The sequence below is a fragment of the Haematobia irritans genome, chromosome 2 (assembly GCF_050003625.1).
Source record: "Haematobia irritans isolate KBUSLIRL chromosome 2, ASM5000362v1, whole genome shotgun sequence".
NCBI classification, from domain to species: Eukaryota; Metazoa; Arthropoda; class Insecta; order Diptera; family Muscidae; genus Haematobia; species Haematobia irritans.
The window spans coordinates 227,903,748-227,975,836 of record NC_134398.1 but is presented as its reverse complement, the minus strand read 5'-3'; the positions used below and the strand labels follow the sequence as shown (position 1 = coordinate 227,975,836).

The following is a 72,089-nucleotide window of genomic DNA, read 5'->3' as shown; positions in this document are numbered from 1 at the left end:
CAAATTCATTGTCTTGGATATGAATTAAACAATTTTGTGATATTTTGCCAAACAAAAAAAAAATCATTTTTATAATTTTTTTATGGTTTTTAATGTATTATAACGCTGGCCTGAAACGTTTTACCTCATGTATTTTATAAAATTCGTAATTTTTCTAGAATGGATTTTTTAATAAAATTAAAATAATTTGTAGCGTATTATTAAATCTTACTCTGTTTTTAACCTATTCGAAACGAAAAATATTAAAATTACCCATTAGTATAAAATATGAAAAAAGCGAGTTATAAAAAAGCGAGTTATATAAAAACCACAAACAATTAAAATCAAACAAGTATATACGGCCGTAGGTTCAGCTAGGCCGAATCTTATGTACCCTCCACCATGCATTGCGTAGAAACTTCTACGAAAGACTATCATCCACAATCGAATTACTTGCACGCAGAGAAGGAATATGATCACCATGGACGGTGGCCATGGAACATTTTTGTCGCAAAAATTTTGTTTTCTCGGCAAACATATACATGATTGCCGAAGTCAGACATACGCTTTTTGAGAAAATAACGTGGTTGCCGCAAAGATGTTACATGTTCTTCGTCCAAAAATAACATTTTGCTCTCGAAACATGGTTGAGGTGATCATATCCCTTCTCTGGGTGAGGATTGTGGAAATACTTAACGATGGCAAGGTATCTTAAAACTTCTTAACATCGTTTTCTAAATTGTAAGTTAGTCAATACGTGGTATATATTAGACCAAAAAGGTATGTATCGGTAAGTCTACAAATAATTACGAATCGATATGGACTTTTGCACGATACGTAGAGAGCCAGAATTGAAATATGGGGGTCGCTTATATGGGGCTATATACAATTATGAACTTGATATGGACCCATTGTTGTGTGATTGGGGATCGATTTATCTGAGGGATATATACTCGTACAACTATAGACCGATGTAGACCTAGTTAGGCATGGTAGTTAACGGTGATATACCAGCACAATGTACAAAATTACAACTGAAATTTGCTCCTCCAAGTGGCTCCAAAACCAAATCTCGGGATCGGTTTATATGGGAGCTATATATGATTATGGACTGATATGGACCTCTTTTGACATGGTTGTTAAATTTAATATACTAACACAACGTACCAAATTTCAACCAGATCGGATGAATTTTGCTTCCCCAAAAGGCACCGGAGGTGAAATCTGGGGATCGGTTTATATGGGGCTATATATAATTATGGACTGATATGAACAAATTCCTGTATGGTTGTTGGATACCATATACTAACATCACGTACCAAAATTTCAACCAAATTGGATGAATTTTGCTCTTCCAAGGGGCTCCGGAGGTCAAATCTGGGAATCGATTTATATGGGGGCTATATATAATTAAGGACCGATGTAGACCAATTTTTGCATGGTTACTAGAGACCATATACTAACACCATGTACCAAATTTCAGCCGGATCTGATGAAATTTGCTTCTCTTAGAGGCTACGCAAACCAAATCTGGGGATCGGTTTATATGGGGCTATATATAAATACGGACCGATGTGGACCAATTTTTGCATAGTTGTTAGAGACAGTATACTTACACCATGTACCAAATTTGAGCCGGATCGGATGAAATTTGATTCTCTTAGAGGCTCCCCAAGCCAAATCTGGGGATCGGTTTATATGGGAGCTACATATAATTATGAACCGATGTAGACCAATTTTTGCGTGGTTGTTAGAGACCACATACTAACACCATGTACCAAATTTCAGCCGGATCGGATGAAATTTGCTTCTCTTAGAGGATCCGCAAACCCAATCTGGGGATCGGTTTATATGGGGCCAAATATATAAATATGGAACGATGTGGACCAATTTTTGCATAGTTGTTAGAGACCATATACTAACATCATGTACCAAATTTGAGCAGGATCGGATGAAATTTGCTTCTCTTAGAGGCTCCGCAAGCCAAATTTGGGGATCAGTTTATATGGGGGCTACATATAATTGTGGACCGATGTGGACCAATTTTTGCATGGTTGCTAGAGATCATATACTAACATCATGTACCAAATTTCAGCCGGATCGGATGAAATTTGCTTCTCTTAGAGGATCCGCAAACCAAATCTGGGGTCCGTTTATATGGGGGCTATACGTAAAAGTGGACCGATATAGCCCAATTTGTAATACCATCCGAACTTCATCAATAACAACTACTTGTACCAAGTTGATAGCTTGTTTCGTTCGGAAGTTAGCGTGATTTCAACAGACGGACGGACGGACCTGCATAGATCGACTCAGAATTTCACCAAGACCCAGAATATATATATATAGTTTATGGGGTCTTAGAGCAATATTTCCATGTGTTACAAACGGAATGACAAAGTTAATATATCCTATGGTGGAGGGTATAAAAATTGACTTAAAAAGTATCCTGAGTAGTTAAAATAAAGAACATCTTTGGGAGAACATTTTTGGATGTGCTTTAAAAGTTGTGCCCCTGGAACTAGTTCCAATTTTTTTATGGATTGTAAACAATAAAATCAACTGTCATCAAAATAAATCTGTCAGATGACAGCGGAACGAACCAGAGTTTGGTTGTAATACATATCGGTCACACTGTATACTAGCCTACTTCATTTATTGTGTCCGTAAGACTAAGTACCCAAGGTTAAATTAAGGTAGGTTAAAGTGACAGACCGCTAATTCAAGCTCTCTTTCATCAATATATCTATATGGTCTGGGTAGTTAGAACTTCTCTCCTATGAATAAGTTCTGGCTGATCCTGTTTTAAGGTCAATGACGAGGGACCTCCTTTTTATAGTCGAATCTGTAAGGCGTGACATATTACATGTGAAACCACTTAGATAGGCCTTGAAACACTCAGAAACGTCACCAGCGTTACCTAGAGGAGATACATCACCGCTAAAGGACTTGGATGATGTTTTGTATCCATTTTTTTCTTTTAGATTTGGAGTTCCACAATTTTATACAGGTTGCCCAGATTGAAGAACCCAATGTCCTTTTAAAATGTCCCGATTTGTAATTTCTAAGCCCATTTAAACAGACGAACGCACTTGGTTGTCATTCCTCCCAAAATAATGTAGCACATAGGTCGACATCTATCAATATTGGTTATTCGATTGACAGGAAGTTTGAATCGTTTTTCTCTTAGAGTATTAAATGAAAACCTAACCTTTCTTTGGTAAATTAACCCTGTCTATTGCTCTTTCAGATCTTCTCCCTCCTCAATTAAACACTCACCCAGAAATTTTCATATTCCCCTACGCCCTAAAAATTACCAAATTCTTGATGCCATAGCTGAACGGTCTATGGGGAACGACATTCACTTCAAGTACTTATGTCTTTGTTTGGCTATGTTGGCTCTGGGTATGCCTATGTGGTGATTTGGCGAATATTTAAATTCCTTTACTGGGAAGGGAAGGTTGGCATTCGCAGATTAGAAGTTTGTGATTGGAGATTGGTGTTGTTATTGATTCGTGCTAGCAGACATAATCTGCGGACAATGTTGTGGTGGTGGTGGTGTAGAAAAACAAATTGATTTCATAGTCTAATGTAAGGCAAACAATCAAGCCAACTCAAATTGCCTACATCCCTCCAACGTGAATGTGAACCCACCCAAAATACAGTCAACCCTCGATGGATTGTAGACTTTACCATGTATATGCATTTACCAATTCCGCCTCTGCTTCAACAATTTCGAGCCCTTAGCTTGTCCCCATTCTTGTCATCATCAATGTTGCCATTAAAGTGTGCCCACAATTTAACTAAAACCAAAATGACCAAACATGAGAATGTACAGTAGAGCCTCATACCACTGAAGGACTCCATGGACAGGCTACAAAGCCGTAAAACACTATTCTATGTAAACATGAGAGATTAGATCTTCATGGTCGATCAATGGGATTTAGGAAATTGTTAGCAGAGACAAACAACTGGGCTATAAAGGACAACATGGACATTGTAGACGACTTTAATACAGACACAGTTAGTGCGGCATGTTGCGTGAGCCAGAAAACTGCACCCAAGTTGTCACTTGGCTCGAGCTTAAGACGACAAATTCTTTTGACGAAATACAAAATCCAGGAAATGAAGGAGAAACAACAAAACAATTTACACAACATTTATTGTTTGTTTTGTTGCTATTTTCTTGCATTAGGGTCTTGAGGTCTCTATTATATGAAGGAGATATATTAAGTTCGTTCTTCCATATGGTACTTAAAAAAAAAAAAAAAAAAACGATATTTAAATTTTACGATAAATCAGAAAAAAAATTAAATATCTCTAAAAGTGCAAGTATCCAAACTATGGCCATAAAATTCAATTAAAATCTTTATTGAAATATAAAAACGAATAATTAAAAGAGGTGAATAAATTATTTTTATTGAACTATTGACAAAATTTTATTTCTATAGAATATTTTGTCAAAATTTTCTTCAGAAGTAAATTTTGTCAAAAAAATATTTCTATAGAAATTTTTGACAAAATTTTATTCCTATCGAAAATTTTTGTCAAAATTATATTTCTATAGAGAATTTTGTAAATTTTTTTCTATAGAAAATTTTGTCAAAATTATATTTTTAAAAAGAATTTTGTCAAAATTTTGTTTCTATAGAGAATTTTGTAAATTTTTTTTTTTTTTTTATAGAAAATTTGGTCAATATTTCATTTCTATAGAAAATTTTGTATAATTTTACTTCAACAGAAAATTGTGTCAAAATTTTATTTCCTTAAAAGGATTTTTGTCAGAATTTTATTACTAGAACAGTTTTGTCAAAATTTGATTCCTAAAGAAAATTTTTGTCTAAATTTTATTTTTATAGACAATTTTGTCAAAATTTTATTTGTGAGGAAAAGCAGAAAATTTTGTTAGAATTTTATTTCTTTAAAAGGATTTTTGTCAGAATTTTATTACTATAAAAGTTTTGTCAAAATTTTATGCCTATAGAAAATTTTTATGAAAAATTTATTTTTATATTGTCAAAATTTAGTTTTTATATACAATTTTGTCAACATTTAATATCTCTAGAAAAACTTGTCAAAATTTTGTTTCTATAGAAAATTTTGCGAAAATTTCTATAGAAAATTTTATTTCTATCGAAAATTTTGTCAAAATTGTATTTCTTTAGAAAGTTTTGTCAAATTTTTAGTTCAACATAATATTTTGTCATTATTTTATTTCTATAGATTTTTCTAAAAATTTTATTTTAATAGAAAATTGTTTTAATATTATAAGTCTATAGAAAATTTTGTCAAAATTTTATTTCTGTACAATATTTTTTTCCAAATTTTATTTCTATAGAAAATTTTGCCAACATTTTATTTTTATATAAAATTTTGTCACAATTTCTGTATAAAATAAAATTTGGTCAATATTTCATTTCTATAGAAAATTTTGACAAATTTTATTTCTACAGGAAATTTTGTCAGAATTTTATTTCTTTAAAAGGATTTTTGTCAGAATTTTATTACTATAACAGTTTTTGTCGAAATTTTATTTTTATAGAAAATTTTGTCAAAATTTTATTTCTGAGGAAAATTTTGTCAAAATTTTATTTCTGAAAAAAATTTTGACAAATTTTATTTCTACAGAAAATGTTGTCAGAATTTTATTTAATTAAAAGGATTTTTGTCAGAATTTTATTACTATAAAAGTTTTGTCAAAATGTTATGCCTATAGAAAATTTTTGTCAACATTTTATTTTTATAGAAAATTTTGTCAAAATTTTATTTTTATAGAAAATTTTCTCAAAATTTTATTTCTACAGAAAATTTTGTCAGAATTTTATTTCTTTAAAAGGATTTTTGTCAAAATTTTGTTCCTATAGAAAATTTTTGTCAAAATTTTATTTTTGTGGAAAATTTTGTCAAAATTTTATTTCTATAGAAAATTCACATTCAATTTTTATAAAAAATTGTATTTCTATTGAACATTTTTCAAAATTATATTTCTATAGAAAATTCTATTTTCATAAAAAATTGTATTTCTATTGAAAATTTTTTTTAAATTATATTTCTATAGAAAATTCAAATTCAATTTTTCTAAAAAATTGTATTTCTATTGAAAATTTTTTCAAAATTATATTTCTATGGAAACAATTTTTTAAAATTATGTTTCTATAGAAAATTTTGTCAAAATTTTATTTCTGAAGAAAATGTTGTCAAAATTTTATTTCTGAAGAAAGTGTTGTTAAAATTGTATTTCTGAAGAAAATTTTGTCAAAATTTCATTTCTATAGAAAATGTTGCCAAAATTCAATTTGTATTTGTATATTGTCAAAATTTAGTTTTTATATAAAATTTTGTCAAAATTTAATATCTCTAGAAAAACTTGTCAAAATTTTGTTTCTATGGAAAATTTTGCGAAAATTTTATTTCTATAGAAAATTTTGTTTATATGAAAATTTTGCCAAATTTTTATTTCTATCGAATCTAAAAATTTTATTTTAATAGAAAATTGTTTTAATATTATTAGTCTATAGAAAATTTTGTCAAAATTTTATTTCTGTAGAATATTTTTTCCAAATTTTATTTCTATAGAAAATTTTGTCAACATTTTATTATACCCTACTACTGTGGTACAGGGTATAATAAGTTTGTGCATTTGTATGTAACGCCAAGAAGGAGTAATCATAGACCAACCTTTTAGTATACGGATCGGCTTAGAATTAAATTCTGAGTCGATTTAGCGATGTCCGTCTGTCTGTCTGTCTGTCTGTCCGTCCGTCTGTCTGTTGATGTATTTTTGTGTGCAAAGTACAGCTCGCAGTTTTAGTCCGATTGTCCTAAAATTTGGTATAGGGCCCTATTTCGGCTCAAAGACGATCCCTATTGATTTTGAAATAAATCGGTTCAGATTTACATATAGCTGCCATATATATTTTTCACCGATCTGGTCATAATTGGCGTGTATATCAACCGATCTTCCTCAAATTCCGTACATCCGAATATTTTATGGGTCTCGAAAAACTTGCAAAATATCAGCCAAATCGGTTCAGATTTAGATATAGCTCTCATTTATAGCTTTCGCCCGATTTACACTCATTTGCCCAAAGAGGCAAATTTTTAACTCCGATTTAGTTGAAATTTCGCACAGGGAGTAGAATTAGCATTGTAACTATGCGTGCCAAATTTGGTTGAAATCGGTTCAGATTTGGATATATCTCCCATATAGAGCTTTCGCCCGATTTACACTCATATGACCACAGAGGCAAATTGTTAACTCCGATTTAGTTGAAATTTTGCACAGAGAGTAAAATTAGCATTGTAACTATGCGTGCCAAATTTGGTTGAAATCGGTTCAGATTTGGATATATCTCCCATATATAGCTTTCGCCCGATTTACACTCATATGACCACAGAGGCAAATTTTTAACTCCGATTTAGTTGAAATTTTACACAGAGAGTAAAATTAGCATTGTAACTATGCGTGTCAAATTTGGCTGAAATCGGTTCAGATTTGGATATATCTCCCATATATAGCTTTCGCCCGATTTACACTCATATGACCACAGAGGCAAATTTTTAACTCCGATTTAGTTGAAATTTTACACAGAGAGTAAAATTAGCATTGTAACTATGCGTGTCAAATTTGGCTGAAATCGGTTCAGATTTGGATATAGCTGTATATGTTTTTCTGATTTCGACAAAAATGGTCAAAATACCAACAATTTCCTTGTAAAATCGCCACTGCTTAGTCGCAAAGTTGTAAAAATGGCTCTAATTTTCCTAAACTTCTAATACATATATATCGAGCTATAAATCATAAATAAACTTTTTCAAAGTTTCCTTAAAATTGCTTCAGATTTAAATGTTTCCCATATTTTTTTACTAACATTGTGTTCCACCCTAGTGCATTAGCCGACTTAAATTTTGAGTCTATAGATTTTGTAGAAGTCTATCTAATTCGGTCCAGATCGAGTGATATTTAAATGTTTGTATTTGGGACAAACCTTTATATATAGCCCCCAACACATTTCACGGATGTGATATGGTATCGAAAATTTAGATCTACAAAGTGGTGCAGGGTATAGTATAGTCGGCCCCGCCCGACTTTAGACTTTCCTTACTTGTTTTTATATAAAATTTTGTCACAATTTCTGTATTAAATGTTGTTAAAATTATATTTCTATTAAAAGTTTTGTGAAAATTTAATTTCTATACAAAATTCTGTCATAATTTTATTTCTATAAGAAAACTTTGTCAATATTTTATTTCTATAGAAAATATTGTATTGTATTTCTGTAGAAAAATTTTGTCAAAATTATATTTCTATAGAGAATTTTGTCAAAATTTCATTTCTATGCTATTTCAATAGAAATTTTGTCAAAGAGGGTATTTCTATAGAAAATTTTGTCAAAAATATATTTCTACAGAAAATTTTGTCAAAATGTTATTTCTATAGAAAAATTTGTGAAGATTATATTTCTATAGAGAATTTTGTTAAAATTTTTTTCTATAGAAAATTTTGTTAAATTTTGATTTCTATAGATAATTTTGTCAAGGTTTTATTTGTACAGAAAATTTTGTCAACATTTTATTTCTGTAGAAACTTATGTCAAAATTTTATTTCTATTGAAAATTTTGTCAAAATTTTGATTTCTATTGAAAATTTTTCAAAATTTTATTTCTATTGAAAATTTTGTGAAAATTTTGATTTCTATTGAAAATTTTTGAAAATTTTATTTCTATTGAAAATTTTTCAAAATTTTATATCTGCAGAAAAATTGTGAAATACCTCTTAGTTGAAGTGGACTATTAGCAAAATCTACCAAAATATTAAGAATTTTACCAATGTACCAAACAGTAAAAAATCTACCATTTGTGTTTGTTAAAATTCTATTATACCAATGGTGGCAATTGCGCCTCTAAGTCCAGATTTCTGTCAGATGGATTTTTTTTTTGCTTGACATGATCGTGTTAAAAATGTTACATTGTCACCATAAGAACGATCCAATTATGCTATTTTGGTTTTCGAATATGATCGTGACGATCGTGTTTCTTCTCAGCGTGCACCTCCCATTTATTGTATTATTATCGTCATTAGCACGACATTTCACGATGTGTTTTGTGTTCAAGGATCGTTAAGGACTTGCTTCAAGTATGATATTAACAGCATAATTTAGCTCAGTATCATGTGGCATATATACTTCTAGACTGCGACAGTGTTGATATTGTCCGATGTTACAATCAGAAAAACATTTTTCATTATTGCAGATTATTACGCTAAAGCTCTTTCAAGTGCAGGGTATATGAGCTTCGACCAAGTAAAACTCATCACAGCTCTTGCTTGTTTCTTACCTCGTTTTCAATCCCAGTCTTTTATCATAAAAATTGTATTCTCAACGCAACCGAATACAACTAACATAGTTACGGTCATATGTATGTGTGTGTATGGGTGTTCATCAGATATTCCACAGCCTTTGAATAGTTAGTCAAGATATTATGCTAGAGCATTGGGTTTGGCATGGTAGAACAGCATATAAAGGATAACAACACAACACGTATAATGTTTTTGCCACATGCTACTTGTTATGTGTGTCTGTGTGGGTGTGTGTAAAGGATATTTGGCTACATATATCTGTGTTTCTTGGAATTTCGTTATTGTCACCATTTTCATCATCTGCTTCTTTCCATGTGATTGTTATCTTGAGCATTAAATGGAATGACCATTATTATGTTAGCTACCCAAGCTCCTCCACCCCGCCTTTCGCCAATATACTCACATATACAACCAAGTATTTTATTAAATGACAAAAGCCCGAACCCATGGTAAAAGAAATCTTTCTTAAGGATAACCAAGACCACTAACTGTTAACTGGTCTAAGTTGTTTTGATGAAAATAAATTGGTTGAAGGATTTCCAAAATCAAATAAAACTCTGGCAACTGACACTTGTCAAAATTGTTGTCTTATCTAAGGATGGAAAAATACATAGACCATACATTACCCTTACCCCCACCCCAGATGTTTTGGCGTAAATTTGCCACGATTTGGATTACTTAATTCGCATAAATAACCACAACCCTATAGGACCAAAATCAAGAAGAAAAAAAGTCGAGATATCGAAATGAACCCCCCTGAGAAAAAGACATTCGAAAGCCACTTCATTTTATTGAATGGCTTGTTGTTTTGCTGGGCTAAATTGTTATCGGGTTTTAGGATATTTGTTTTTTGTTTTTCATTTACCTTTTTTGTTGTGTTGTGGTGTTGTGGAATTTTGTGAGCAGGATAATCAGAAATTTACTTATCTCACACTTGCTTTGGTGCAGAAAATAATCCAAAGTGATTGTATGTATCATTGGGAATTGGAGGCAATTCCGAGATAGTGTTTTTTTGTTTATAATAAAAAAAGGATTCTGAGGAATTGGTGGTATGATTTGGGAAAGAATTATGGTTCGGATGGAAATGTATATGTACATATTTCCATAAATAGTTGGATATGGTAAGGCTTGATTATTTAGTCAAGATTGAAAAACATTTTTGGGAGAACTCAAAACCCACCAAAAGAATGGACATTTGTTTAAAAAGTGATTCTGTTGAAATAAAGTGAAACACAGAAAAAAAGTTTAAAAAATATTCTATTGAGAATTTAATTGATTCAATTAATATTTTAATCAAATAAAACTTCAAAATTGAAAATTTGTGTGTTTCGATTTAAAATTTTTCGCGATTGAAGCAATTTCAATAAAAGACAAGTATATACGGCCGTAAATTCAGCCAGGCCGAATCTTATGTACCCTCCACCATGGATTGCATAGAAACTTGTACTAAAGACTGTTATCCACAATCGAATTACTTGGGTTGCGGTAACACTTGCCGATGGCAAGGTATTTTAAAACTACTTAACACCGTCTTCTCAATTGTAAGTTAGTCCATACGGGGTATATATTAAAAAAAGGGCGATTAAATACGTACATATCTCAGCTAAAATCTTGACAAAATTTTCTATAGAAATAAAATTTTGACAAATTTTCATTATAAATTAACGGTTCTTCAAGCTCGAGGTCTTTTTAAAATATTTTATTTATTATTCCCAATAATTCGCGATTACGATATTGAATCGCTTCCTCAGGGGTCTACAATAGATTTATAGAAATTACATTTCATAAATATCACAGTATTAAACATTTAATAATTTAAATAAGTGTAAATCTTAATTACTTTTAGTTAATAATCTCAAATGGTATTATAGGATAATATAATTATACAAAAAAATCGGACAGACATATCTTAATCTCATTTTTCAAGTATCAGGCGAACAGAAAAATTAAAACAGCAACACAACCAATGACTTACATGTATAGTATCCACAACACAAAATACTTAAAGCTACTGTAGATTCACTACCCTCGTCAGCTGTCTGTATTGCACTGAGTTGTTTTTACTATTGCACGATGATCACTACCATGTATTTGTTGTTTCCTTTTCCGAAGCAAATGCCTGTAACAGTGAGCGATGTTTTCTGTATCAACTTTGAAGTTCATTCGTTTGCTTGCAGGTACATTGTTTATGTGAAGTGTTTCTAGTGTAAACCTTTTGCTGTAATTATTCTCTCTTTCTAATATTCTTACGTCGTCAAAGTTTGGGGTATCGCACAGTGGTCTGCTAGTGCCGTTTTTGTGGTATTCGAGTTGGTGCGTAATTTAATATCCGATTTATGTCCTGAAATTCTTGTTTTTAATTTGTTTTTGGATGTTCCTACATAAACTTTTTCACATTTTTCTTTATTATTTCCACCGCACGGTATTTCATAAATCGTATTATGTTTTTCCATAGTGGGGATCTTGGTTTTCATGTTGGAAAATAATTTTTTGAGAGTATTGTTTGACTTGTGTGCTAAAGTGTATTGTCCTTTATCAAAGATTTCAGAGTTTGTAATTCGTTCTGATAATTTGTTGACATATACTAGTGACTTGTATATTGTTTCCTCGTTTTTATTTTCGTTTTGTTTTTTCCCCTCCGGTTTAAATTGTGATATTAAGTCATTAATTAAATATTTTGGAAAATTATTGTTGTGTAGAATATCTCTAATAATGGATTTGTTTTAAGAATGATATTCTTTGTCACTTATGTTTAACACCCTGTTTATAAGATTTTTTGCTGTGTTAATCACTATCCTTTTTGGGTGTTGTGAAAAATAATTCATTATTCTCCCCGATGCTGTTGGTTTTTGATACCAATCTAAAGTCAAAGTTTATAATTTTCCTTCCTGATAACCAGCGTGTCTAAGTATGGAATTCTGCCGTTTTTCTCTATTTCTACCGTGAATTTTATGCTATTATGGAAGCCATTTAATGTTGTCAAGATCTCATGTATTGCACCTTCCCGAACCACAGCAAATATATCGTCCACATATTTCGTCAAGATTTTTGGTTTTGTTGTCAAGTTTTCCATGCAGTTGTCCAGTAAATGTTCCATAACTATATCAGCTACAATAGGTGAAGCAGATGATCCCATCGGCAGTCCTCTCTTTTGTTTATATGTTTTGTCTTCATACGTAAAGTATCTATTCTCCACTATGCAGAATTTTAAAATTTTTATAAATATATTCTTTGTAGGTCTAGTATGGCCCTCCAATTCTTGCCATCTACTTTCGATGATTTTTAAAGCTAAGTCAACCGGTACACTTGGGAATAGGGACACAACGTCAAAAGATACTAATTTTTCATCCTCCTTGATAGTCAGGTTCTTGATCTTATTTTTAAATTGCAGGGAGTCCTTTATATTGTACTTCGAGTCCTGTGTTAAAATTTTTAAAAGGTTTCCAATGTACAAAATTTTGTATAGTAATAAAATTTTGACAAAATTTTCTATAGAAATAAAATTTTGACAAAATTTTCTATAGAAATAAAATCATGACAAAATTTTGTATAGTAATAAAATTTTGACAAAATTTTCTATAGAAATAAAATTTTGACAAAATTTTCTATAGAAATAAAATTTTGACATAATTTTCGATAGAAATAAAATTTTGACACAATTTTCTATACAAATAAAATTTTGATAAAATTTTCTATAGCAATAAAATTGTTACAAATTTTTCGTTAGAAATAAAATTTTGACAAAATTTTCTATAGAAATAAAATCTTGACAAAATTTTCTATAGTAATAAAATTTTGACAAAATTTTCTATAGAAAAAAAATTTGACAAAATTTTCTATAGAAATAAAATCTTGACAAAATTTTGTATAGTAATAAAATTTTGACAAAATTTTCTATAGTAGTAAAATATTGACAAAATTATCTATAGAAATAAAATTTTGGTAAATTATTTTTTTGGGGATCGGCTATATGTAATTATATACCGATATGGACCAATTTTGACATGGTTGTTAGCGCAATGTACCAAATTTCAACCGGATCGGATGAATTCTGCTCCTCCAAGAGCTTTGGAGTTCAAATCTGAGGATCGATTTATATGGGGGCTATATATAATTACGTACCGATGTGGACCAATTCCAGCATGGTTGTTAGAGACTATATACTAACACCACGAACCAAATTTCAACCGAATCGGATGAATTTTTCTCATCCATGAGATTCCGGAGGTCAAATCTGGGGATCGGTTTGTATGGGGGCTATATGTAATTTTGTACCGATGTGGACCAATTTTTACATAGTTTTTAGAGACCATATACTTACACCACGTACCAAATTTCGGATCGGATGAAATTTGCTTCTCTTAGAGGCTCCGCAAGCCAAATCTGGGTATCGGTTTATATGGGGGCTATATATAATTGTGGACCGATGTGAACCAACTTTTGCATGGTTGTTAGAGACCACATGCTAACACCATCTACCAAATTTCAGCCGGATCGGATGAAATTTGCTTCTCTTTGAGTCTCCGCAAGCCAAATTTGGGGGTCCGTTTATATAGGGACTATACGTAAAAGTGGACCGATATGGCCCATTTGCATTACCATCTGACCTACATCAATAACAACTACTTGTACCAAGTTTAAAGTCGATAGCTTGTTTCTTTCGGAAGTTAGCGTGATTTCAACAGGCGGACGGACGAACATGCTTAGATCGACTCAGAATTTCGCCACGACCCAGAATATATATACTTTATGGGGTCTTAGAGCAATATTACGATGTGTTACAAACGGAATAACAAAGTTAATATACCCCCCATCCCATGGTGGAGGTTATAATAAGTAAGGGAAACCTAAAGCGGGTTATACCGATCCATTAAATTTTTAAACAATTCCATAAATTGTGGGACGAGAAAATTTATTTTTCCAGTTTAAGTAAAATGTAATTCCTTGAATTATTGAAATAATAATAATATATAATTTTGATATAGTTAAAATAAATTTTACATTTTTATTTCAAAAATATTCTGTTATTCAGTAAAGGATCATAATAGCCAAATTTTGTGTACGTAGTTTATGACATCGAAGGGGGAGGATATAAAGCTTAAACGAAAATTAGAAGATGTGACCGCCGTAGTGTAGGTCATAATCCTCAAAAATCATTTTGGGTGTTATGTCCGTTGGGAGATGTGACCGGTCGCCAAATTTTTGTCTCTGTGGAGCTATATCTAACTTAGAACCGAATTCAACCAAATTGGGCATACTTGGAGGCAAAACTACCCCTTGTACAAAATTTGAAGTGAATCATTATGAAACTCTGGTCTTCGGGGCCATATAAGTGCATATCGGGCGAATGATATACATGGTAACTATATCTTAATCTGAATCGAGTTAGCTGATATTTTTTAAGTTTTATTGTTGATTTGATTTCAGCTTAAAACCATGCATTGACTAAACTACAAGAGTAGTTTAACCAACAGATGGAAAAGTATGTAAAATTTATTTGTGCAAAGTCCTATAGACTGAAAATGGTTGGATAGACGGCCGTTTCGGAATTACCACATTCCTCATCAACTGGACTCACAAAACATTCGGATGAACGAAATTTGAAGAAGGTCGGTTCATAAATACGTCAATTATGGCTAAATCTGTGACACATACATATGACTGATATATCTAAATCTGAATCGATTTTGTCCAAACTTGAGCCTAAATAAGACCTCGCGCCACATTTGAAGAGTTCGGCATTAAATTGCGAGCTGTACTTTGCACACAAAAATACAACAGACATACGGACATCGCTAAATCGACTCAATATTGAACTGTTACAAACAAATGCACAATTTTTTTATATCGCATGTACTACAGTAGTGGTGAAGGGTGTAATATATTCAGACTTCCATGGACTCGCTAGTCCTCTTCATTGGGACATTTAAATTTCAGCATAATTTCTATCCAGCTTGGAATAATTTTCAAAGATTTTCACTTTAAAGCCACTGTGAGACATTCAATGCGATGATCCAGCTGGTGTTTTTAAATTTCATATGGCCATAGCTAGACTTCATCCCATCTCTCCCTTTTTTGCTATTTGGACTTAATCTCTGATGTTTAGTGTGAATGCATGCGAGTGTACATTTTCAAGATACCAGCATTTCGTCCAAAATAGTAGACGCAATGGCAAAGCTCAAAACCACCTTCATCTAGAGTATCATCTTTTAAGCACACAAGGGTACAATTATCTAAAGCATTTTGCAATTATAGTCATACGTTAGCAAACACACACAGTAGTCCGTTAGCACACATTCACACTTATGCTATGGTCACACTGGGCAAATATTTGACAGAAATCAAAAATGAATCCGTCGCCACAGCCAAACCAGAAAACATATTTAGCTCATATGGGATATATAACATCACGGTAGGATTAGTTTCCAAACACCGTATCCAGATATTTGGAAAATGGTTCTGGAAAAATGTTTGACACTCCTTTTGGTCAAATATTTGCCTAGTGTGACCATAGCCTTACTCACACGCATCTGTGTGCTACAAATCTCAGCTCTTATCAGTCAAGCTCTCGCTAGAACACATAAACACACATGTGTTACATATATATCTGCATTAGTTCAGTTGCATTTCAGAGGTGGCCAGATTTTATGGAGGACAATCTAATTAAGGTTATGGGCCAAGTGGATGAAAGACTATAATTTGATATTCATAAGCTAAGAATGGTCCGAAATCAGTTTAATATATAAATTTCAATGAGCTCTTTCAAATGTATCTATCAACAGGTTATCTAAGCAGAGAGAGAAAGAGAGAGAGAGAGAGTAACAGATGGATGGATAGGGATAGAGGGAGAATGGATTTTGTTTGTATTTGCATGTGATTACAATAATAAATTCATCATTTTGAGATGCATAAAGGAGGTATAAGGGAGCTTAAGTGAATGACACTTACTTGTGAAACTCTATTATTAATACAGACCCTCTTTGCCACACCTCTCTTAGTATTAGGTTTTCTATGACATTCACATGACAAAGGTGAGCCAGATAAGGTATTAAAAATTTACCATTTGAGTGGAATAGGCTAAGTGATTATCAAATATCCCTGATCAAAATCTATGCCATATTTATTTTATATCAAAGATCGCATACAAACCTGATTAACTATACTGAAGTCTTTACCGTTTGTAGACAAGTTTAACTACGGATGTAAATTGTTGCAAAAAGTTTAATATTTTTGTTTCACATTACTACTCCAATCAGCACGACATCAAAACTATCACCAAAATATTACCAATTAAAAAGTTTATTGAAGTTGAAAAGTTTTTCAACTAAAAAATTAATTGATATTATTAACGTTTTAATCAACCCCGGAAAACTAAGGCTATGGTCACAATAGGCAAATATTTGACCAAAATGAGTGTCAAACATTTTTCTAGAACCATTTGCCAAATATCTTGATGCGGTTTTTGGAAAATAATCCTACCATGATGATTTCTGGTTTAGCTGTTGCGACGGATTCTTTTTTGATTTCTTTCAAATATTTGCCCAATGTGACCATAGCATAAGTCAGTTAAAAATATATGATTTTTATTTTAATTAAAAATTTATTTTTTTCAAGTCAATTTTTTTCAATTTTTTATCATCAATTAAAAATGTAATTGAACCAAATAAAACAAGTATATATAGCCGTAAGTTCAGCCAGGCCGAATCTTATGTACCCTCCGCCATGGATTGCGTAGAAACTTCTACGAAAGACTGTCATCCACAATCCTATTACTTGAGTTGTGGTATCTTAAATCGTTTTCTAAATTGTGAGTTAGTCCATATGTGGTATATATTAGACAAAAAAGATATGTGTAGGTAAGTCTACAAATAATTACGAATCGATATAGACTTTATCACGGTACGTAGGGAGCCAGAATTGAAATATGGGGGTCGCTTATATGGGGGCTATATACAATTATGAACTTGATATGGACCAATTTTTGTGTGATTGGGGTTCGATTTATCAGAGGACTAAATATAACTATAGACCGATATGGACCTAGTAAGGCATGGTTGTTAACGGCCATATACTAGCACAATGTACCCAATTTCAACTGACTCGGATAAAATTTGCTCCTCCAAGAGGTTCCAAAACCAAATCTCGGGATAGGTTTATATGGGGGCTATATATGATTATGGACTGATATGGACCACTTTTGGCGTGGTTGTTAAATATCATATTGTAAAACCACGTACCAAATTTCAATCACACGCTCACAAAAAATCGTTTCTGTAACATATACTTCCAAACATATTTTGCTTCAAGCATATATATTTTTGGGTATTGCCCAAACATTTATATGTTTGATCTCTTCCAATATATAATATATTTGAATGCATATTGGTCTAAACAATTTATGTTTGGGTTGTGTAAGTTCCAAACATTTTGTATTTTTGCATCCAAATTCAATAATGTTGTCTTTCAAAAAACAATATGTTATTATGTGAACATATAATATGTTTGGAAGAATTTTGCACCCAAAAATATTATATGCTTAAAAAAAATTCTCCCAAACAATATTGTGCTCAAAATTTTATTTATTTATTTATATATTTACAATCATAATGAATTATGAAAATAAACAGTTAATATAGGTTCTAACAACATAGGTTTTCGACCTGAATGCTCAAAATTTTGTTTCTGCCTAATTGTATATTCCCCCACATCTTTCTCACTTCCACGACATTTTTTAGTTCTTAGCACCTTTTTCTGTAATACAAACATTGTAGAAGAAATTATTCAATTTTATGATTTTTTTTATTTTAATTTTACCTTTTGCCGGACGGGGATTCGAACAGCGGACCACACAGTTTGTAAGGATCAAAGAAGTAGCTGATCAATTGCCCAAGGAAAAAAAGTGTTAATTTTGTAATAACAAGCAACAACCACCAACTTAATTCAATATCGCTCCCTGTTAAATAGCGCTCCAAGCTACTAAACACATATATGTTTATAGGCTATTTCTAAATTAATATATGTTTGCATCCAAGCATATTATATTTACAAACATTTTATGTCCCAAACATAATATGTTCTAACATATTAACATATATGTCCCAAACATGTTATGCTAGTTTATGAACATTATATGCTTGCACTCAAAAATATTGTGTTTAAAAATTTGTGTTCCAAACATATAATGTTTATAGCCAAACATATGAAAAACAGTCTTTTTCATCCGTGCAGATCGGATAAATTTTGCTTCTCCAAAAGGCACCGGAGGTCAAATCTGGACTAATTATGGACTGATATGAACCAATTCATGCATGGTTGTTGGATACCATATACTAACATCACGTACCAAATTTCAACCGAATCGGATGAATTTTGCTCTTCCAAGAGTCTCTGGAGGTCTTGTGGAGCCTCTAAGAGAAGCATATTTCATCCGATCCGGCTGAAATTTGGTACATGGTGTTAGTATATGGTCTCTAACAACCATGCAAAAATTGGTCCACATCGGTCCATAATTATATATAGCCCCCATATAAACCGATCCCCAGATTTGGCTTGTGAAGTCTCCAAGAGAAGCAAATTTCATCCAATCCGGTTGTAATTTGGAACGTGGTGTTAGTATACGATCTTTAACAACCGTGCCAGAATTGGTCCATATCGGTCCATAATTATATATAGCCCCCATATAAAACGTTCTCCAGATTTGACCTCCGGAGCCTCTTGGAGGAGCAAGATTCACCCGATCCGGTTCAAATTAGGAACGTGGTGTTAGTATATGGTCGCTAACAACCATACCAAAATTGGTCCAATCACACAAAAATTGGTCTATATCGGTTCATAATCATGGTTGCCACTAGAGCCAAAAATAATCTACCAAAATTTTATTTCTATAGAAAATTTTGTCAAAATTTTATTTCTAGAGAAAATTTTGTTAAAATTTTATGTCTACTTTGTCAAATTGAATTATATACGTATTGGATCGATCTTTTATTTAATATATACCACATATGGACTTACATACAATTTAGAAGATGGTGTTAGGAGGTTTTAAGATACCTTGCCATCGGCAAGCGTTACCGCAACTTAAGTAATTCGATTGTGGATGGCAGTGTTTAGAAGAAGTTTCTACGCAATCCATGATGGAGGGTACATAAGCTTCGGCCTGGCCGAACTTACGGCCGTATATACTTGTTTATGTCTAAGAGATTACTCCTAGGCTCAAAAAAAAAAGTACCACTGATATCTTCACCGCTCAGATCTTGGGATATTCAGTTCCACCACTAAGACCTTCGGGCCTACAGTTACATCTCTACCACTTTCGGGCCTACAGTTACCCCACCGTACAGTTCTCCCACTCAGATCTTTTATATACAGTTCTCCCTCATAGACCAAGGGTTTTAAAGTTCCACCAGTGAGACCTTCGGGCCTACAGTTCGCTCGTAGGCTAGTTAGTAGAGGAATTTGCTGACGGTCGTCAGTAATACTTAAACCGACCGTAATCGATTACCAACGCGATGCTGTTACCGACCTCGGAAGGACTATCGCACCACTGTCGCTACCACTTCGGTATACCACACAACAATCAACTGTAGCAACACTGGCGACCGTCTGAAAATGGAAGATCTTATTAGCAGTTTCAGATCACCTACAAATCGACGAACACACAACTTCGCAATCGTCAACGACCCGAACAATAAAGCAACGACCAATCATCTATTACATTAATTACAATTTTAAATGCGAGCTAATTGGACATGAAGATTAAGGAATTGGTATTATTATGCTATTGAAAAGAAAATGCCAGATACCCATCTTACAAGCCTGGCTATACATATGTTTCAGTGTTGGCTAATCCACATTTCCATAGTCTCTATTAAGATCTGGATGGGTGAGATGATTCAATTTGAGTCTTATATGCTAATTTCTTATGGAAATTACATACGAGAATCATTTCTCCCTAGTTGAATCATTTTTTCTCCACCACTGTGTATCATCTTCTTATATAGCTACAATCCCTTAATCTTATTTTTTCGATTTCAATTTGTTATTACATTACTGCAACAACAGATTGAAATCTACTTTTAGAGGCATTGCTGAATTCACCTGATTGGTAAACGATCACACAATGTCTTGTTTCTAGTCAACAACAACTATGTTTGAACGAATGTAACAGTATCGAAGTATCAATGAACCGTCAACTACCGACCATTGCAGAACCGAAGCTTTCATCAAAGACCCGACATTCTCATAAACTACCGATCATCTACGAACCGACATTCTCATCCACTACTGATTATAATCGAACAGAATTTTTCATCAACTACCGAACATTGATGAACTGACTTTCTCAGCACTACTGATAATTAACGAACTGAAATTCTCATCAATTGCCTAATCTCTCTAAACCGACGTTCTCATCTAGCACCAAATTTTTATGAACTATCGATAATCAAGGAACCAGTGAACTCACCAATGAACCGAATCTCTTTTTAAATACTGATCATAAAGTAACCAACGAATCGAAGATTTTATAACCTACCGATTATCAACGACACAAATTTCTCCTTGATCTCAGCGAAGATACCAGATCCCGAATATCTACAAATTGAAGACATCCCGAGTACCCACTTCCATCAAATCCTGATCATATTAGAGAGACTGTCATTGTGTTCTTATTCCGAGCTTACCTCAGTCGATGAGACATTACAGCAGCAATTAACCCTTTCACTACCGAAATAAACCTAATGTTAAAAACTTTAATATTTCTTCTGGTTTTACTTGTACTAACAGAAAGTAGAACAAAAATAGTGAATTTGAGGTGCTACCTCAATTACTTCAAGAGCTATATGAGTTTGTTCTGAAAACATGATTCTTGAAATGTAACCTGACGGAATTAAGAACTATTTGGTCTATAATATCTTTCAAAGTGTAGCAAAAAAGAGCTCAAAAAATATCAATTATAGTGCACAGGTGTGTGGGGGGATTGTGACAGATGACAGTGGAGAAGTTTTACAAGAAATCCCCTGTATGAGATGAGTGGACTGTATAAGGTTGTGTGTGTGTGTGTGCTTGGGTTTATTATTTCTCAAAGTAATGAGAAATAATAAACAAAGCGTTTGATGGAGTGAAACCCAACCGGAAAAGGAACAAAAAATAACAAGTGGAGGTTTCAGTTTTCAATGTACAATTAACAATATTTATTTATAAATATAATATAGGGGAAAAGGTAGAGAAGAGAGATCAGCGGAGGAGAAATACAATGCTTACCGTCGGGTAGTTAGAGAAGAAGTGAAAGAAAGTAAGGATTTTAAGGAATGGCTAGCTTATGGTACTAAATTTTATGAAGCTACTATTCACAATAGGCGTTATCGATATCAATTCAGCGACTTTTTAGTAATAGCAATTCAAAATAGAGAAATTCATAAAACTCGATAATTACAATATAATCAAATTCATTATTATACAATTCAAATTCATAACAATTCAGGATATACAAGTTATAAAAATTCATAAAAATGTTTGGCAAACTATGAAGTTTGTCCATGCCCCCGGCCTTGCACTTATGCAAAATTCGATTTGCAAAGCACAGTTGCAATGGACTTTATAGCTTCGGCCAGAATGTGTTGGTTACGCTTGGGACGTTGGTTGGAGCGTCTCTTCTTAATTTTGCTGTTGGTGTGAGCATGTTGTGATGTGGGTTGTCGTGGCTGTCTTCTTGTTGTAGTTGGTGCCTGCGGTATTGGGTTCTTCGTGAACCACCTGATGGGCCTTCTTGTTTGTTGTGTAGTTGTATTGTTGTGTCTTCCCGTGATTATTACTCGTCTTCTAGTGGTATTGTTTCTTGATGGTGTTTGGCGTGTCGTCGGGTTCCTTTCCCTAGGCGTGTAGTAAGCTGGTGAAGTTGCGGATGGCGTCCTCGCTATTTGTGGATGCAGCATAGTGTGATGCTGATAGCCACACTTCCGGCAGGTCGCTGGTGAACTGCACCGTTCTACTGTGTGGCTTTTTGCCAGACAGTTCATACAGTAATTATATGTCCGAACCGTCACCCTTCTATCCGCCACAGGCATCATTATAAAAATTGGGCAATCCCGCAAAGAATGTCTTTCCTTGCAGATGCCGCAGTCATAAACTTGATGGTGGGACATTTTGAGTTAGTAATCTGTAAATGGAAAGGACTTTAGTATGGGATAATGGGAAGGGTGATGCATGAAATGATTATATGAGAGGAAGGAATGTGAAAAGGTAAGATTTAAGAGGTTGATTCAGGAGAGGTTTGGTCTAAGAGCGGTAAGTAACATAATTTCACGATGGGACGAGTGATAATTCCAGAAGCAACTTTGATATCCGCAACTCGAATATTATTGTCGGAACCATGATGAGTATTTACGATTCTACCCAAGCGCCAGTCGCTAGGTGGTAACAAATCGTCCATTACAACAACCAAATCGCCAATCTTTAAATTGGGACCTGAATTTTTCCACTTATATCGTTTGTGTAGAGATTTTAGATAATCCTCTTTCCATCTAATAGCAAATTGATGGTGCAGAGCCTTTAACTTTGTCCATCTATTGAGAAGAGATAAGTTTTGAGATGGGGTTTCAGGGAAAGACATAATTGGTGATCCTTTTAAAAAGTGACCCGGAGTAAGAGCTGTCAAATCTGATGGATCTTCAGAAACGGCAGATATGGGACGTGAATTTAGGATTCCTTCAATCCTAGCGAGAATTGTAGCAAATTGTTCGAATGTGAATTTATGGGCACCAGCAATTCTTTTAAAATGATGTTTAAAACTTTTCACTGCCGATTCCCATAATCCGCCCATATGCGGGGCATGCGGTGGGATAAATTGCCACTCAAAGCCATGGGTTGAATATTTTCGAGATATGTCACTGGCGGTGGATTTAACAAAAGCAGAAAATTCTTTTAGTAATTTTCGGCTTGCACCAATAAAATTTCTTCCATTATCGGAAACAACCCTATGGGGTAGCCCCCGCCTCCCGACGAATCGTGTAAATGCAGCTTCAAAGGCTAGAGACGATAATTCTGAACAGGGTTCTAAGTGGATCGCTTTTGTAGTGAAACAAACAAAAATCGAAACGTAGCTTTTTATTATTGGAGCTCTTTTTAGAGTGGAACTTTTTAGCTCAAAAGGCCCTGCGAAGTCTACACCGGTGATATTAAAAGGAGGGGATAGTTCACATCGCACAGATGGAAGGGGAGCCATTATCTGGCTACAGGACTTTTGTTTGAATATTACACACGTTCGGCATTTATGAATTATAGCCTTCACTCGCGGTTTTAAACGGGATATATAAAATTCAGTCTGTACCATTCGGCACATTAGCGTACAATCGGCATGAGCTAATAATTGATGCAAGTTTAATAAGTATAAGTGACTGAAACGTGAGTTCCCCGAAAGAATAATAGGAAATCGCTCGTTGTATGGTAGAGACGAGTCGGCGAGTCTTCCATTAACTCGCATAATATTCTCGTGAGAAAGAAATGGATTCAAACATTTCAATTGGCTTTTATCATTAATTGGTTTCGATTCAAGAAGATTAGAATATTCGTCAGGGTAAAATTTCTTTTGCGATAATGTGATTAAACGTGATTTAACAAATGTAACTTCTTTATGAGTAAGAAATGGATTCGAAATTTTTATTGTCGATCTCCGTCGACTTAGGCAATTGTTATAAAAACGAAACATGTAGGATATAACTCGCAATGCGCGATTGTAAGACGAAAATCTGAGTAAAATATCAGTATCGTCAATTGTACTATGATAAGTTTGAACATTAACACGTTTTCCTAATTCTGGTGCAACCAATGGATTTCTTTTAGGCCACGTTGAATGTGGTTGAGTTAACCATTTTGGACCATTAAACCATAAAGAATTGGGTGTTAAATCTTGAGGTCGGCAACCTCTAGTACCGAGATCTGCAGGATTATCATGAGTCGGGACATGCCGCCAATTGCTACCAGGAACTAACTCGTGAATTTGCGAAGTTCTATTTGCAATGTATGTCTCCCAGGACCAAGGTGGTTTCGAAAGCCAACCAAGAACTATTGAAGAGTCAGTCCATAGAGTAATAGAGCTTATCTTGAAATCGAAATTCGAAGTGACATAATTGACGAGTTTAGCTAACAGAAATGCACCATTAAGTTCCAATCTTGGCAAACATACAGGTTTGAGAGGAGCGACTTTGCTTTTAGCAACCAGTAAATTAGAAAACACAACTGATTTATTAGTCTGGCATCGCAAATAAACACATGCACAATATGCAGCTTGAGACGAATCTGAAAACCCGTGGATTTCCAAAGTATCAGTAGGACAACATTGAATCCATCTTGGTATAGAGATAGAATTAATGTGAGGGAAATCGAATACGAGTCTATTCCAAGTAGCTTGTGACTCTGGACCAAGATTGTCATCCCATCCAATTCCTTCTAGCCACAATTGTTGCATTAATATTTTTGCCCGAATAATAACCGGCGCAATCCATCCCGCGGGATCAAATAATTGAGCGATTGACGATAGAACCATCCTTTTCGTCATAGTCTGTTCAAATTGTATTGGATTTATCGAGTAAGTAAACGAATCTGACAACGCGTTCCACTTTATACCCAAAGTTTTTGTAGAACTTGATTCATGGAAGCGTAAAAATTCGGAATCGTATAGGTCTTGAGACGGAATATGAGCGAGTAATTGTGGATCATTAGCTATGATCTTCTTAAGAGGAAAACCGGCATTCTTTAAAATATCACTTAGATCATTTTGAGCCTTCAAAGCCTCCTGAATAGAATACCCGCCCGATAAAATGTCGTCAACGTATGTTTCGTGTTTAAGTATTCGAGCTACTGTGGGATGAGTTGCTTGGACATCAGATGCCAGTTGCAACAGAGTACGTATAGCAAGGAATGGCGCGCAATTAATACCAAAAGTTACTGTTTTGAGTTGATAATCTTTAATAAAGTTATTATCGGACGGTTTGAATAAAATTCGTTGATACGGTCTATCATGGGGGTGTACAAGAATCTGTCTGTACATTTTCTGAATATCCCCGCAGAAAACATACTGATATTTCCGCCAATTCAGAATAACAGAAGTGAGATCAGATTGCAATGTGGGACCGGTGTGTAACACATCGTTAAGAGAATAGCCTGATTTCGTCTTTCTGGACGCATTAAAAACAATTCGAACCTTTGTGGACTTATGTTCCGGTCGTACCACAGCGTGATGTGGCAAGTAAAATGAATGAAATTTATCATCAAAGGAAATTTCGCGAGAAGACGTTTCTTCTGCGTGATCAAGCGCTATATATTCGTTCAGAACATCATGGTACTGTGTTTTTAATTCAGAATCTTTGGAAAGGTTTCGTTCCATACGATTGTACTGAGCCAAAGCCATAAATCTAGAAGGACCCAAGTACAATGAATCAGAAAATTCTTCCTTAAAAGGAAGTCGTACCATGTAACGACCATTGGGTAAACGAGTTGTAGTTTTTCTGTAATACTCTTCACAGAACGCATCAGCAGCTGAGACGAGATGGGATGTAGGAACTTCTTCTTGCTCCCAAAATTTTCTTAGCATTTCGTTAATAGAGGATTCTTCGAATTCATGAACATTTACGGAGAATGAATGTATTGTTTCAGTCCGCATTGGACCACTGAGAACCCAGCCAAATATCGTATTGTAGGCTGAAGTTTCGCCACAAGTATTTTTCTTGATTCCTTCAATATTAATAAAACGTTCGGAATCATTACCCAGAACCAAATCAATTTGCGAAGATTTGTTGAAATATGGATCTGCCAACTCTAAATTTTCCAACTCTGAATTATTTGGTATTTCAAACGAAATGGCAGGAAGACGTTTTGTCACTTTCGGCAAAACAATGGCAGAAACTGTGAATTGTATTTCATGTTTCTTTGACACTATGTGCAATTGACATTGTTTGTCAGATGTTTGACGCTGGCCACCAATTCCAGATATTTCAAAACTTGACTTAGTAGTTGGAAGTTGCAACCGGGTTTGAATTCGTTTTGAAATAAATGTTCGTTGAGAACCTGGATCTATAAGGGCTCTAATCGTGAACAATTCTCCATTATGTTCAATCTGCACTAATGCAGTTCGGAGTAAAATCATATCATTATTCGATGAAAAGTTGGCTTGGATATGAGAAGAATTATTTTGCTTTGATGTAGATGGTTGTTCCTTCTGTGAGGATAAATTTTGTGTATTTTTAATGGGCTTTTGATGATTCTGGCTTTCGCTTCTATTTTCTTGAGTATTTGAATTTTCACTTGTATTTTCGTTGTATTTAGTTCGTATATGAATCAAACTGTGGTGCGGTTTGTGACAAATTATACAAGTGTTTGTACTTTTACAATTAGGTTTGAGATGGGAACTTGATAAGCAGTTACTGCAAATCTTATTTTTATAGACAAAGTCTACACGCTGTTGTGCAGTAAATTGACGAAATTTCGGACACGTTCGTAAAGAATGGTTGGTTTCACAAAGTAAACAAGTAGCTGTGAGTTTTTCTTGAGAGAGATATGTTTGTATTTTGCCAGAGCCCTGAGATGAGATGGGATTGCGTTGATCATATTTATTTGAATTTTGATGTGTAACATTATTTTGCTGCTTTGTGCACTTTATGCTCGAGATGCGTTCTACAACTTCGAATCTATTTATCAAAAAATCGTCCAGTTGATTCCACGTAGGCAGATCTCGATGTGATCTGAGGGATTGTTCCCATAAAGAGAGAGTTTCATCTGGTAATTTTGTGGAAATTAAATAAATGAGAATGGGATCCCATCCGTCAACATCGACGTTAAGAGATCGAAGAGTACATAAACAATCATTGACCGTGGACTGAATTTTTTGAATTGATTCGCTGTTTTCAACATTTGCCACAGGTATATTGAAAAGAATTTTTAATTGATTGTCAACTAAAACACGTTTATTCTCGTAACGAGCTTTAAGTGCGCTCCATGCCATATTAAAATTTTCATCGCACAAAGTGTAACGCTTGACTATAGCCCCAGCTGGGCCCCTGGTCTTATTGCGTAAATGATAAAGTTTTTGAGCGGGGGTTAATTTTGGATGATTTACATAAACTGCCGTGAACATATCACGGAACGAGGGCCACTCCTCGTAACCACCTTTAAACACCTCGGTATCGCACGGAGGAACTTTTATATAACTGTCGTTAGTGTTATGAGAAGAAGCGGGAATAGAATTCTGATTCTGAGGTATATATTCAGGAACTAGGCTATGTCTGGCATTTTGACGTGCCTGGCCTCCAGATATTCGGAGAATATCTAAGATTTGAGACCTTGCGGTGTAATATGCCTCAGAACTGGCATTGAAATTTATTTTTGCATTAGCTTTAATATCCTTCGGATCGGTGGAACTCGGCGATAGCATTATATTTTGATATGAAGTCTGAAGTTGTTGCCATCTTTTCTCCAAGTCTTCCAATTTAACTTCCAATACAGAGTCCGTTTGGTCTCTAATATCGCATTGTTCGAATTGCGTACAAAAAAGTATTAAATACTCGCAATCAAAAAGAAAACTATCATATGCGGGAGATGCAGCCGCTGCCGCGTTAGCATTGGAGGAAGCATTTGATCCAGCAGGACCTGATGAAGGGTCGTTAGGATTGTTTGCAGGATTCATTGTCGTGAAAAATGTATCAGAAATTTATAGATTGAAAACGAGAACTCTTTTATTGAATTTATCAATGTAATGAATTGGAATTGCTGAAGTACAGCGAGAACAAATATATGAGTTTTTGAATTTGTAAATATGAAGTTTTGTGGGTAACCTCTAACCGTTTTAGTTGTGTTTTATGCGAAAATTTATCTCCAGAACTAATAAACTAACAAGCGGGATTTGCAAATGTTGCGAAAATATAGTAGTTTATTGTTCAAAAGATCAATTGAAAAGATAAATATGCGAAAAGAAAAATAATCAATCAATTTTAATTGATTTGAGCTAATGAAAATATAATTCAAACAATTTTAATTGTGCTTCCACAAATTCCAAAGTGTTGCGTTCTTTATGTAATGCGATGCAATTGATAAATTCGACTTCCAATCGATACTTTTAAACAGAATTCAATCGGTAAAATTTCTGTCCTAAAATTTCAAGAAAAACAAGTTTTTCACGATAACAAAATCTTTTTTTTTCCAAAAAACGTGAACGAGACAAAATTTCGATTTTTTCGTTTATGAGACGAGATTAAATTTTATTAAGATTTTATTAAGCAGGTGAAATCTATTGAACACATTCACTGAACTATGATTTTCCAAACCTCTCGAATCGAAAAATCATAAGTCTGCAATCAAAGTTCAAAATTCGACCAAGCTCTTTGTAGCAAACAGATAAAATAATTGTAAACTTCACAGAATGAGAAATGTAATTTTCAAAGAGAAATATATTGAACTCACTGAAAACATATGACTTTCAAGATTTTGTTTCAAAAAAATGATATATCTTCAATAAAAGTTCAAAAATTCCTCCAAATTTTTGTAAAGCCACAGGCCAAATAATTTTAAGCTTCACAGAGCGAGAAATATAAATGTCACGAAGAAATATAATGAACTCATCCAAAAGAAATATGACTTTGTTCAATTTTTCTTCAAAAAAATCATATAACTCAATAAAAGTTCAAAAATTTCCTCAAATCTTGATAAAGCACAACAGGCCAATTTAATAGCAATATTCAGAGAGCAAGAGATATTATTGTTACAGAGAGATAATATATATGTTTCATCAGCCAATTCGGCTTTGAGATGCAATTTCACTTTTTAGATATATTGATGTTTATTTTTAATGTCGTAATGAGTATTTTCGTTGATAGTTTGTTTTAATGTTTCGATGAGTGATTTCGTTAATATATTCGATGAGCGGAAATTGCGATGTTCTGAATCACAATTTTCCTTATGAGACGCTTATTTTCTTGTATATATTTCTTTTCAACAAATTTAAATATCCGAGGAATGACAAATTGCGATTTTATTTCTCACAATTTTTTCTTATGAGCCGCTTGATTTCTTGTATATGTTTACCAATTTTAATAAATTTAATATTCGAGAAGTGAAAATTGCGATTTTATTTCTCACAATTTTTCTTATGAGACGCTTGTTATGTTGTAAATATTCATAAATTACCAATAATTTCAAAAATTTACCTGTTGTTATGATGATTCGTTCATATATGTTGAGATAATATTAATTTGAGTGTATTCGCAGTCGCATGAGTTGATCTGAGAATTTTGTTTGAGTGCACTTCGTATTTGGGGAACGAAAAAATGTTTTCGAGCGTAATTAATTTTCTGAGTGTAAGAATTTGTAGAGATTTTCATATATGTATTTTATTTCAACTTTAGAAAATTTCCGAAGTTTTCCCACTTTTCCCGAGTGTAATAATAGTTTTTAGTTTAATAAAGATTGATTTTTTTTTTCGAGTGTAATAATTTTTTGATTATAAAATTCTCCCGAGCGTAATACAATTTTTCCGAAGAGAAAAAAAAAAAATACTCGAAAATACGCAATGTCGGTAAGCTTTGTGAGATTATTATTATTATTTTATTTTTATTTATTTATTATTTTTCTTTAGCAAATTTTAGTATTGCAATATTTTTAAGCAAAAAAAAAAATTTTTTTTTTTTGAATGTAGAACTATATACCAAGATAAAAAATTTTGAGTGTAGCAAAAATTTCGAGAATTTAAATAATTTTTTCCCGAGTGTACAAAATTTTGAATGTACAGAAATATTCCAAGTTAAAATTTTCAAGTGTAGAAAAATTTTGGAGAATTTTTGCTGAGTGTACAAATTCGAGTTTTATGTATATTTAAATTTTCCAAATTTTAGCATAAATTTTGAGAGTTGAAACACGCATTCTTCAGTTGCGAACAAAAAATTTTCTTTTCGAATTTAAAGACAAATTTCTGTGAGTGTAATTTCCGCGAATTTAAGAAAAAATTTGTTAATACAAATTTTTGCAAGTGTAGTAATTTTTTGCTTTTTACCAAAGGGAATTAGCGCTTTACCAAAATTTAATTCATGAATGCAAAGAAATTTCTACGATGACATACCAATTTCCTTGAGTGTAATAGGTTTTTTTCTTTTTTTTTCGAGTGTAGCTAAATTTTCCAAAAATTCGCGTTTTTGTTTTATACCCCGGTAAAACACAAATGGATGTATGTGTTTGCGTAATTTACTCTGATATAATCACTTTTGACATAAAACTGATTTTTTTTTACGGTGTACCGAATTAATTTGCACTCAAATAAAATTTTCAGAACTGTATGTGTTGTGTAAATGGTAAATAATTTGATGTTTGATGGTTTTTTATACGTGTACATATAACTACTACGTTCAATATAAAATGATAAAATGTGCAATGGTATTAAAGTGCAAATACGATTATATGGGTTATTATGCAAATATTTGTTGCTGTGTGTTGAATTATGTCGGTGTGAATGCAAAATGTATGATCAATTTGATGTTTTGGTTAAGTACGCTCGTAATTCAATATGAATTATTATGTATTAATTTATTAATATTTAGCAAAAGTTGTTGTTTTTGTAAACAAAATATAGTGAAATGGGCAAATTTTCCAATATTTAATTTATTTGTTTTAATTACATTCACTTTTTTATCAAAAACCAAAATATTAATTGAATTTAATTTAATCGAAATTATCATATGATCATACGCTGCGCATTCATTTAGGTGCGTTAGTGTAACTTGGTGTGTGACTTCGCTAATTGAAACGGGGGTGATATGGTAACACTGACACAGCTGACTGATTGTCACTCTATCATATGTGTAATATTCTTTGTGGATTTTATTCACATATGATCACAAATACAAATTGGATGAAATGAACAATACGAGAAATTTATTTTTACCGATGAAATGTTAATGTTTTAGCACAAACGCGTTTATTTCATAAAAAAAAACATGAGAATTTTTCATTTACCACTAATTTTGTCCAAACCGTTGAAAACAAAAAAATTATTCGTTGCCATTACATCAAATGAAGTGCTTCTTCTTGATTTTCTTTTTCTCACTTCATACTAGTTCGTTGAACCAATGCATATGTGACATACAAACAACTATACACGAATATGCATCAAAAAGGTTCAAGTTTTTTCTTTTTTTTCCGATTTTTATGAAATTTTTACATCAAATTTTACCGTTTTTGGACCGTTGGACGGACGGACAGCAATAGAAGTCACACTTTTTACACCAATTTGCACCAATTTGTTTTTGTAATTTTGATTTGCACTGCACTTTTAGTTAAAATATACGTATATATGTACCTACATACGTTTGCAAACACAAAATTTATTGCGGTTTTTTTGATTTTTTTTTACCTTTGGTTATTGGGAAAGCTTTTCAATTTTTAGAACGATTTTTCAACAAATTTTACTGATTCAGCCACATTAAATCAGCACGTAGAAAAATATTTTAGGTAATTTCATACGCTTTTTAACATATTTACATTTACTTTCCGTAATTTTTACCAAATTTCATGTATATTTTATCGCTTTTTCTCCACTTTTACACACATTTTACACGATTTTTAACGATCTTTTCCCGATCTAATCATTTATAATAAAGTTTTACAGATTTTTTTTTACCTTTCTTACCGAGTTTTCTGTTTTAACAAATTTTAAACAGTTTCTACAAGTATTTTAGCAGAATTTAACACGATTTTTTACCCGATTTTAAGCGATTTTTAACATCATTTATGTTCTTTTTTAACACTTTTTCACTCGCGTATTTTCCCAGTTTTTCTTTTGTGTTTGCATACGTTTTTTTATTGTTTTAATACAGATTTGTGACGTATATCACTTACCGGCGGTTTTGTAACTGAGTAGATAGAGAGATGGGAATTTTTACTTTGTTGTGGATGATATGTGGATTATGTTATGCTGTTTCCAATGAACGGCTGCGGAGGACCATGCACAGGTGTGTGGGGGGATTGTGACAGATGACAGTGGAGAAGTTTTACAAGAAATCCCCTGTATGAGATGAGTGGACTGTATAAGGTTGTGTGTGTGTGTGTGCTTGGGTTTATTATTTCTCAAAGTAATGAGAAATAATAAACAAAGCGTTTGATGGAGTGAAACCCAACCGGAAAAGGAACAAAAAATAACAAGTGGAGGTTTCAGTTTTCAATGTACAATTAACAATATTTATTTATAAATATAATATAGGGGAAAAGGTAGAGAAGAGAGATCAGCGGAGGAGAAATACAATGCTTACCGTCGGGTAGTTAGAGAAGAAGTGAAAGAAAGTAAGGATTTTAAGGAATGGCTAGCTTATGGTACTAAATTTTATGAAGCTACTATTCACAATAGGCGTTATCGATATCAATTCAGCGACTTTTTAGTAATAGCAATTCAAAATAGAGAAATTCATAAAACTCGATAATTACAATATAATCAAATTCATTATTATACAATTCAAATTCATAACAATTCAGGATATACAAGTTATAAAAATTCATAAAAATGTTTGGCAAACTATGAAGTTTGTCCATATAGTTTTTGTATGAATGTCCATTTACTAGAGACATGCTGTAGAAAAATGGACTCAAAATTTCGTATTTTTCGTTAATTGTTAAAGAAGTTTATAAAAATGCATTTTAGTGCTCACCAATATGGAAAATATTTATAGCTTATTTAGATTAAAATAGCGATAAATAAATCGAAACTATGTGGGGAAATAGAGTTTGGTGTCGTTTTCAAATGTACTCCTAGGTGGACGTCGGTAGTGAAAGGGTTAATTTTACATAAATTATTTCAGATGGATACAGATAGAATTAGTTTGCGAAAAAAGATATCTTCAGCTCTCCTCGAAAATAAAGCCTTTCATTGGGACAATTTTTAGAAAAGTACACACCTGAGATCAAGCCACCGTCGGACTGTACACCACAACAAGGCACACGCTGCCGTTAAGGCCAAAAATCTATTGTTTCAGGGCTATACAATGTCATTTAAATTTAGAAGCAGAAATGATCAAACGTCAACCATAAGGTTATTAGGGGAAACTTTTTCAAAATCGGGCGATATATATGGGAGCTATATCTACATCAAAACCGATTTCGATGAAATTTTGCACATACCGTTAGTACGAGTACTATAGAGGACTGGATCTAGCTAACTTTGAGTAAGATCGGATAATAAATAAGGGTTCTATGGCCAAATTTGGGAAAATCGGGCTATACATATATATGGGAGCTATATCTCAATCTGAACCGATATCGAGAATTTTTTGCACATATAGTTTGTGCTATAGAAGATTACATTTAGCCAACTTTGAGTAAGATCGGTTGATAAATAAGGGTTTTATGGCCAAATTTATAAAAATCTGGCGGTACATATATATGGGAGCTATAGCTAACGCTGAACCGATTTCGATGATTTTTTGCACATATAGTAAGTGCTATAGAAGATTACGTTTAGCCAACTTTGAGTAAGATCGGTTGATAAATAAATGTTTTATGACCTAATTTGGCAAAATCGGGCGATACATATATATGGGAGCTATATCTAAATCTGAACCGATTTCGATGAAATTTTGCAGGCTTAAAGGGTGATGCAGAATATTATTTTGTGCTAAATTTGACGACGATCGTTTAGTAAAAAAGTGCAACGTGACTCCATTTGTCGAAATCGGGCGATACACATATATGGCAGCTATATCTAAATTTGATCCGATTTCTTCCAAATTCAATAGCATTCGTCCCTGTGCCCAAAAAACACCCTGTACCAAATTTCATCAAAATCGGTTAATAATTGCGACCGGAATCCTGTGAACAACAAATACATGGACAGACGGACACCAAGCGCTAGATCGACTCGGAGGTGATTCAAAGTCGATCGGTATATATCTTATGGGGTCTAAAATCAATATTTCTGGTAGGCAAATTTTTGCAGATCAAACTTATTATACCCTAACCACTCTGTGGTTTAGGGTATAAAAACATGCTCTTTCTTATGTATAAGAGAGTATATATAAGAGATTATGCATCCCAGATTTTAGGACACGCGATTTAGACAATATCAAGGACAAACTAAAATAAAGAAATAAGTATTAATTAAAAAAGATAGATTGTTTTAGATATAGTGGCAGCCTGATAAAATCACTTAGACCATTGTAGTATACAGATAGTGAACTTCTCTCTTACGAATGACCTCTACCCGATTCCATTTTAAGCTCATTGATGTTCAAACCCTTTTTTAGGTTTATCGTCAATATAACTATGTTGTGCCAACATTTTGAATTTCGATTTGTCAATTTTTTCCTCGAAGTTTGTCTATGTTGGTCTCTTGTCGTCTGAACTACCGACATTCTCCAAAGAACAAACTTTTTCTGTTTGACATAAAGGGCATACAAATCTTTGCAAATAGAAAAGATGAATTCAAGAATCCACATTTAAGCATCTTTTTGGTTGGCTTAAGTCTTTCATAATAATTTCCTATCAATGCTCTTTGTAACTTTTTCCATGTGGGCTTCAAAAGATTCTTTTCAATCCTTTCTAGTCTTTCTCGAACATTCGAAGTTGTTAAGTCTGTAAGGTTTTATTGTTACACCATTTGCCTGAAAAAAAAAAGATAGAAGACATGAAGAAGGGAATTAATGACCAGAAGATGTTGATACAGTTATAAGGATTCTATTTCTGGTAAAAGCCGTTCACTATTAGATGGGAAAATTTTCCGCACACACGTACACTCATACACTCACACGTATATGCTTACAAAAAGGCTCAAAGACTGTGAAAACGATACCGAAAAAAGGTATGAATGGCTTTTGTTGATTTGATCCAATGATTTGAGGGTCCATTGGTTGGAAGAGGATATGCACAAAGAAAACACATTTCTATTATCATCTCTTTAACTTTATGGGTCCTTTGAGAGGGAGACCCCAACATGCTGCTTTTCCCCCCAAAAAAAAAAAGAAAACTCATTGATGAAGAAAGTGAACCAGCAATACTGCAGGAAAAGTGATTTTGGGTAAAATATATATTTTTTTTTTGGAGGACCAATAGAAGAAATGAAGATTATTTCTTTCTAGTATTCATTAGGTAATTTGGGTAAAATTTATGACTATCAGTTGCTTTTGAAGATAGCTACTAGAATGATTTTGAAGGTTTGGGTGGAAATGGCAAACTATTTGTCACTTCATATCCTTCCTTGACGAATGTCACTATAAATTCATTTTATAGATGTTAATTAGTCTGTGAAAATTACGAAATATCTGCAACACCTTATCATATATTTCTCTCCACATAATTCTCCGCCAGCACATGTTTGCTATACTCTTACCACCAAAGTCTGTCACCTTATATGTTACCTCAGTATTCTTCGGAATTGATTTGCCAAATATTGCAGTACAATTTTATGTTAGTAGAGCAAACACAGTGTCTCGTAAATCATTGAAATTGGAATTTCTTCAATTAATTAAACAAAATAATAACAAGTATATATGGCTGTAAGTTCGGCCAGGCCGAATCTTATGTACCCTTCACCATGGATTGTCGATGGCCAGGAATCATAAAGCTCCTTAACATCGTCTTCTACATTGGAAGTCAGTCCATGCGGGGTATACATTAGGCACAAAAAAAGGCGGATTAAAAACCTATATAATACCGTTCTTGACCGGTATGAGTTTTTGCGTTGTAAAAGAGAGGCAGAAGTGAAATATGGGGGTCGGTTTATATGGGGGCTATATACACACAGAGAACAGATTGGTTGGACATTTGTTGTAGCAATGAAAATTCTTACAAACATGAACTTTTTACAAACATTTTTTCGTCATTTCATCAAGTCGCTAGCTTGTTTTTTCGAAAGCTAGCGTGATTTCCACAGCCGGACGGACATGCCTACATCGACTCAGAACTTCACCAGGACCCAGAATATATATATACTTTATGGGGTCTTAGACCAAACGGAATGACAGAGTTAATATACCCCCCATCCTATGGTGGAGGGTGAATAATAATATATGCAGTTGTATTTTTAATAAATTTTTTAAACTTCAATTAAAAGTTTACGAGGCTTGTTTTTTATATTTCGGAATTATAGAACAAAAACAAATATTGATAATCGAAAATCGCATAATTTTTGCCCCATTACGATTTATACACTTTGCTTGCGTTTGAACCCATTATCGAAGCACTTTTGTTACTCTAACTGAGGTATCGGCAAGACATGCAATCTGAACGCATCAACCTCTTCTTCAGGTGCTGGACTTTCGACTGTTGTTTCATTTCCTGATCATACGCGTAAGTCCATTATTCACCATGTCAGAGACATGTTTCGACGCACCTCGTTCGTTTTTCTGGGAGTATTTCTTTTGACCAATCGACACGATTAACAAATTGTGCAAGAACTAAGGCGAATAATTTTTTTGACGGTGAAATCTTCATGCAAAATTGAATCTATGCTGGTCCCACTAATGCCTAAGATTGTCTCAATCTCACGTTAGATCACATGACGACGTTTTAATATCAGTTGGCACAGAGCATTAATAGTTTACGGAACACCAAATGATTTTGGACAACCATCACAAAATTTGTCTTATCACAATACCACTGGTCCTTGATGGAGCTTCATCGTCAAAAATTCATCGATGCCATGTTGTCGATGAACTGTTGTGGAGTTAATCCACATCGAATGTTCACGATTAAATTCCGAGATGAATTCTTTAAGTTGCTGTAAACAACACAAATAGCGCTCGTATATCGAAACGTTCTGAGTACGCTCAAAAATGTCAAGTTTTATGATAGAGCTGCCAGTTTGAAAACTGCAACAATAGGGTTTCCCAATCCCGGCATATAAAAGGCAACAGTCATTATTGTTGTATTTTTTTTTTATATGGCTTCTTTATTCCACTGAATTTTGGTCCCAACGACTGGCATTTATAATCTTGGAAACAAAAATATTCTTAGTGGGCAAAATCAGGAAAACTTGGTGGATAGGGATGCCACTGTTTGCCACATACGAAAAAGTCATAGTGCTTCAATTGGAAGTTTTAACGGTGAAAGGATATACAGTGAAACCTCTCAATCTTGGACACTCTGATAACCGGACACCTCCCAAATATGGATAGTTGTTTGGTGGCGGTTGCTATATAAACACATTAAAATTAACCTCTCGTAACTGTACACCTCCCAAATGTGGACAAAATTTAGGAGACCGTGGGTGTCCACCTCTCAGAGGTTTCACTGTATTTGCCTTCGCCTATTGAGTCATTTTGTTCTCAAATCACTATCGATTGGGTCCAAGTGTTTGGTATCACTGCAGCATAGCCCTGCCATCGTTTTACTTTTTTCGAGGAAGCCGATGTGATATGGTGGCCGACACATTTATGGTTATGAAATAGATTATTTATATCCCGCATTGTAATATCGTTGATTTTTGTTGCTTTATCTACCGGAATAGCTGTTTTCGGTTCATGTGAATGTGGTTTCATCAAATTACGGTTGAAAGGCACTAAACCAAAGTTGAAAACTCTACTCGAAATTTTAAAACAGTCGAAAATTCGACAAAAGTGGAATTTTGGAATTTGGAAAGATTTCAACGAAATCAAATTAGTTGTGGCCGTCAAATGACTAAGGAGGAGAAACTTCTCGTAAAAGGACAAGAAATATATTGAATGGCGTATCGGTCCATATTTTGCTATAGCCCCTGAATAGACCGATATCCTGGCTTGTAAACACTGACATTTTTATCCGATTTGGATGAAATTAGAAATTTATAGGTGTTTTAGATTTAGGTTTAGGTATACTGTGTATTGCTCAATATTTTCGTATAGTCGTTCTCCCGATTGAATTTCTTGAGCTTCTATACATCGCAATTTGTTGCGAAAGATGTATCGATTCATATTTTGGTATAGCCCATTTGTAGACCGATCTCCCAATTTCACACAGCAATTTATATCTGATTTGCATGAAATTAGAAATTGAGAGATATTTCAGATTCACCAATAGATTTGCAGAATATTCTGCTTAGCGTTCCAGGCTTTGCTTTAAGTCCCATATAGACCGACCTCACAATTTAACTTTTTAAGCACAATTTTTCTCAATTTTTCATAAAATTCGAAGTCTAAAAGTATTTTAAGTCCACAAAGACCTGTGTCGAATTTGGATTATATTGGTCCAAATAGATCGGTCTCCCGATTTGACTTCTTGGGCTTCTAGAGAATCGTTTTGAATTCTTGGCTTTCAGCAAATCGAGAAAGCCTTACAAAAGCAATTAGGCATTAACCTAAACCAGAATATTTATGGTCCGCTGCAATTCCCGAATTAAAACACATCCGCCGTAACATGTCTCTTTCATTATACCCTGCGCCACACTGTGGAACAGGGTATTATAAGTTGGTGCATATGTTTGCAACACCCAGAAGGATACGAGATAGACACATGGTGTCTTTGGCAATAATGCTCAGGGTGGGTCTCTGAGTCGATCTAGCCCTGTCCGTCTGTCCGTCCGTCCGTCTGTCTGTGAACACATTTTTGTGATCAAAGTCTAGGTCGCAGTTTAAGTCCAATCGCCTTCAAATTTGACACAAGTTCATGTTTTGGGTCAGAATAGAACTCTATTGATTTTGGAAGAAATCGGTTTAGATTAAGTATAGCCCATATATATCTTTCGCCCGATATGCACTTATATGGGCCCAGAAGCCAGAGTTTTACACTGATTTGCTTTAAATTTTGCACAAACATAAAACTTGGTCGTATAGTCAAGTGTTTGATTGAAATCGGTTCAGATTTAGATATAGCTCCCATATATCTTTCGCTCGATATGGACTTATATGGCCCCAGAAGCCAGAGTTTTACCCTAATTGGCTTGAAATTTTGCACCAGGAGAACAATAAGTACTATAGTCAGGTGTGCCAAATTTGATTGAAATCGGTTCAGATTGAGATATAGCTCTCATATACATCTTTCGCCCGATATAGACTTATATGGCCCCAGAAGCCAGAGTTTTAGCCCAATTGAAATTTTGAGTACAATTAGTAGTGTAGTTAAGTGTGCTAAATTTGAAAATCGGTGCAGATTTAGATATAGCTCCCATATATATCTTTCGCCCGATTTTCCCTCATATGACCACAGAATTCAAAGTTGTAGTCCGATTTACGTGAAATTTTGCACAGGGAGTAGAATTAAAATACTAAGTATGCATGTCAAATTTGGTTGAAATCGGTTCAGATTTATATATGCATTTCAGATTTGGGCAAAAATGACCAAAATACCCACATTTCCTTATAAAATCGCCACTGCTAAGTCGAAAACTTGTAAAAGTGACTCAAATTTTCCTTTATTTCTAATACATATCTATCGACCGATAAATCATAAATACACTTTTGCGAAGTTGCCTCAAAATTGGTTCAGATTAAAATGTTTCCCATATTTTTTTACTAACATAGTGTACCATCCCAGGGCATTAGCCGACTTAAATATTAAGTCTATAGATTATAAATTTTGTTCAGATGGAGTCAGATTTAATTGCATTTATTTGGGACAAAAACCTTTATATATAGCACCCAACACATTTGACGGATTTAATATAGTATCGAAAATGTGGATTTACAAAGTGGTGCAGGGTATAATATAGTCGGCCCCGCCCGACTTTAGACTTTCCTTACTTGTTTTTATTTATTTATTTTCCATGTATTTAAGCTATTTAACGTCTTGCAATTAACTACAAAAAATTTTTTTACTAAATAAAATTATTCTTTACTTGCTCCACCAAAATATGAACTAATATGAAACTGTATTGTATTGATCTCTGTTCACTGTGCCAATTTCCTGATGAAATGTGGCTAATTAGAGATGTAACCTGAAATTGTTACAGACAGTACTAAATGAAGGATGGACGAACGGAAGGGAGGATGCAAAATAAATAATGAAGTTTAATTTTAATCAAATTCTAATTCAATTTTGAACATTTGATGTGACGCCCTTCTTCTATAGATAGATTTTGATTACCTACTATCGTATTTTTTTTTTTTTTCAATATTCATCACAGAGACTCATAAGAAAACTGAGAGTTTGTAAGTCTTATAGGTTTCATTTCATTTATTGATTTAATATCTCATCACATGAGTTTATGCTTCTTCCCATCTATTTTTATCCTGACCGGATGTATGGGGCATGTTGCAATGGTGTTACAGGAAATAGCCTTTGGCAATTTTATGTTAATCTAGCTAGGAACACAGAATATGGAAAGTTCTCTCGTTTAAAGGAATGAGTGAGTTGCACCGAAACTTATTCTTAATTAACACCTGCTATTGGGAAAAAATCGAATGTATTTGGATTTAATTGGATTTTTTTTTGGGAAATAATTCGTTACGATTTGTTTTTAATGGAGTTGCAAATGCTCAGTCAGGAGTTTTATATGAGTTGGTAATGGGTAATAATAGAAGAAGAATAACGTTATGCGTAAAAGCTAATATGATCCTTTCGAACAACTCACAGTGGATTCTGAATTGTCTCCCAAGAAATCAGGAACACCAACCGAAGCCGAAGACGGATCATTCTTCACTACGACCATGCGAGCTCTCACACATCGGCCCAAACAAATGCATTTTCAATAAAATTCTTGCACAATTTTATTCTCGTACGTAAAAAATAAAATGAGGGTCAATGTTATTCGACGCGTGAAGAAGCAGTTGATGCGTACAGAATGGATGTTTTGGATAAGCCTAAATTCGAGTGGCAAAAATTGTTCGACATTTGGTTAAAGCGCATGCAAAAGTGTACAGATCTGTACAGTGGGGAATATTTTGAAGAATAATAAAGCCATCTTCAACTATTAATATTGTTCTCTAACGAAATACAAAAGGGAATTCTCGTATCCTGATCAAATAAGTATTGGTAGAATGAGGAAGTGATGCCAAGAGGATTTTTGAAAGTACCCGCCCAAAAACAATTTCCCTAGAGCTAATTCAAAATATTGCGAGGGATCCTAAAACGTTGCCAAAGACTTTTTTTTTACCCTGATTAGCTTGAAATTGTGCACCAGGAGAACAATAAGTGTGCCAAATTTGATTGAAATCGGTTCATATTGAGATATAGCTCCCATATACATCTTTCGGCCGATATAGACTTATATGGCCCCAGAAGCCAGAGTTTTAGCCCAATTTGGTTGAAATTTTGCATTAAGAGTACAATTAGTAGTGTAGTCAAGTGTGCTAAATTTTATTGAAATCCGTTTAGATTTAGATATACCCAGCAAAAACTAGGTAACCACATCTCATTACAATTGGCATTACCAGGAGTAAAGCTGTCATTACACGTTGCATTACATTCCGGTGAGTTATAATGACTTACTTGTAATGACAAAAATAAATATAATGCCTAATAATTTCCGTGTTCTTAAATTTTTAGGCAGTTGGCTTAATAAAATAGAATTGAAAGGCTTGAATACTTCTTAGTACGAATGAACTGAAATATTTTTCAATGCTAAGTGTTATTCGTATGTATGATAAGCTTTCTATAATAAAGAAAGTCAGAGTTATTATTTTATAAGAAATTTTATTAATTTGGTTTTAGTTTTTGTTGGGTGTGTTTTTGTTCAGTGAATAAAATTTTCTTGTTCAGTAGTAAATTCGTATATCCCGCGAAGAAAACTGTATTAGTAAAATGAACTATTCCTAACTGATTTCAGTTTAGGATTTTTTACTGAAGCAAGTAAATTTTATTATTTCACACAATAACACTAGTTTACAAAAAAATAAATAATTAATGTACACTTACTGAAAGACCGAAATTTTCGGTCGTTTTTCTCCTAGTTGATCTTATTACTTACGTTAGAGTATCATCTATACGATCATGAACTTCCCTTCCACAGGTTTTTTCAATGGTTTATAATTTTCTGGCTTTACGCATCGAAAATTTTTGAACCACTTAACTTATCACATATCCAATTATACACGATTATTCGTCATCTTAATACCTTTCATTTAAGAACCAATATAATCGGACATTTTTAACTCGAGATATAATTTGTTTAGAGAGAAAAGAGCGAAAAAATAAAAATAACAGGATATCTCAAAAACTGTTCCATAAAAAAATTTTTAAACATTTTTTTTCGAATTCAGCAGATCAAAATACATAAGAAAAGTCGACACTCATCAAGTGCACATTTTCAGTGTAAACTAGTGTAGTTTAAATTAATGCAAATAAAATGGCTAATCCAAATTGATGAATATTTTTATACCCTCCACCATAGGATGGGGGTATATTAACTTTGTCATTCCGTTTGTAACACATCGAAATATTGCTCTAAGACCCCATAAAGTATAAATATTCTGGGTCGTGGTGAAATTCTGAGTCGATCTAAGCATGTCCGTCCGTCCGTCCGTCTGTCCGTCTGTCCGGCTGTCCGTCCGTCTGTGGAAATCACGCTAACTTCCGAACGAAACTAGCTATCGACTTGAAACTTGGCACAAGTAGTTGTTATTGATGTAGGTCGGATGGTATTGAAAATGGGCCATATCGGCCCACGTTTACGTATAGCCCTCATATAAACCGATCCCCAAATTTGGCTTGCGGAGCCTTCCGGAGCAGCAAAATTCATCCGATCCGGTTGAAATTTGGTACGTGGTCTCAGTATACGGTCTCTAACAACCATGCAAAAATTGGTCCATATCGGTCCATAATTATATATAGCCCCCATATAAACCGATCCCCAGATTTGACCTCCGGAGCCTCTTGGAGGGGCAAAATTCATCCGATCCGGTTGAAATTTGGTACCTGATGTTAGTATACGGTTTCTAACAACCATGCAAAAATTGGTTCTATATCGGTCCATAAATATATATAGCTCCGATATAAACCGATCCCCAGATTTGAACTCCGGAGCCTCTTGGAGGAGCAAACTTCATCCTACCCGATTGAAATTTGGTACGTGGTGTTAGTATATGGTCTCTAACAACCATGCAAAAACTGGTCCATATCGGTCCATAATTATATATAGCTCCCATATAAACCGATCCCCAGATTTGACCTCCGGAGCCTCTTGGAGGGGCAAAATTCATCCGATCCGTTTGAAATTGGGTACCTGATGTTAGTATACGGTCTGTAACAATCATGCAAAAATTGGTCCATATCGGTCCATAATTATATATAGCTCCCATATAAACCGATCCCCAGATTTGAACTCTGGAGCCTCTTGGATGAGCAAAATTCATCCGATCCAATTGAAATTTAGTACGTGGTGTTAGTATATGGTCTCTAACAACCATGCAAAAATTGGTCCATATCGGTCCATAATTATATATAGCTCCCATATAAACCGATCCCCAGATTTGACCTCCGGAGCCTCTTGGAGGAGCAAAAGTCATCCGATGCGGTTGAAATTTGGTACATTTCGTTAGTATATGGCCTCTAACAGCCATGTAAAAATTGTCAAATTTTATTACTATAGAAAGTTTTGTCAAAATTTCATTTCTATAGAAAGTTTTGTAAAAAGTTTATTTCTATAGCAATGTTTGTCAACATTTTTTTTCCATAGAAAATTTTGTCAAAATTTTATTTCTATAGAAAATTTTGTAAAAAATTTATTTCTGTAGATAATTTTGTCAAGATTTTATTTCTATAGACAATTTTGTCAACATTTTATTTCTATAGAACATTTTGTCAACATTTTATTTCTATAGAAAATTTTGTCAACATTTTATTTCTATAGAAAATTTTGTCAAAATTTTATTGCTATAGAAAATTTTGTCAACATTTTACTTCCATAGAAAATTTTGTCAACATTTTATTTCTATAGAAAATTTTGTCAAGTTTTTATTTCTATAGAAAATTTTGGCAAAATTTTATTTCTATAGAAAATTTTGTCAAACTGAATTATACACGTATTTAATCGGCCTTTTTTTTTTGTTTAATATATACCCCTTATGGACTAACTTACAATTTAGAAGACAGTGTTAAAAAGTTTTACGATACCTTGCCATCGGCAAGTGTTATCGCAACCCAAGTAATTCGATTGTGGATGACAGCCTTTAGTAGAAGTTCCTACGCAATCCATGGTGGAGGGTACATAAGATTCGGCCTGGCCGAACTTACATCCGTATATACTTGTTTACTTTAGTTTCGAAGGCACTTTTTTCTAGGTGTGGTGCTCCTATTACAGCATTACTCGCCATATTTTGATCCATCGTAATCGGCGATAGAAACCAATATTTTCGAGATTTGGTTGCCTGAGACAATAAGTGGCTATTTTACAAGCTTTGGTGTATCTACGAATAAGTGATTACATATTAGGTTATTATATGCTTTAAAAGCACTACTTATTTCATGGCCGAAAGTATGCCTGGGGAGAAGTACTTTCCTCCTAGGACATGCGTATGTAAATGTAATCCGGAGCGATGCCAATTAATAAGTGGTTATTATTTTTTAAAACGGCTTACCTACAAGATTACCGGGTAATGAGAGTTTTTGCTGGGTAGCTCCCATATATATCTTTCGCCTGATTTTCCGTCATATGACCACAGAGTTCAAAGTTGTAGTCCGATTTACGTGAAATATTGCACAGGGAGTAAAATTAAAATACTAAGAATGCATGTCAAATTTGGTTGAAATCGGTTCAGATTTCTATATAGCTTCCATATATATGATTTTCCGATTTGGGCAAAAATGACCAAATATCCACATTTTCCTTATAAAATCGCCACTGCTAAGTCGAAAACTTGTAAAAGTAACTGAAATTTTGCTTTATTTCTAATACATATCTATCGACCGAGAAACCATAAATACACTTTTGCGAAGTTGCCTCAAAATTGGTTCAGTTAAAATGTTTTCCATATTTATACCCTTCACCACTACTGTGGTACAGGGTATAATAAGTTTGTGCATTTGCATGTAACGCCAAGAAGGAAAAGAATGCCGATCGTCTTAGAATTAAATTCTGAGTCGATTTAGCGATGTCCGTCTGTCTGTCTGTCCGTCCGTCTGTCTGTATATGTAATTTTGTGTGCAAAGTAGCTCGCAGTTTAAGTCCTATCGTCCTCAAATTTGGCAAAGGGTGGTTTTTTGGGACAGAGACAATTGCTATTGATTTTGGAAAAAATCGGTTCAGATTTAGATATAGCTGCCATATATATTTATCTCCGATTTGGTCATAGTTGGCGTGTTTATCCACTGATTTTCCTCAAATTCCGTACATACTTTATGGGTCTCGAAAAACTTGCAAAATATTAGCCAAATCGGTTCAGATTTAGATATAGCTCCCATATATATCTTTCGTCCGATTTAGACTCATATGACCACAGAGGCCAAAGTTTACTACCGATTTTCGTGAAATTTTGCACAGAGAGCAGTATTGATATTCTACCAATGCTTGGTAAATGTTCAGATGGAGTCAGTTTTAAATGTATGTATCTTTATATATAGCACCCAACACATTTGACGGATTTGATATAGTATCGAAAATGTGGATTTACAAAGCGGTGCAGGGTATAATATAGTCGGCCCGCCCGACTTTAGACTTTCCTTACTTGTTTATAAAACCTTTGAGTTTCTCAGACTTTGAATTTATCTCCGTTCTCGAAACATAGTGTTTCAGCATTAAATTAACATATTTATGGATTCTTCCCAAAATATTCCACTTTGTAATACTTGTTTGCAAGTTGGTGAGGAAGTCGTTTTTCAATATAATCAAAAATAATTCGGGACAAATATTTCATAACATACGTGTTCCCAAGGTAAATATGTGGCCATTTTCTACACCAGTTTCCAGCATGAGTATGTGGGCGTACATTTTGGCAATCTAAGAATTTTTTTCAAAAAGTATGGAACAAGTCTGTTGACTTCCTCAATGTTGGAGTAACCCCAAACCACCGTGGTGCAATGGTTAGCATGCCCTCCTTGCATACACAAGTTCGTGGGTTCGATTCCTGCTTCGACCAAAGTTTTCCAGCGGTGGATTATCCCACCTCAGTAATGCTGGTGACATATCTGAGGGTTTCAAAGCTTCTCTATGTGGTTTCACTGCAATGTGGAACGCCGTTCGGACTCGGCTATAAAAAAGAGGTCCCTTGTCATTGAGCTTAACATGGAATCGGGCAGCACTCAGTGATAATAAAGAAGTTCACCAATGTGGTATCACAATGGACTGAATAGTCAAATTGAGCCTGATACATCGGGCTGCCACCTAACCTAAACCTAAACCCCAAACTTGCGACCCGTACCTTTGTATCGCTCTGCAAACAGCCAAAAACAATTTCCATTTGGAGTTTACTGACACATTGGGCTTATTTGGAAAACTTTCCCATGTGCAATTAATGCTATTCTTTGCCGCTTGATTTCTAGCTACGACATGTTTGGTGAAGGATAGTTTCGGCTCAAAGTCAACCAAAGGTAGCAGTATTCAGATGTGACCTTAATTTGTTCGCCTTTGTAATACCACTGTTCATATTTTGACCTTTCCTGAATACCATAATTTGGGATTTACTCATATTAGCCTCCATATTCCACAAATTGCATAATTCTTCCAGTCTATTAATCATCCGTTGAAGTACATGATCATCATTCGCTAGCAGGACAATGTCATTAGTATAAAGCAAAAGGCATATATTCAAACCTTCCACGATAGTGCCACCCCTAAGCCATTCATAAAGATCATCTAGGTACAGAACAAATAAAAGTGGTGAAAGTAGGCAGCCTTGCTTCATTCCTGTTTTTGTAAAAAATTCTTTTAACAATTCTGAAAATTGAACTAAATTATACTCAAAATTTTGAAATTTCCACATAGCGTTGTTAAAACCAGGAAAATGTAATGAACTTATGTGTACGATCATTGAACTTTATACCCACGATTAGTTCATAAATATTTTGAGACATATTTAAAACAAAAAATAAGACATTTAGCTGTGGAAATTTTCGAAAAAAAAAATTAAATTTAAAAACTAACAAATAATTGTTTACAATAAAAACAGCGTTAGTTTAAGTATGAATTTTTTTTTTTGGAGATTTTAAAAGCTTTTTGAGCTCATTGCCGAAAACACATATTTTTATTGTCAAGGCGGCCGAATATTGCAATTTAATTTACAATCAAATTTTTAATTTCGTAAAAAATCTCCTAGTTTAAAGAAAAATGTTGTTGCTTCAATTGATTTTGTAAAGCTTTTACTATAATTTTGGGCCTTAAAGTACCTAAAATATAAAACGAATACTTTAGTTTTGTAAACTGTGGAAATAGAACAAATTCCTTACATTTAAAGTAAAAATTAAAATCTATCTGTTTTTTTTCCTACGCTTGTAATTTTAGGAAAAAATTACTACAAAAAAGGATTTTCTCTATATCTGACATCGCTGGAATTAGGTGTCGTAATTATGATTACCACAAAAAATAGAAAACAAAACTTGCATGTTTCCTAAACAAATAAAATATTCCTCTTTTCCATGTCTATTGCTAATGTAAAATGCTAAAGTAAGCATATCTATAATAGGCTTCTATGTAGATGTTTGTGGGGGCCTCTATCATATCATTATAGTCTAACCCCTTACCTATAAAAATGACAAGAATTATTTAAAATCCTTTTTTTTTTGTTGCATATAAAATCTCTTACTCCTTAGACGGTGATTTTGTCTGTTGTCAATGTGAAAGGAGTATCTTCAACAGCAATCTCATCTAGCTTGTGATGTTGGCTAATGACTTTGCAGCTCATATCCTTTGAATGCATGAATACTGCCGACATTCATCGTTGGAGGGTAATCATATTATGCTGCTCCATGCCAAATAATACAAAGAGAGACACTCTCTGTTTTGAAGTACCAGCATTGAAATATAATTTTTTGTTTTGTTCCTGTATAGGTGTGTGTGTATGTTTATTTCTCTCCTTGTAACATTCATTTGTTTGGAATAGTCATTGTGTGCATGTGTATGTGTTTTGTTGTCTTTACAACTCCCTAGGTTCGTAGCCAACCTGGTAAGAAGACAATATCTCGGGAAACAACAGTAATTGAAAATATTACAAGTGTTTGTCATTTGTATAAATCCCAAATGAAATAATTGTTAAATCCACACACTATGACACACAGTGATATACACACATGAATATGTTTTCTCACATCTAAACATACGCATACGTTAAGGTATGAATGTAACTGCATACACTTTATATATAAAAAAAAAACAAACAGACATCCTGGTGAATGACAATCCTTTGGCATTCTTTAATTCAACTCTGTGCGTGTGTGTGTGTTGTTTTGGTTGGATGGTGTCTCTGTGTTATTATTGCAATTCAGATGCTGTAACAATTTATGTGGCATTTCCCTCCCCCAAACATATTATATTCATATAGAATTGAACCTTGGAATATGAATGTTCACCTAAGAACGTATTATCCATGAAAAAAAAAAAAAAAAATAGTTTATACATTTCGGCCACCAACCACAATTAATGCAATATTGTAGTTTCCTCTTAAAACTCATCATCACATCAGGTTACCTAAAAATGTAAAAATTTTCAGGTGATTTTTAAAGCATACAGCCTCAATAAGATCATTTGACCGAATCTTATTTATTTTTTCAGATCCTGTGTTTCGCAGAACAATGTTTAAACATCCGTATGAGAGTGTAAGAAAATGATGAATAACACATTAACTTAAAATCTAAATTGCAGTGAAACCTCTCAAACTTGGACACTCGGAAAACCGGACATGTCCCAAACGGGGATAGTTTTCTGTGGACATTAACACATTAAAATTAACCTCTCAAAGCTGGACACCTCCCAAATGTGCACAACATTTAAGAGACCCTGAGTTTCAGAGGTTTCACTGTATATAGATTTTTATCCACATTATTCGAATGAGTACGAGAAGTATATACTAGAATTAAAATTTTTTGTTTCAAGCAATTGGGTATGCATTCTGTCCTTGCAAGACGTGAAATCGGCAGATTGGATTATATGGAGGCTTTTTCAAAGAACAAGTATATACGGCCGTAAGTTCGGCCAGGCCGAATCTTATGTACTTTCATCCATAATCGAATTACTTGGGTGGTGGTAATACTTGCCATCTTAAAGCCTCTGTTTTTTTGGGATGCGCATGGAATAATTTTTATCGATTATCTTGAGAAGGGAAAAACCATCAACAGTGACTATTATATGGCGTTATTGGAGCGTTTGAAGGTCCAAATCGCGGCAAAACGGCCCCATATGAAGAAGAAAAAAGTGTTGTTCCAACAAGACAACGCACTGTGCCACAAGTCATTGAGAACGATGGCAAAAATTCATGCATTGGGCTTCGAATTGCTTCCCCACCCACCGTATTCTCCAGATCTGGCCCCAGCGACGGAATGACAAAGTTAATATACCCCCATCCTATGGTGGAGGGTATAATAACGTTAATTTTTCAATACTTTATTTTTATACCCTCCACCATAGGATGGGGGTGTATTAACTTTGTCATTCCGTTTGTAACACATCGAAATATTGCTCTAAGACCCCATAAAGTATATATATTCTGGGTCGTGGTGAAATTCTGAGTCGATCAGAGCATGTCCGTCCGTCCGTCCGTCCGTCTGTTGAAATCACGCTAACTTCCGAACGAAACAAGCTATCGACTTGAAACTTGACACAAGTAGTTGTTATAGATGTAGGTCGGATGGTATTGCAAATGGGCCATATCGGTCCACTTTTACGTATAGCCCCCATATAAACGGACCCCCAAATTTGGCTTGCGATTGCTCTAAGAGAAGCAAATTTCATCCGATCCGGCTGAAATTTGGTACATAGTGTTAGTATATGGTCTCTAACAACCATGCAAAATTTGGTCCATATCGGTCCACTTTTACGTATAGCCCCCATATAAACGGACCCCCAAATTTGGCTTGTGATTGCTCTAAGAGAAGCAAATTTCATCCAATCCGGCTGAAATTTGGTACATGGTGTTAGTATATGGTGTTAGTAATTGGTCCATATCGGTCCATAATTACATATAGCCCCCATATAAACCGATCCCCCGATTTGGCTTGCGGAGCCTCTAAGAGAACCAAATTTCATCCGATCCGGCTGAAATTTGGTACATGGTGTAAGTATACGGTCTCTAACAACCATGCAAAAATTGGTCCATATCGGTCCATAATTATATATAGCCCCCATATAAACCGATCCCCCGATTTGGGTTGTGGAGCCTCTAAGAGAAGCAAATTTCATCCGATTCGGCTGAAATTTTGTACATGGTGTTAGTATATTGTCTCTAATTACTATGCAAAAATTGGTCCACATCGGTCTATAATTATATATAGCCCCCATATAAACCGATCATCAGATGTGACCTCTTGGAAGACCAAAATTCATCAGATTCAGTTGAAATTTGGTACGTGGTGTTAATATATGGCCTCAAACACCCATGCAAAAATTGGTCGAAATCGGTCTCTAATTATATATAGCCCCCATATAAACCGATTCTTAGATTTGAGCTCCGGAGCCCCTCGGAAGAGCAAAATTCATCCGATTCGGTTGAAATTTGGTACGTGATGTTAGTATAAGGCCGCTAATATCCATGCCAAAATTGTCCCATATCGGTCTATAGTTATATATAGCCGATCCCCAATCACACAAAAATTGGTCCATATCGGTTCATATTCATGTTTGCCACTCGAGCCAAAAATAATCTACCAAAATCTTATTTCTATAGAAAATTTTGTCAAAATTTTATTTCTATAGAAACTTTAAACTTAATTATATACGTATTTAATCGGCCTTTTTTAGTTTAATATATACTACGTATGGACTACTTTGTAATTTAGAAGACGGTGTTAGGAAGTTTTAAGATACCTTGCCATCGGCAAGTGTTAACGCAACTCAAGTAATTCGATTGTGGATGAGAGTCTTCAGTAGAAGTTTCTACGCAATCCATGGTGGAGGGTACATAAGCTTCGGCCTGGCCGAACTTACGTATATACTTGTTTGAATTGAAAACTTATAACAATTATAACACAAAATAAAAAAAAAATTAAATTCAGAGACATATTTCTTATTACAAGTCTTCAAAGTATCTCCAAGATGACCAAAAAGAGGAAATTTTTAAAATTTTTCAAAAACAAAACGTTACTTTTTCAAAATTAGCAAAATTTTATTTTTTGAATAAAAGTTTACAACAGATATTAAAATAAACCAAAAAGGGAAATGAAATGCAGTGATATAATTTTTTATTATTTGTGCTCAAAATGCCACCAAGATGGCCAAAAAGGAAAAAAAATTAAAAATTTTACATGTTGTACAAAATTAGCAGAACTTTATTTTTTGAGTTGAAAGTTAAGAACAAATATAAACAAACATAGCCGAGACGACCAATTGTAGAGGCCTGCCAGTAGGGTTCCTGTCCAGCAGGGTCTCAAAAATGTGACTCACTATTTGGTCAGATATTTTTGATCCCTTTGTATGGGAGGTACGTGAAGGAGTGGTCCGCTCAGTACCAAACTTCAAATTTTTCTTAACTTTGACCATCAACAAGTCCCTTCAAAGTTTCGTTTTCCTACGATGCCTGCTTCTAGTTTTGTCCATTCGTTGTATGGTATCGAAGCACATTGTGCACCGTGAGTCTGAAATATTCAGCTGCCACTATACCTAACTTATGGTGAGGGCTCTAATGAAAATTCTGGTCTCGATATGGCCTAATGTCAGTGTATCTGTCAAATATTAGTATCAATATTTTCTTCTTTATACGTTTGTTTTTTGTTTTTTCAACCAGGTAAAAGCCATCATGGAACCCATCCTCTCACTTCACTCCTTCATATATGAATGTATACGCTGCTGCGTATATGAAAGATCCTTATTTTTGAATACCATCCTTTAATATTTACAAATTCTCAGGTGTTTAGTAGTTTTAAGCTCTACGTGCTGTTGTCCTTATTTGCTATCATCTACAATGCGAAGCTTGTTGTTGTTGGTGTTGTTTTGGTTTTTTGTTGCTCAGTTGCTCAGTTGCTAGCTTCATAATTTCTAGTCTTTTACTGTGTTGTTATGGGAGTTGTATTTCATTAACTTGTATGCAAGCATACGAACATCAGATTGTCCTTTAGCCTAAGTCAGACACCTCCCCAGAGAACTCATACACAGGACCAAATAGATATGAAGATACTATCGGTGTAGGTTTATTTTGTTCCATAACCATTCCATCTACCATATTATGATGTAGTGGGAAGAAGGTACTTTCATAATATCGAGGTATATGACAGAGACCATAAAATATTTGTGGCTTTGGTTTTGTTGGCTTCCATGGTTTAGAGAATTATTGTTTTTGTGCATTTGTATTTTTATGGTCCATGTCTTCCCTTTGAATGTTGGGGGGAGAGGGGACAGTGTGTATTTGTAACATATTGGCATTAAGGCTTTGTGGCATTGTAAATTGTATTGCTCCATATGTATCTCTGAAAAACTGCAATTAATTCCCAAATTGTAGAAAGTGCTGATGGTAGCTTAGTGTCCAATTCTAATTGAGGTCCTTTTAGAGCCAATGACTGCCATAATCAGCTATACAGAGTATCACAAAGATGAGTTGAAACAAATGAGAAGAAATTACAGACATATGGCTCATTAATTTAAATGGCCTTTCGGTTTCTAAGTCACCTAACCAGATAAGAATATTGAATAATTGACCAATATATGAGTTCTGGACTTTTTCGAATGTATTATCCATTACCGTTGAAGATGGTTTGAGGAAATGAGTTATTGCTATACCTGCTATACCTCGAAAGATATGGAGTATAGTTATTTCAATAACAGCAAAAGATAAAATATATGTAAAATGTGGTTGAAATATGTTATGTGACCTAACATATAGTGTTGAAAAGATATGCCTTTCGGTTTGTCCGTCTTGGTATAAGTAGTTTTTGTTTGCTTGTGAGATAACTCTCTTAGTAATCATCCCAACTTCTGCCCTTAATGATATTGAATATATCCATGCCTTTGAATCCAAAAAAAAAAAAACTTACCTTACAACCCAGTTTCTGCATCATCGCTTCCGCCCTGATGTAGGATCTATGTCCCGTAACTGTAGGGAAGTCAGTATTACCGTTGTGCTACTTTAGTGGCTAATTTGCCACTTTTTCATGCGTTACAACCATTTTTTCCACTAAATGTTATACATTTAACATTTTTGTGCCACCTTTTTGTCAGTTTATACCACATCTTATTTAATTTCTTTTATAGTGTAAATATAATTTGCTAATACTAATGGCAAATCCGGGTTAAAATCTGGAAGAAATCATTGCCATAACAAATAATCAAGTTTACGCCAAAGGTATTTTATTTGTGATCACTTTTCTTTCTCATACTATAATACTTCACATGTCCAGCCTAATGAAAATTGTTATATCCCCTTGAACTGTAAAGTATATACGGCCGTAAGTTTGGTCAGGCCGAATCCTATATACGCTCCAACGTAGAAAACTTTACTACAAACTGCCATCTATACTCGAATTACTTGTTGTGGTAACATTTGTTTTAGTCCATATTGAGACATATTAAATGCCTATATAAGCCAATTAAATCCTTGATCGGCTTATATGGAGGATCCGCAAGCCCAATGTTGGAATCCGCTTATATGGAAACTATATATAATACCGACTGATATGAACCAATTTTTTAATGGTTAATAGATGCCATATGCATACACCACGTACCAAATTTCAAACGGATCGGATGTAATTTGCTCCTCCGGCAAGCTCTGGTGTCGAATCGGGGAATCCCCTTATATGGACCAATTTTTGCAGGTATATTAAAGGTTACATAATAACATCACGAACAATCTGGTTGGTTCAACAAAAGAAAAATAATAGAGAAGGTTCAGTGGTTAAAACTAGAAGTGCTAATATGTAATAGGTACTTTTAGTTGAATGTGGTATCAAAATGGACTGAATAGTCTAAGTGAGCCTGAAACTTAATCGTGCTGCCACTTTAACCTAACCTTACCTAACATCACGTACCAAATTTGTACCGGATCGGATGAAATTTACTCATCGAAGAGAGCCCGCAAGACTAATCTGGGGGGTTGGTTTATATGGTGGCCATACCAATTTGGCCCATTTGCAATAGCATCCGACCTACATCAATAACAACTTTCTTCCTGGTGGGTTCACTGTTTTTTCAGTGTAAAGTAAATTTTCATTACAACTAAAAAAACTTTTATATAGTCTAAAGCTTATTTGAGGATTTTGCATCTTTGGTTTAATTTTTTAATTAAGAAAAGATTTGTGTAATATATGGAAAATGAGAATTCAATAAATGAGATTTGTATTCTAATTTTAATTATGTGGATACCAGATTTAAAGCAAGAATATTTCCTAAAATGTCTTTATTTTCAAGCAACATAATCTTTGGCTCGGAATCAATAGGAAAATCCTTAATTAATCCTAATATAGTTGATTCCATGCGGCCTTACTTGCTTCTTTTCTTTTTTTTTTTTTTTTGGTTTTCATTTATCTGCAATTCAGTTATATTGCAATGACCATATCAATTTACTTGGTATTGCTCAACCAAGCAAAGATGCCAGCACACATATTCATCGCCATAACAAGTAAATATTTTTTTTCCGATTTAGATTTTTATTCTTAAGTAAATTGAGAGAAAAGAATTTTCAGACATTTCAAAGTTAAATATTTCAACTTATTCCTTAATTCCAATATTTAACCCTGGGATATGTGTATATGTGTGGTTTCTTATACGATAGAAAAAAACTTGGAAACAAAGAATGAAATGGACTACATTGAAATATTGTTCAGCAAAATTTCATTTGAAATTGTTCCCAATGATTCCGGGTATCAAATATAAAATATCAACTGAACTCGAACACAAACGTACATTTGAATGCAGGCACTTATAAGTAAACATGTACCATATATGTCCAGTTTTACCATACACTCAAGCATAAAATTGGTTAAGTATTTGACTAAAATCATATATGGCTAATAATTCATAATCAATTTTAAAAGTCAATGTTTAATGTAGTTTAAATATATTGAGTATGAATTTTGAATTATTGAATTGAAATTTGAATTAATATTGAATTCCTATCGTTAAGATAAGCTAAATGAATTTTCTTTTTAGATTAGCCGTTAACGTGTAATAGATTAGAGTTTTAAGCTGTCATAATTTTAAGTAGCAACTCTGTTTTCTATTTGCTTTCCCCTTTCTTCTTTTCTGAAACTCTGAATTCACCTGTCAAATCTAGTCTAAGTTTCCGGCCTCTTTCTTCAGCCAGCTTTCAACGTAAAAGGATCTATCCCTCCTCAATAAAAAGTTTTGTCATCTCAACTTGAACTCAACTTGTCTCTTTTTCTCTCATTGCGGTATATTGGTTTTCCATGTAAGTACTCATGGTGTCAGTGTGATCATATAAAGTGCCCCATTAACCCAGGAACCTAAGTTCCACCAATCTCTGCAGAATCCCTTGGAATCTTAGTTCCCCATTTTTCCCTCTTGATAATCTAATTGAAAGCCTTAGCTTTGATGTCGAGCCTTAACTCTCAATTGATAATACGTAATATATTCTTCATGGTCCTTCGAACCTCTCTTGTAACCATCGATTAACTTTGCAGTCCTGTAATTATTAAAAAATAATAAATTGTTTAAGCACTTCTATTTTCCCGGTAAACTTTGATAATACCCACAAATTTGCAGTGGCAACGTTCTTGAAGGTATCCTATTGTGAATGGGTATTATTGTCTGTCATAAGGAAAAAAAATAACAAACATTGACATTTTCAATGTTGGCTGCACTGGAGAAAATAATAATTAATTGAAGTTGGAGACGATAAGACAACAGATTTTCCATTTGTAGTAAGGTCGATGTTCATGCGCACAAAATTTAAAAATTAACTCGTGCAATTAAATAAAAAGTGGCAAATGATGTGCAACAGCAGAATTAACATTGGTGGTAAGATTGGTGTTCGTGATTTGGAGGCATCTACAAGGGTTACGATTGCGTAACCACACTGCACGTGTGCCCAAATCCAAGTTTTATTAGTTCATGCCATCGGACTTCATTAAAATACACCTTTTAGTTTGCAGAGGTACAATTCAATAGACGTCTTAACCTAACCTTCAGCACAACACGGTCGAAAGGGTTGGATGCTATACTCTTCGCCACCATCACCAGCAAGTGAACGAAGAACAAACACATACGAATATTGCACAAGTCTCTCACGACGAACTGGTTGTATGTGCCCATAAAAAACGTAGATGTTTGATCCAGTTCGCCCGACCTGAGCAAGTTGTCAAATAACGCTTGAAGATGACCACTAAGTTCGAGGATAGCCCCTAGGTTTCGAATAAGGCAGTGGAACCAGTGTAAGGCCATATTAGTCGGTTGTTAATTTATAAACCCGGTGGAAAATCAACAATACAGTAAGTGTATTTCCTTTAAAATAAATGATTGGAAAGGCCCTAATTAAACAGCGCGCATACTGGAGGAGAAGCCACCCCTAGGCCACCGACTCGACCAACAAGAGCGTTTCTCAGTTGTAAGGTTTTTAGTTGTTGGTCCCTTTTTTATTGAAGTTGTTCACAATTTGCTTCGAAAATGATACAGGAAGAGTCTATGCCAAGGTACTAATAAGTCTTTTTTCCAGGTGTAATGCAAACAAAACAGTCGTAACCACAGCTAAACCACGAATTTCCATTCGTCACCGTTTTTGACTGCAAATAATTATACGTCTATTTGGAATAAAGAGGACATATACGTGCATCACTACAAAATCTTGTTATAAGCATTGGTTAATCTACAGCGACAAAACTATGCACCAAACACCACCAAACACCACCTAACATCAACATAATCATCTTCGGAAACCGAGCAAGCCTACGATTTTTTTGTGCACATACAACACACAAAAGCAGTATCAACCTGCGCCACAGTCATCATTACGTCATCAAATGGACTGTTTTTTTTATATGTTCGTTCCCTACGTGTGCGTCTTGCTAAATTCCACCATCCACCGCCTCCTGAAAGTCAACGAATTTTTGTCATCGTCAGCCACTTGGGGGAATCTTGTTTTTTTTTTGATGCCGTTTTCTTAGGAGCACATAAAACTACGGCAGCGGTTGTGAACATATATCCTTTTGCGGTTGTAACGCAAAACTAATTTGGACGGCTGAAGGAAAATACGACACCAGGAGCACGAGTATATATCGGAGTTGGTACAAGTTGTTAAAAGTTCTGTAAGTCACCGCCCATTTCTGTTTTTTTATTCAAAAGTAGTTAGTGTTTTCGTTACACGTCCTGAGTGGTTATATTAAATCGCAGGATCCTAAAAGTATACTACTACTTTTTTATTGCGTTGGAAATTATACCAACGGAACACCTAAAACCTCACATGTGTTTTTTAATTTTGTATAAAGAGGTTGGAGACCACGGTAACGAAAACACATATAGACCACTGTAAAGGAGCAAGTATGGACCATACCCAATGAACACAAACGTTTGAAAAATACTAAGTTTCAATTTTTTTTTTTTTTTCAAACATTGCTTCAAGGGATTAGGGTAACATACAATTTAAGAAATTGTTGAAAAAAAAAATCGCGTTCTCAACAAAAAACAGACATTACCCTCAACAGTAGAATTCGACATGTTAGCATCGATTTCTCAACATATTAGCAACAACTTTTCAAACTAAATTTCATTTTAACGCTTCAAACCTATTGGAAAATTTGTTGAAAGCAAGCAATTTGCAACGCTATTTTTGGATTTGATGGTATTACACTGAATTGAAACGATTGAATACAAACTGAAAATAAGCGAAGCAATTAAATATATGGATTTAAATACTTACTTGATCCCACAATAAATTGCGTTATGCTCCAAACAGTCGTCTATAGCACTAACAACATTAGAGTTCTAAACAGTAGCACTAACTAACATCAAGTTTGATTTTTTTTACTCTCGTCGGGCATACGATGAATGAAACCAAGTAAAACATTGAATCAAATATAAATAGAATAAATGAAATTGCAACGTCATAACACTACCGAACGTTTGTAGTGTTTTTCAATAGAAAGAATAAGAAGCGAGAATTAATTGCTAGAAACCACCATACAGTCATATTGGAACGGTGATTGAGGTTTCGTTACCAGAAACCTTGAGTCGCACAGACTCAGTTGTTGCACCATATATATGCCAACATCTTTACCAATAGAGATGACAACAATATTTGAAATTAAAAACAACTTATCTGGTGATTCTTATAATTTATTATGACGATAATCTACGTATGTTGTGATTAGTTCTGTGTTATTTTATTTATTGTTATCTATGGATATGTTGAGACTGTTGTCTCACAAATTATGATTGTACCGTACGCTAAGAGCTTCCTCGTATATTGCTACAAGCCTTAGGTGCGAAGAAATTTTGAGCTCGTGCTGATTCGAATTAATTAATTAATTACTACCATTACGACGCGTGGATTCCCCTCTGGAATATTCGGATTGGATTGAATTTTCCCGAAACTCTTTTAAACATAAACACTTTTAAAAAACACTTTTCTCAGAATTGTATTATATCTGGAAAAGTTTCTCCAAACTTTTATAGGAAATTTTCTCACGTTTTTAATTTTATTAGGGAAATTCTATCAAATTTTTATTGCTACGGAAATTTTCTCGAATTTTTTTTATATATACACACTTTTCTCAGAAGTGTATTATCTATGGAAAATTTTCTCCGAACCTTTATGGTAGATTTTCTCACGATTTAATTTTATTAAAAAGAATTCTCAAATTTGAATTCCAGCGGAAGATTTTCTCGAGGTTCTCTTTTTATAAATAATTTTCACAGATGTAAAAAAAAAAAAAAATTCAAGTGTTTGATTGTTCTATGGAACATTTTTTAGAAATTATCTGTACGGAAAGTGCTCTCATTTCCATAGTAAGGTTCTCTCAGTTGTTTTACTAGGGAAAGTTGTCTCGATATTCTATTTTATGGAACTTACGCTCGAAATTGTAATTACATAGAAAATTTTCTCAAAATTCAATTTTTATCAGAAATTTATCTCAAAAACGTATTTCTATTGGGAATATTCTCAGGATTTGGTGTCTATAAGACATTTTCTCAACATTTGATTTTTTATTTTTTTCTCTGAAAGTTTTATCTTTATACAAACTCGCGGAACGAAATTAAGGTTGCTCTCTCGTGGTTGCTGGGTGAACGACTAGTTAACGACTACCCAATTGAACATTGCTCGCTATAAAAACCTGAAATCAGTCCTGGGGTCAGCGCTCAAACTTGCTTGCTTGTGTCATGGCTTCAGATGGCTTGCAAAGGTTGACTCAGACTCAAAGGTCGGTACCAGTTGCCATTTTAGGTTGACCGCTCCAGTAAATGTCTCACTTCGGTAGTCTGCGACGAAATCAATCCTCGGTTTCCTTGGTGCATTCTGATTTTTCGCTGCCGGTCATTATACACACATTAGTGTGTTTAAATCTGAAGAACGAATTTAATTGAAAGTTTTCTACACTAGAATTCTGTCTATCGAAAAATACAAAGTAAACCCACACATTTTGTCGCCCAACTTTATTTTGAGATTTTTTCTTTTGAAGCATTTCATCCTGAAGTTAAACTCGCTTGATACGCTTATTTTTGTCGCGCTTGCACTTGCGTCAGGTTGTCTCTTGGCTTTCTCACATATAACTATCCGCCCATAATGGACGATTTACAAGGAGAATTTATTTTCTTTTCTGACGACCTAGTCATGTTCTGTACGGACTTCGAGGAGAGACCAGAGACAGATCACACTGACTCTTCCTTAACGGTTGCATCTCAGGATTTACATGAAAGATGGACAAATGTCCAAATGTCCTATAAAAAAATTTTCACGACTAGGGTGGGGAAATTCACTGATGAATTCATAAGCGCTGCCAAGGAAAAGTACAGAAGCTGTACTTTACGTTTTCACACATGCAAAGCAAAGATGATAGACGCACAAAAATCTTTTGTAGCTCCTCCAAACCCATCTCAGGCTTCATTACCACTCGATAATTCAGACTCATCATTTAGTTGTATTAAAGTTCCCCCTTGCGATACTGAGAATTTTCAAGGCAGTTATGAAGAGTGGCCTTCATTTCGCGATATGTTTACCGCAGTATATATCAATCACCCCAAATTAACTCCCGTTCAGAAACTTTACCATCTTCGCCTCAAGGTAAAGGGCCAGGCTGCTGGTATTGTGAGAAAATACCAATTATGTGGAGAAAACTTTGAGTTGGCTTGGGAAGCATTACGGTCAAGATATGAGAACAAAAGGGTACTTGTTGATAATCAATTGAAAATTCTCTTAAATTTGAAGATTATTTCTTCAGAGAACAGTGAAGCGTTACAAAAGATTCAGACAACAATTAATGATTGTTTAGCTGCCCTTAAGACTCATAATATTTCCACGAAAGATTGGGATCCAATTTTAGTATACTTGTGTTCGAGTAAGTTACCTCACGAAACTTTGTCTCTGTGGGAGCAATCTCTCCATACTCATAAGGAGCTCCCAGCTTGGTCCCAAATGGATAGTTTTCTCTCAAATCGATATGAAATTGTTGAAAGACTTGACAGTATTCACGGTCCGAAATCTTCTCCCACTAAAAGATCAGCCGAAGTCAACTCTTTCAAAACGGAAGGCATTGCGCATCTCAAGTGCAAACTTTGTGACCTAAGTCACCCCCTAAAGGATTGTACTAAATTCAGAGATTTAAGCCCTCCATCTCGCAATCGATTTGTAAATGAAAACAATATATGTCTCAATTGTCTTTCTTATAGACATGTGCGAAAAGATTGTAAAAGCAAATTCGTGTGCCTTGAATGTAAAAGAAACCATCATACTCTTTTACACTTTCCTAAGGTTAGAGCTTCAGTCAATCCTAACGGATCGGAGTCTCATCCCCAATCGTCGACATCGAGTTTCACAACAGCATCAACTGACCAAAATGAACACTCGGCGTTCCAAAATTTTGACTCGCCCGACAGTGCTACTGTTTTACAGACTTCTGCCCACTTTTCCTCTCCTAATAGCTCTTCCTCTAGAGAAAACACTTTGTTACCCACAGCTATTGTTACCCTCAGGCATAGAGGAGACACTTTTAAGGCTCGAGCCTTTCTCGATCAAGGATCAGAAAAAACTTTCATTTCTCGAAGTCTTCAACAAAGACTTTCTCTTCCTACTGAGAGCAAGAATTTTGAGATTCGCGGTGTTGGTGGTCAAGTTGTTGCCAATTCCAATCATATATGTACCCTCTCACTATTTTCACAATCGCACGATATTACTATTGACACTCAAGCTATTGTCGTCCCCAAGATCACTCGACTTTTGCCTAACTTCTTCATTCCTAAAGAGAAAATCAATGTTTCTGATGTGCAAGAATTAGATTTAGCAGACCCACAGTTTCATCGCCCGGGTCACGTGGATTTGCTTCTAGGTAGCAATATCCTTCCTCAAATACTCCTTCATGGAGTAAAGAATATTTGTGATTCACTTTTAGCTCAAGCGACTATATTTGGTTGGGTAATCAGTGGACCAATCAATACCCAATTCGTTTCCTCTTTCTCAATCCAAGTAACAGATGTTACTGAAGACCCTATTAGTAAACAGTTGCGATTGTTCTGGGAGCAAGAGGAAGTTCCAGAAGAGAAAACTCTATCTCCATCGGATGAATTCTGTGAATCCCTTTACACTAAGACTACTGTCCGAAACCAAGACGGTCGATACATTGTCCGTCTCCCCTTTAAGGAAGATTATCAATTCCGATCACCTCTTGGCCATTCTCGAACTCAGGCCTTTATTCAATATGCTCGAATGGAGCAATCCATTCAGAACAAACCCGAACTTTGTCAGACCTATCACAATGTCCTGAAGGAATATTTGGATCTTGATCAAATGAGACCCACGACTTCAAATGAATCTTCTATTAATGGCTCTTTTGGATCATTTTACTTGCCTCATCATGCTGTACTCAAACCACAAAGTGTCAGTACAAAAGTTCGGGTAGTCTTTAACGCCTCAAAACGTACCACCTCTGGTACCTCACTTAACGATATACTCCATGTAGGCCCTACCCTTCAGTCTGACCTCATGACTCTAATCCTCAGATGGCGAATATTCAAGTATGTCTTTAACGGCGACATCGAGAAGATGTATCGTCAAATATTAGTCCACGAGGACGACACTCATTTCCAACGAATACTTTTCCGTCCTTCACCCACAAGTCCTATCAGAGATTATGCCCTAAGGACAGTGACTTTTGGAGTAAATTGTGCTCCGTATTTGGCTATAAGAACTTTAATCCAACTTGCTCGGGATTCAGAAGATTCTTATCCTCGTGCTGCGATGATAATTAAGAATGATATGTATGTAGATGATGTACTTTCTGGAGCTCATGATCCAGAATCTGCAATAGATTCCTTGTCCCAACTCCTTGAATTGTTAAGCTCTGCCGGCTTTCAACTCAAGAAAATTACTTCGAATAATTCGGAAATTCTCAATTCTGTCTCCGAAGATAAAGTCTTAGATTCAAAATTTCTTAAATTCTATGAAACAAGTGGAATGAAGACTTTAGGCGTACAATGGAACGCACTTGAAGATGGATTTTCTTATAAGATTGATCCCCCGAAGATCACACAATCTATAACGAAACGACAGATTTTATCGGCAGTGTCCAAATTATTTGACCCGGCTGGTTGGATCTCTCCTATTGTCATTCAAGCCAAAATTCTATTGCAACATTTGTGGCTAGAAGGCACAGGATGGGATGAAAATGTGAAACCGAATACACTTATAAGATGGAATCAATTCATAGAGTCTCTTCATTATACTTCTCAAATAAAAATACCTCGATGGGTACATTTCTCCCCCAAATACAAAACTCAGCTACACGGATTTTGCGATGCCTCTGAGAAGGCATACTGTGCTGTACTTTACATTCGAGTGGACACAGGAGAGTCAGTACTGAGTAATCTCTTAGTGTCTAAGACCAAAGTAGCACCCATTGATCCACTCAGCTTGCCTCGCTTGGAACTTTGTGGTGCAGTCCTCCTTTCTCAGCTGATTAAACATGTTCTCAAAGACATTTCCCTTGATAACTTTGAATTATTTCTTTGGTGCGATTCCTCTATTGCTTTGGGTTGGTTAGGAAAGCCCCCACATACGTGGAAAACCTTTGTAGCCAACCGTATAGCTAAAATAATACGGAATGTAGGCAATTGCTCGTGGCGTCATATCCGTTCCAACGAAAACCCGGCAGATCTTGGATCGCGTGGTTGCTCTCCAATGGAACTCATGAATAACTCACTTTGGTGGCACGGTCCTGAGTGGCTTATTGAGCCTCCCGAAAATTGGCCTAAATCTGTTGTCTCCATTGAGAATCCCCCAGAAGTTCGAAAAATCGAAACGTTTCACTTAAGTGGCAACGAGGAAGATGTTTTGGACAGGTTTTCATGCTGGGCTCGCGCTTTACGAGTTATTTCTTATGTACTTCGTTTTTCCAAATCGTCACGACGACAAGTAGTCTCCACCTCGTTATCGATCACTCATCAGGAATTTAAAGAAACTAGAAACTTACTGATTCGTGTCACACAGAAAAAATATTATTCCCAAGAATATGATAATCTGACCAGGTCGAAACAAGTCAATCGCAAAAGTTCACTTTACACAATGAATCCATATATTGATCCCAGCGGTATTATACGTGTAAATGGACGAATCGCTAATTCGAATTTAAGATTTAGCGAACGTCACCCCATAATCATCCCAGTCGAATCCCAATATTGCAAATTGCTCATCTCTTATTTACACACGACTCTATTACATGCAGAAAACAATTTATTGATGCGCTCAGTACGAGAGGAATATTATATTTCCAGATTAAGGTCAGCGATTAAAAAATGTATACGTTCTTGCAAAATTTGTACGATTTACAAACAAAAACTTCAATCACAACAAATGAGCGCTCTCCCCATAGAACGAAGCTCTTTTTCACCCCCTTTTTCTGTAACTGGTTTAGACTTTGCCGGTCCCTTTTCAATAAAGACGTCTAATCTCAGACAGGCCATTTATCACAAAGGTTATGTATGTGTTTTCGTATGTTTTAGCACGAAAGCCATACACTTGGAATTGTGTTCCAATCTCTCCTCCGAATCTTTCCTCGCAGCTTTCACTCGATTTGCCGCAAGAAGAGGACTCCCATCAAAAATTATGTCTGACAACGGAACGAACTTTGTTGGCGCGGAAAGAAAACTACGCTACGAATTCAAAGAATTTCTGAATACAACATCTCGTGATATTGCCGAAAAATATGAAATTCATGGGTTTGAATGGTCGTTTATACCCCCAAATGCCCCACATATGGGAGGAATATGGGAAGCCGGGGTGAAATCTTTCAAAATCCACTTTCGTAAAGTTTCTCAGAACCATAAGTATACGTTTGAAGAATTTACAACCTTACTTGCACGCATTGAAGCAGTACTCAACTCTCGTCCATTGTCTTCCATGACTGACGATCCATTTGAAATTCTTGCCTTGACACCCGGTCACTTTCTTCGGGGTGCTCCCTTAGTTGCAGCTCCAGAAACTGTGCCCGATAACTTATCATATGTTGATCGTTGGGATAAATTAAAGGCACAACAGCACGAATTTGCTCGTCGTTGGAAAGATGAATATTTAAAGGAGATACAACGACGATACAAATGGCAGTCTCCAAAGGAAAATCTGAAAATTAACCAACTCGTCGTTATTAAAGATGATCAATTACCACCCTGCGAGTGGAAGCTTGGTCGTATTAAAGCGGTGCATCCAGGACGCGATGGTCTTGTTCGTATTGTTGACATTCGCACAAGTAATGGTCTTATCACTCGAGATATCACAAAATTATGTCCTCTGCCATATGAGTCTCAAACACACCCTCAAAGAACTCCTATCTCAAAATAATTATCTCAAGCTTTTATTTCCTTTATCTCCGTTGGTATTATCTTTGTTCTGTCTCCTCCCCTTCTTCACTCCTCAAAATAAATTATTCTCTCGGCGTCCTGATTTGTATCTATATTCTGATCCATTTTTTCCAGCAGTGCAATTTGTACGAATATTTAAAATGTTTCAATTTATCTCCGCAGGGCTCCAAGCAATATTCGCCAGTGTCTCGTCTGTGAAGGCATCCACGCCTTGCGCTTTTGTAAGAAATTTTTAAACATGGACGTGGGTCGTCGTCGTACAGAAGCTAGGAGGCTAGGTTATTGCTTTAATTGTCTAGCCAGGTCTCACAAAACGTACGAGTGCATCTCTGAGACCGCCTGCCGTCACTGCGGAGAGGAGCATCATACCCTCCTGCACATTGCCCCACTTGTACGAGTGACATATGACGAAATCAAACGTGGTAGCGTTCCCTCTGATATCCGCCATCTTCTTACAAGTCGTCGTGCCCAAGAACACCAGTTGCGAGAAGCAATTGATCGTCAGCGTATACGGGATAAAGCGAATGAGATCCGAGAGGGATCTAGAAGACTCAACGCCCGCTCCACCAGTAGAGATAGAAGACTGTCACCGCGTCGACTTATTTTGAAGAAAGCCATGGAAGCGCTCCGCCAGCTAGAAGAGGCTCTGGACAATTAAGTTGGCCTCCTCGGCCAAGGCCGGGAGAATGTTTAATGTAGTTTAAATATATTGAGTATGAATTTTGAATTATTGAATTGAAATTTGAATTAATATTGAATTCCTATCGTTAAGATAAGCTAAATGAATTTTCTTTTTAGATTAGCCGTTAACGTGTAATAGATTAGAGTTTTAAGCTGTCATAATTTTAAGTAGCAACTCTGTTTTCTATTTGCTTTCCCCTTTCTTCTTTTCTGAAACTCTGAATTCACCTGTCAAATCTAGTCTAAGTTTCCGGCCTCTTTCTTCAGCCAGCTTTCAACGTAAAAGGATCTATCCCTCCTCAATAAAAAGTTTTGTCATCTCAACTTGAACTCAACTTGTCTCTTTTTCTCTCATTGCGGTATATTGGTTTTCCATGTAAGTACTCATGGTGTCAGTGTGATCATATAAAGTGCCCCATTAACCCAGGAACCTAAGTTCCACCAATCTCTGCAGAATCCCTTGGAATCTTAGTTCCCCATTTTTCCCTCTTGATAATCTAATTGAAAGCCTTAGCTTTGATGTCGAGCCTTAACTCTCAATTGATAATACGTAATATATTCTTCAGTCAATTTTTTAAAGATTTGCAAAAGTCGCTTGCTCTCTGCAAAAACCGACATTTACATTTTTTTTATTTGAGTCAAATTGAGACTAATTTACTTTTGATGTTAGTCAAAATAGACCAATTGACCTTTTATAAGGTCCATAGAATTTTAGCAAAAAAACGTCGACAAAACGAATTTTAATTAAATTAGACATTTTACTGATAATTCACCAAAAACTCAAAAGAATTTTTTATTGATCGATTTTTGTCAACAAAATCTAAGTCCACTTTTTAATACCCTCCACCATAGGATGGGGGGAATATTAACTTTGTCATTCCGTTTGTAACACATCGAAATATTTCTCTAAGACTCCATAAAGTAGAGTCTTGCATGTCCGTCCGTCCGTCTGTTGAAATCACGCTAACTTCCGAACGAAACAAGCTATCGACTTGAAACTTGGCACAATTAGTTGCTATTGATGTAGGTCGGATGGTATTGCAAATGGGCCATATCGGACCACTTTTACGTATAGCCCACATATAAACCAACGCTCAGATTTGGCTTGCGGAGCCTCTTGGAGGAGCTAAATTCATCCTATTCGGTTGAAATTTGGTACGTGGTGTTATTATATGGTCTATAACAACCTAAATTTATATATAACAGCAAAAATTGGTCCATACCGGTCTTAATTATATATAACCCCCATTTAAACCGATTCCCAGATTAGACGTTCAAAGCTCTTGGAGGAGCAAAGTTCATCCTATCCGGTTGAAATTTGGTTCGTGGTGAAATTTGGTACATTGCGCTAGTATATGGCCGCTAACTACCATGGCAAAATTGGTCCATATCGGTCTATAGCCAATCCCCAAAAATAATCTACCAAAATTTTATTTCTATAGAAAATTTTGTCAAAATTTTATTGCTATAGAAAATTGTGTCAAAATTTTAATACTATAGAAAATTTTGGCAAAATTTTATTTCTAACATTTTGTTAAAATGTTATATAATGCATTTGGACGTCAATTGCCTATTTCGGTATCAGGCTAACATGAAATATAATGTTATTTTTATATAAATTTTTATACCCTCCACCATAGGATGGGGGTATATTAACTTTGTCATTCCGTTTGTAACACATCGTAATATTGCTCTAAGACCCCATAAAGTATATACAGTGAAACCTCTAAAAGGTGGACGCCCACAGTCGCCTAAATTTTGTCCACCTTTGAGAGGTGTCCCGGTTTGAGAGGTTAATTTTAATGTGTTAATATAGCAAAGGTCCCCAGACAACTGTCCCTATTTGGGAGGTGTCCGGTTTTCAGAGTGTCCAAGTTTGAGAGGTTTCACTGTATATTCTGGATCGTGGTGAAATTCTGAGTCGATCTGAGCATGTCCGTCCGTCCGTCCATCCGTCCGTCTGTTGAAATCACGGTAACTTCCGAACGAAACCAGCTATCGACTTGAAACTTGGCACAAGTAGTTGTTATTGATGTAGGTCAAATGGTATTGCAAATGGCCCCCATATAAACGGACCCCCAAATTTGGCTTGCGGGGTCTCTAAGAGAAGCAAATTTCACCCGATCCCGCTGAAATTTGGTACATGGTGTCAGCATATGATCTCTAACAACCATACAAAAATTGGTCCACATCGGTCCATAATTATATATAGCCCCCATATAAATCGATCCCCAGATATAGCCCCCATATAAACGGACCCCCAAATTTGGCTTGCGGAGCCTCTAAGAGAAGCAAATTTCATCCGATCCGGGTGAAATTCGGTACATGATGTTAGTATATGGTCTCTAATGACCATGCAGAAAATGGTCCATATCGGTCCATAATTATATATAGCCCCCATATAAACCGATCACCAGATTTGACCTCCGAGCCTCTTGGAAGACCAAAATTCATCTGATTCAGTTGAAATTTGGTACGTGGTGTTAATATATAGCCTCAAACACACATGCAAAAATTGGTCGAAATCGGTCCATAATTATATATAGCCCCCATATAAACCGATCCCCAGATTTGACCTCCGGAAGAGCAAAATTCATCCGATTCGGTTGAAATTAGGTACGTGATGTTAGTATATGTTATCCAACAACCATGCAGGAATTGGTTCGTATCAGTTCATAATTATATATAGCCCCCATATAAACCGATTCCCAGATTTGACCTCCGGTGCCTTTTGGAGAAGCAAAATTCATCCGATCTGGTTGAAATTTGGTACGTGGTGGTAGTATATGATATTTAACAGCTATGCCAAAAGTGGTCCATATCAGTCCATAATCATATATAGCCCCCATATAAACCGATACCGAGATTTGGTTTTGGAGCCTCTGGAGGAGCAAATTCATCCGAGTCAGTTGAAATTTGGTACATTGTGCTAGTATATGGCCGTTAACAACCATGCCTAACTAGGTCCATATCGGTCTATAATTATATATAGCCCTAAGTTAAATCGATCCCCAATCACAAAAAATTCAATTCTGGCTCTCTACCATGTATGGACTAACTTACAATTGAGAAGACGGTGTTAAGAAGTTTTAAGATACCTTGCCATCGGCAAGTGTTACCGCAACCCAAGTAATTCGATTGTGGATGACAGTCTTTAGAACAATCAATCCATGGTGGAGGGTACATAAGATTCGGCCTGGTGGAACTTATGGCCGTGTATACTTGTTTAATCTTCAAATTCATCTGCACTGAAAAAAATATTGACCTAATATGGAAGATTATGCAACTTAAATTTTAGGAATCGAAATTTACCCAAAGTTAAGGACAAAATTCTTTAAAATAATGACATTTTAATTAAATGAAAGTTTATAATCCTGCTTCAATTTTTTTTCATTAAATTTAGGACACAAATTTTGAAATTTTCCGTCTCTCTGATGAAGTTATAGGTCTTTGAAGTAAGGTAAATTTTCCTTACATTTAAAGAAAAACATTTTTAATTTAAAGAACTCACATATTGTATTTTTAAATTTAACCCTTTCACTACCGAAATAAACCTAATATTAAAAACTTTAATTTTTCTTCTGTTTTTACTTGTACTAACAGCATGTAGAACAAAAATTGTCAATTTGAGAACCTACCTCAATTACTTCAAGAGCTATATGAGCTTCTTCTGAAAACTTGATTCTTGAATTGTGACTAAATGGCCCTACGAAAATAAGCGACATTTAGCCTATAATATCTTTCACAGTGTGAGCAAAAATACAAAAAAGAAACCGTAAAAGTATCAGCTATAGTTTCAGCTATAGAAAAATTGTCTCAAATTTACGTATTTTTCGTTTATTGTTAAAGAAGTTAATAAAAATGTATTTTAGTCTTCACCAATATGGAAAATATGTATAGCTTATTTAGATTGAAGCCTCTACTTTAAAATAACGTCGAGAAATAAATCGAAACTAAGTGGGAAAATAGAATTTGGTGTCTTTTTCGAATGTCCTTCTAGGTGGACATCGGTAGTGAAAGGGTTAAGATCGCTTCAAATATAGGCTATGACTTATTTTAAGGATTTGCATCTTTGGTTTAAAGTTTTTTTTTTTTAACATTAAGAAAACTGTTTTTACTTTGAAGTACCTGTCATAATTTGGATTTTAAATTGGAATTTGTTTGTATATAAATACCTTCATTAATATATTGCAAAAAGAGGATACAAATTCGATGAGTGAGATCTATATCCAATTTTAATTTTATTTATCCTAGATTTAAAGCCAGGGAGGTCCGTCAAAGATGTCTTTATTTTAAAGAAACTGCATCTTTGGCTCGGAATCAATACCAAAATCCTTAAGGGAAGGTCAAAATCTTTGGATCCAAGAAAACTTTTTTTTTTGAGTGTAGACGACTTTTTATTTTTTGAAAATCGGGTCAATTCGACCTTTGATGGTAACCAAAATCGATTAATCGTCTTCGAAAGGATCTAAAATTTGAATTTGAATTGAAAGAAATGTATGATTTAGATCTTTTTAATCTGCTCATAAAAAAGTTGAAAGTCACTACGTCGACTTTAAAAATTTGTAGAACAGGCGGAGGATCAAACTTTTGTTATTATATATTATTTTATAATGTTTTTTTTTATGTTATTACACACACTAAATGCGTTCCCTAAATTTCAATTTTCAAGTATATTAAGAATTGGTCAACATTAGACTGAGATCGAAAGCAATTTTTCCCGTCACTGTTATACCATTTACCATCTAACCGATAAGCATACATATCCTTTACACTGGAGAAAGTAAAGTTTACAAAAAAAATTTTGTGTTTTTCCCATTTGAGCACTGGAGCAATGTACTCACTTGATAGTTGAGATCTATTTTTTAAATGGATGCAGATTGTAGCAATGAAATTCAATAGGAAACTATTGATGCATCTCTGTTTTCTAGTACTGGAGTATTAATGGGGCACTATATTTTTATTGTCTGTCTGTTTGTCTGCTTTTAAACATAAGGAATAAGGAGAGTGAAACTCAAAAATGCCTTTACATTAAAAACAGTGAACTTTATTTTTCATTCAAAATGAATCATGAAATGTTCTTTTCTTTTCTCCTTGTCAGTTGTATATAAGAATGTTTTATTTGTGTATAGTTTTTATTGTGTATAGTAGTCCGGGTTATTCCTCATGTTCCTTCGTAGAGAAATTTAATAGCAATGCTATTTGTTACTAACTGTGTTCAAATTGAAATGTTGTTGTGCATGAAATAAAAATCCAATTAAATCAAATGTTTCCCAAATTAAAAATGCTTGTTAAGTCTCGATTTCCTATGAATATCTAAATCTCCATGTGTATAATATTTCAAAGTATTGAGCATTTATTTTTAAAGGACCAAATAGTTTTTGATGTGAACTATTTAATTGAAATATGCAGTAAAAAATTTTTAAATGTGACTGTGGATGGCAGCAATTAAGTAAAAATCTAAAATTAATTTTTGACTAAAAAATTTAAGAGGTAAAGTCGACTGTTCATAATCTTAACCGACTTCGGAATTTAAAAAAAAAAAATAGTCAAAACGACTATCGATATTGACCAACATCTACTTTGAAAAAAGGCAATAATTTTTCCATTTGCGAAAAAGTCAAAGAGTCAACTTTTGCAAAAATGGATGAGTCGAAAGTCAATTCGAATAATACAACAAGTATATACGGCCGCAAGTTCGGCCAGGCCGAATCTTATGTACCCACCACCATGGATTGCGTAGAAACTTCTACGAAAGACTGTCATCCACAATCGAATTACTTGGGTTGTGGTATCTTAAAACTTCTTAACATCGTTTTCTAAATTGTGATTTAGTCCATACATGGTATATATTAGACAAAAAAGTTATGTATAGTTAAGTCTACAGATAATTACGAATGGATATGGACTTTTTGTACGTAGAGAGCCAGAATTGAGATATGGGGGTCGCTTATATGGGGGCTATATACAATTATGAACATGATATGGACCAATTTTTGTGTGATTGGGGATCGATTTATCTGAGGGCCATATATAACTATAGACCGATATGGACCTAGTTAGGCATGGTTGTTAACGACCATATACTAGCACAATGTACCAAATTTCAACTCACTC

General features: G+C 34.6%; 4 protein-coding genes across 5 annotated transcripts; 3 read left to right on the top strand and 1 right to left on the bottom strand.

The window, feature by feature from the left end:
- Positions 1-22,583: 22,583 nt before the first annotated feature.
- Positions 22,584-28,013, bottom strand: LOC142225316 (uncharacterized). Its single transcript, XM_075295090.1, has one exon. The coding sequence runs from the start codon at positions 28,011-28,013 to the stop codon at positions 22,584-22,586; it is 5,430 nt and encodes a 1,809-aa protein (XP_075151205.1).
- Positions 28,014-56,096: 28,083 nt separating this feature from the next.
- Positions 56,097-66,302, top strand: LOC142227253 (uncharacterized). 2 transcript variants are annotated; one of them, XM_075297692.1, is made up of 4 exons: positions 56,097-56,252; positions 56,380-56,722; positions 56,947-57,535; positions 65,454-66,302. In XM_075297692.1, exon 4 carries the CDS (start codon positions 65,530-65,532, stop codon positions 65,947-65,949), a length of 420 nt encoding a protein of 139 aa, XP_075153807.1. In that variant the 5' UTR covers positions 56,097-56,252; positions 56,380-56,722; positions 56,947-57,535; positions 65,454-65,529; the 3' UTR covers positions 65,950-66,302. The 2 variants fall into 2 exon arrangements, with proteins under 2 accessions (XP_075153807.1, XP_075153808.1); XM_075297693.1 differs by lacking the exon at positions 56,947-57,535.
- On the top strand, positions 60,010-62,417 carry LOC142225315 (uncharacterized). The gene is made up of 2 exons (XM_075295089.1): positions 60,010-62,368; positions 62,413-62,417. The coding sequence occupies exons 1-2, from the start codon at positions 60,010-60,012 to the stop codon at positions 62,415-62,417; spliced, it is 2,364 nt and encodes a 787-aa protein (XP_075151204.1).
- Positions 62,422-65,271, top strand: LOC142225314 (uncharacterized). Its single transcript, XM_075295088.1, has one exon. The coding sequence runs from the start codon at positions 62,422-62,424 to the stop codon at positions 65,269-65,271; it is 2,850 nt and encodes a 949-aa protein (XP_075151203.1).
- Positions 66,303-72,089: the final 5,787 nt, after the last annotated feature.

Coding starts and splice junctions, on each gene's coding strand:
- LOC142225315 (XM_075295089.1), top strand. CDS start 60,010: ATGGACGATTTACAAGGAGAATTTATTTTCTTTTCTGACGACCTAGTC.
- LOC142225316 (XM_075295090.1), bottom strand. CDS start 28,013: ATGAATCCTGCAAACAATCCTAACGACCCTTCATCAGGTCCTGCTGGA.
- LOC142227253 (XM_075297693.1), top strand. CDS start 65,530: ATGGACGTGGGTCGTCGTCGTACAGAAGCTAGGAGGCTAGGTTATTGC.
- LOC142225314 (XM_075295088.1), top strand. CDS start 62,422: ATGACTCTAATCCTCAGATGGCGAATATTCAAGTATGTCTTTAACGGC.